Here is a 55731-nt window from a genome sequence, read left to right on the forward strand (position 1 = left end):
ATGGCTGTGTGTACCAAATGAAAACACGAGTTCCATTTTGTGAACAGCTAAAAAATTTGATGGCAAAGAGTCATATTGCAAAGGCAGTGTGGGGTTTAGCATTTTGTGTGTGAGGTTTTCAGTTTTGTGTGTGCAGTTTTGAGAAAGCCGTTATTGTTGTGAGAAACGTGTGTTAACAAATGTGAAAAACTGTAACAAAAGGAGAAATGGCTCATTCTCCAGAGTCATTGTCATTCATATGGTCTGTTCCATTTATATGATTGTGTTTTCAATTTTGCCCTGCAGTGTGCTGTAAATGCTTGGTAGGCCTAGTGTGCAGCACATGCTTAGGGCGGTTTCAGACTGGGTTCGTTTGAATCAAACCGGTCCCGAGTACGCTTGGCTGGCCAGCATTCACACTGGCCAAGATTCTAACGCACTCGAGACCATTTTCATTGATCAGTAATGGTAAATATGTGCCTCATGGGGGCGCTGTTGACTATGGGGCTTTGGGAGAGCGAATGTCATTCACAGAAGAAAAGTCACTCTAGAGTGAATAATAAAGTTTGACTGTGTTCCTGACGTTGTCTTGAGTTATAATAACAACAGATCAACAATACACAACCAAAGCAGTGTGTGCACTGGTCTTTGAAACCTCGAAATGTAACGTCGCCTGTTAATATGATATTGGCGTCACAGACGCATCCTTGGTGTGACGTCACAGACTAATCCTTGGTGTATTTATCCTTATAAATACGTTCGCCACACATGTGTTTTTTGTTCATTATTTTTCACGGCTCGCGCTACTCAAACACTAGCGGGATTATTATTTCTTGTCAACATTCAAGTAGAACTATGAGAAGGTATAACCCAGCTAAAATAATGTGTCATTATACAAATATATAAATGATATATGATTAGCAGTCCACTTCCTTCTCTTGGAACGGATGGATTCACACTGCCGCGTTCCGTTCCCGACTCCGCAGCAATCGGACCCGAGACTACCTCCCAAGGTGGTTTCGGGTACGGTACGGTGATGCGTTACGGGGAACGGTTCGCTACGTTCACACTACCACAACATCTGCCATGTGGTCCGGGGTGCGCACCCGGGACCATAGTGTGAAAGCACCCTTAGTTGTGTGTACTGTAATGAATGATATGTGTGTGTCATTTGAAAATATGGCTGTGTGTACCAAATGAAAACACGAGTTCCATTTTGTGAACAGTTAAGAGATTTGATGGCAAATAGTCATCTTGCGAAGGGAGTGTAGGGTTTAGCATTTTGTGTGTGAGGTTTTCAGTTTTGTGTGTGCAGTTTTGAGAAAGCCGTTATTGTTTTGAGAAACGTGTGTTAACAATTGTGAAAAACTGTAAGCACGCAGCTTGTTGTTGCTTGTTACCTGCCGGTCTGCCGAGCTTGGAACCGGTGTCCGATTCCAGCTCGTGTCACGAAACGTAACAAGAGACTAGTTTAAATTGACAGCATTATCGTTATTGTATAAATTAATGCTTTTTGTAAATATTTTACACATTAGTTTCTCAGACATTTAACCACTTTTTTTTCTTTCTTTCTTTTAAATTTTTTTTTTAATTAAAAATGTTCACAAACTTTTTCACTTTACTTTTTCTGTAAAGTTGCTTGTAAAATTGGTAGTTGCGGGTTGCGTTTTTTTGTGTGGCTTATTTATAAAGTGTACTTGCTTATTTAGGCTTATTTAGGTACTTGCTTATGTAGGCTTTAAAAAATAAAATTTAAACATTAAAATTAAACCAGTGGTTCTCAAATCTTTTCATGAAAATGTTTTGTGCCAGGGAGCATTTGTGTTGTTAGAATGTTAAAAAAAAATATTCCAAATATTCTTTATTTTATTGCAAGAGTGTTTTTTTAATAGCCTATGTACAAGCTCACGTGAGCTTGTAGATCGGCTATTTTCAAGTAGCCGATGTCACTAAGCCACTTCTTTTGGGCTTGTAAAATATGGCAACACTGATCGCAACAGGTCCGTTGTGCACTTTCTCAATGATCAATGAACAATATAAAATTAACAATAATACTTTGCTAAAATAATATCATAAATATATATATAAATAATCAGTACTCAAGATGAGTATATTTTATTTCGGTTACACAACTAAGCAACAAAACGTTGTTCTTTTCAGGTAAAATTAATGATTGTGACTGACTGGGCACTGTCATTACATCTGGTCTAGGGCACAGATGTAATGACTTTTTTCCAGGTAGCGTGCATGCCTTTACGTCTGCGTTCAGCTTCTCTCTGTATGGTACTCCCGGTCCATCTTCTGTCCTAAACCAATAAATTCGCTGTAGTTCAGGACACGTGGTGACTCGTGGGTAACTGTCAATGTTGTTGATACGAGCTGTTGTTATGGAGCCCACCTAATATGGCCACCGGAACTACTTCAGCCTAAGCTTGGCCACGCCTTTTGCCCGGCCCCTATACATACAACCCCCCCCCCCCACATCCCTCCCCCCTCCCCACATACAAACCCACATACATAAAAGACAGCACAGATAAAAAATAATCAAAACATAATAAAAAATAAAGGTACAAAAAAGAAAGAAAAGGAACATCAAGAAGAGACAAATCTGTTGTAAAAACATTAAGTAGCTTCGAGAAATAATAGATCTAGACCGAGATAGCTGTAGATAACAACCTATAACATCTCTGATACAGGTAGGGACAACGTTATATAGTCCAAATAAGGTTGCCAAATCTTCAAAAAAGTGTCGACCCATTTCTTAAACGTAATCTTCTCAAGAGGGACACAACTGTTCATTTCTGACATTTAACCACTGGAAGCCTCAATACTAGACTTGACCATTGGCTCTGTACTTGGTTTGCTCTTTTTCTCCTCTTTGCCAAAAATAGCAGATCTACAAGTTCCCAACGCCTTGCGGTGCGAGGCGTTGTGATACGTTAAGTATATACTTTAAAGAGGTGGTGCCATGGTTTTGCACTTTTTCTGTTTTTCATGTGTCTATGAGGTTGATAGAACTTCATTAAGCCCCCTGGTGGTGTTTTTATGGTGTTTAAGTCTAGTCTAGAGAAAAATATACCCTCCCCCTCATTATCACAACACAACAGGTGTGGGCATGAGGAGGAGGAGGGACTAGGACAGGTGGGTGGTGCTAAGGTGGTGGAGGAGGTGCTAAGGTGAGAACCAGGTATACTTAATGAACTGGAGGCATGTCCACATAAAAACATAATTCTAACCATTTCTGTACACTTTTTTGAAAAAAATCGTCCTCCTAGTATAACCATAATACCTGATGATTATGTTTTAGGGGGGGGATCACTGAAAATCACGGCACCCCATCTTTAAGTATATTTTGATTCCAATGCCTTTGTAAGGAACCAAGGAACTGGTACAACAAGGAACAACTATACCAAGCTGCCCTCTGTGAAAAGTGCTGACATTTTACCACTGAGCTAACTGACTGCTTACTCAGGATCATGTCAAAGGTCATCTCCAACCTAAACACTGGATCTAAATGTCTCAATAGAAGAGCAGGGAGACCAAATACAACCGCCCCAATTGTATAAGTTATATTGTATCAACATAGTGCCATAGCCTATTGGACAATTTGGACAAAATCAAATGTTGTTCACTGAAAACGTTGCATTATACAGCTTTAATGTCCTGAGTTTGACTTGAGATGTTATATCTGACTGAAACCACTCCCATTTCATACTATCAACCTGAATATTGACTTAAATCTTTGCCTAGCACTTATAATGCAGATTAAGAACGTGTCAAGTTGTTGACATACCTGTAATATGACCTTGGTTTAACATATCATGACTAATACTGAACTTGAATAAAAACAGCAGCGATTAGCACGTACACGCAAACATCTAGATAGTTGATAAGGTGGTAAATGACACAGTGATGTGTGTGTGTGTGTGTGTGTGTGTGTGTGTGTGTGTGTGTGTGTGTGTGTGTGTGTGTGTGTGTGTGTGTGTGTGTGTGTGTGTGTGTGTGTGTGTGTGTATGAGTGAGAGAGAGAGAGAGAGAGAGAGAGAGAGAGAGAGTGCTTGTATTACCGTACTTGTGAGGGCCAAATATATATTAGAATTTGAGAAATAGACATTGTGATGACACTGACTGTGGTTCTCACAAGAGAGATGGTTGTTTTATATATGAAAAAAGATTCTTAGAATTAGGCTTACACAATTAGGGAAAGTTTGGGGTTAGTGTTAGGCAGTGTTGTGTTCTAGTTTTTTTTTTAAGGTATACTATGATTATTCCCTGCCTCCCACACGCACGGCATGTGCGCGTCTATAATTAATTAAATGTAAAAAAATTGCGCGCGCGCTTCGCGCGCGTGTGTGGCCCACAAAAATATTGAATGTGAAAATCTTCCGGCCCACACACGCAATATGCTTTGTACTGATTTTTCTTTTGTACTGATTTTTAGCAGCAATAATAAAGAAATACAAATAAATGAAGAAAAAATGCATGTGCAAAAAAATTGCCCATATGTACACTCTGAAAAAAAATCTGTCTTTGTATCTTTTGTTTGGGCTCCTCACACATTTCAGCAGCAATAACAAGCAGTGAGAAAAATGTTTGCATTTGCAAAAAAAAAGTGCCCTAGCATAAATGGCACTTATAAACATCATCAAATTACGCATACTTGTGCATAGTGTTTTAACCCACAAGCTTGATGGAATACTACAACATGCCCATAACTTTCCAAACTTTTCTTTCTATAGGTTTCTTTGGTGTGCATAGCTTCCTTACTTGTGTGGCATATGACGCACATACGCGAATACTAATGAAGCACTCTAATCACTGCCTGATTAGAGTACTTCATTAGTATTCGCGTCGTTGTTAATGTGTGAATTCCGTCGCAGTTACTTATCACCTCAAGGACAATAGCTTCACACATTAAGCCATCAACTCAGAGTTAGCCCACACATTCTTGCTGCCCCCCAGCCTTGGGCAGTTAGCGTATCAGAGCGTATCAGCGTGTCAGATATGAAGGTGTACGGTGGCGACGAAAAAAAATCTCAAGGTATACGTCGTACACAGCATCTGACGGTAGAACACACCACTGGTGTTAGGATTTGGCATTTAGAGGTTATAGGTTTAGGGGTTAGGGTTTGAGTCATGCCTGTTTAATGCTTAGTTGTGCACCCTCACATTAGCTCACAATACTTAGTAGTTAAAAATGGCCAAAAAACTAAAAATGTCATTCATGAAATCCTGAAATGTCAATGTCCTCACAAGTGTAGTAATACAAACTTGCGTGTGTGTGCAAGTGTGTGTGCGTGTGTAACTCTTCATATTTGATTAGCTTTTTGCTGATGTTACAACATGTGTATAAAGTATAAAAAGCTGAACACCAGTCAGTCACTGCCCTGACATCACAGGACCCAGCCAGCAACCAAACCAACCCGGTGAGTTCACCACATCTCTCACATTCTGTTAGATCAGTGGCTCTCGGTGTCCGGGGACCGGGGGCCTCAGGGGGTCCCCAGCTAAATTTGTAAATATAATATCAACATCAGTGCAGGCACTTTAACCTTATATACAGTGCATAAGCTATTTTCCAAAAAATCTTGGCATATTTTTATACACAAATCTTTATGTGGGTCCCTGGCACAAAATATTTCCAGTTCCGCAGCCAAATACATATTAATATGGGGGTCCTTGAACCACTGTGTTAGATAGACCTTTATTGATCCGCAGGGGAGATTCAGTCACCAGAGGCAGCACAGCAGTTAAGTTACAATTACAGAGAAAAAAATGAAATGAAATGAAATGAAATGAAATGAAATGAAATGAAATGAAATGAGTTCAAACACAAATAAATTAACAATAATTAAAAAGTATTACTACAGTTTGCCACATAACCTGTGGATAGACAGTCATTATGGGCATTAAGCAATACGTTTAATTAAGTCTGATAATGAGGCTTAACTGTGCATTTTCACATCATGTATACTTTATATTGTTTCAAACCATTTTACAAAGCATACTTTTATTCTTTACTTCAAATGTTGTAAAAAAAAAAGGCAATATCACATTGAGGTGCCCAGTGATGCAACTAATGTTCTTTCATGTGTGTGTATGACTTGTGTCCAGACAGTGTCCATCTTGGCCACCATGCAGACCTTCACCCTGTCAGTGATTCTGTGCTCTGTGCTGGCGTTGGGCGGCACCACAGGTAACGTATAGCGTTATTTAAAAGAATATTGTGTACTGTACAGTATGTGCTATTTGAACTATATTGAAATTAGACATGTAATTAGTGTGGTTGACCTAACAGGGAAACCAGACTATAGTACTTGCCCCACAGTTTTTGCAGAACACACTCAAGCCATATGGCAGATCAAGCGGCTTCATCATGTGCTTCCAATTTGCTAAAACATATGTTGTATAGTTTAATTGATATTAATATATATTTTTAATGTTCAAAAATTGCAGATGTACTGTACAAGCTCAAAGCGATGAGCTTGTGCACTCACTCTGTGCCGCGCTGTGAGCTTGTAGATCTATTTTCACTAGTTTGGGTCCCGGGCAAACGTCTAATTTCTCTTTTGGGTCTTAAGCTAAAGAGTTTGAGAACCACTGCTATATACAGCATATGATTACAACCAAACAACCACTTATAGTGCTATTTAGCACCATTTGTTTTGTGTGCCAGATATAATCTACTGGACCACACATTTCATGTGTTCATACAGGGAAACCCAAGGCTGTTCTGAGTGTGTCTCCTACATGGTTGAGTCCTGGAGCGACCTACAGCGGAATGTTTCTGAACTGTGAAGTTAAAGAATCATCTACATTTAACTTTATTGACTACTGGTTCTACACGGCTGTTCTTGGACCAGATGGCAACTACATCAATAAGTTCTTACCACGAGATCTTATCAGCTTCAATTCACAATCTTCCTTCAGCATGGATGGTTCTACTATAGGCACAGCAGGATATACGTGTAGAGTAGAGTACACTATTCCTGCAGTTCCCGGGGTCAGTTACACTGACTACAGTGACAAACAGTTTGTGTTTTCTGGTGGTGAGTGTGACTCATAATTCATCATTCATAATTCTGCTAAATTGTTTTCTGTTTGTATTTATTTCGCATTCTCTGATCTTTTTATGACTTTTCTTGAGTTTTGTTCATTGAGTCATTGTAACAGTGGTGGACAGTAACAAAGCACATTTACTTACTGTATTCAAGTAAACAAAGAAAATAAAGGCAAATGCTAATACTGACTCCTTTCTAGGAAGGGAAAAAGTACATTATGAATTAACCACTTAAGCCCTATTTCAAATATCGTGAAAATACCAGATCTACAACTCACTAGCTATTTTGAAAGTTTCTAGATTGTTTTTTTCTATATTTCAATACAGCAATATATTGACATTAAAAGGAAAATGTACTTTGTAATGTTTCACTTTTGAATACTTCACTTATTTTCTTTTTAACTCTTGAATACTTTTGAGCACTCCAGTACTTGCTGGAGTACAAATATGACAGTACTCATGTGTACACATACTGTATGACAACTTTCCCCTGCAGTTGAATAATATTTGACCAGGAGCATCTATGCTCTGACTCAAGTACTGGAGTTGAGTACTTTGTCCGTCACTGTGTCATTGTTTTTTTTTTTTATATATATTTTTGGGTGCTTTTATTTGACAGGACAGTAGGCTGACAGGAAACGGGGAGAGAGATGGGGGGGTGACACACATCAAAGGTCGTGGTGATCGGGAGTCGAACCCGCGACACGCTTTCAAGCTGGATTACCAGCGTATGTGGTATGCGCCTGGACCGGTAGGCATTGTAACAGTGCTCTTTGTTTGACCTCTGACCCTGTGTTGTGTTTTAGATCGTCATTCTTCAGCTGCTCTCACAGTGAGTCCAGACAGAACTCAACACTTTATCGATGAGCCTGTCTCACTGATCTGTGAGGGAAACCCTACTGGATGGACATTAGAGTATTTGACTGAGAAAGGAGCCTGGCCCATCCAGTGTTCATATCCCACCACGTCTATGACCACATGCAAAGTCAGCAGCACCTATGACATCAGCAGTGTGTTCTGGTGTCTGTCTACCTCTGAGTACAGCAATGCTATCAACATCACAGTAGCCTGTGAGTCCAGTTCCTTCATTCACTACCTTACAATACTGCTGCATTCCATCAACTCATTAAAAACATAATGTAAAAGTAGGGTAAGTGATTTAAATGTTACATTTAAATGTTAAAGGACAACTTTTTACAACAAGGGTTATATTTTTAGTTTGTAATGATAATAATTAAAAGATGAGAGTTAAAAAAAATCATGTATTGCTTTCTATCGTTATAGTGATTTTAGTGATTTTTAACTGGGGGGCGGGGGCATTCGATCCATTGGGTAATAGTCATGAAAGCAGCCTCTGATTCTCGTGAAACTTTGTACGCACATCACCACTAGGTCAAGGAAGAAATGCCACCCTTTAAATCAGCCTCATGGTGGCGCTGTAACAGGCAGATTCACGTTTTGGCCTATACAGTCCAAGAGTTATAGAGGTATCAAATGATTGGCTTAGGAATGCGATAAAAACTAAAGAATCTCCATGAATTCAATGCTTCATGGGGTGTGTAATTGAATTCATTTTTTTGGTGAACCGTTTTACAAAAAAACTTTTTTGTTTAACCAAAATATATCATTTACCCTACCTTTACATTAGTTCAGTGTGAATGCTAACATGTGGACTGTTTTTTTTTTTTTTTTACTTGTTTTACAGCTGGTTCTGTCATCCTGGTGAGTCCTGTTCACCCTGTGCCTAAAGGAAGTTCTGTCACTCTTGAGTGCCAACACAGAACAGACAATTCACTGTCCAACGTGGACTTTTATAGAAATGAAGAACTGGTCCAAAGTATGTATGATCATTACATGATCATTTCTGCTGTATCTGAGTCTGATGAGGGATTCTACAAGTGTTCAATTTCTGGAGAAGAATCACCACAGAGCTGGATGGCAGTGAATATGTTAGTATACTACTGACAACTGTGACATTGTTTAGGATTGTTTTATTTTTCATCTACAGTATTTGCAATTTTTTTATTTTGAAAACAAATTCAAAATCTAGCCTTCATTATAATATAAACATATTAAAATGCGTTTGAACTTTGGTGACTCGTAAAGTAACATGCTCATTAATGTGTTGCAGGAGATATGCAGTGTTGCACATGGCACCTGAGTAACCTGACCTGTACACGTGATTGCATCAGGTGAAGACAAGACAGCTAGAAGAAATGATTGCTAATAGCTGCCTCAATTCTGTGAAATTTGCTAAATGTGCTTTCAATCCTTTGTTGGAGAAAAACATTTGTTCTATAATAATAGTAGTATATAATAATAACACTCACAATCATAATCCTTGGAAACCCTCCATCCACAGCCTGGTTCCAACCTAAAAGTTAGCTCACCTCTGATCAAAGTTAGGTGCCTTTGCAGATTTAACTATTGTGACACTGCATTCAATTAAAATCCTGGCATGCCCTTCATTAATCACTAATCATGTAGGCTCACATATCGTTTTTGTCTCTCAAGTTTCCTTGTTCCAGTGTTTCATTGGCACTTTATCCTTGACATTTCTGTGAGAAGCATTTAACGTGTAATTATTATGCCTAATAAATCAAAACAAATCAAGTGTAGCTTGTAGGGTGTGTCTTTGTTTCCATTGTTACATTTGCATGCCTTGGACTTTCTCATCAACAGAGAATACCTCTTCACCTTAATGAAAGCCACAACTAGCTACCGTACCATGCCAAACCAAACCAAACCAACGGTTTAGCTGGTAGAACTTGATCTCCTTCTGTCCTCAAGTAACACTGTCCTTTGAAAATCCAGCAATCTTTATAATAGGCATATGATGTATAATACGCACCCGTTATTTTGCATGTCTGTGGCAAAAAAATAATATGAATGAAAATGTCCATCACAAGCTGCCATGGTGATGACCCTTGGTTACTATGTGTGGAAAGGACCCACGTATGTACAGACAGGATGAGGAGTTTATCATATTTACTGTAAAGGCTTATGAAACTATCTCATATTGACATTAGGCTACTTGGATGTTGTCACTATGGGAGGAAAATGATTACAAAATCATATTGTGTAGAGAAATGCCCTAGCATTTATGCCCCACATATGTCTATGAATCGGGAGGTCTCTCCACAATTAAAATATTTGTAATTCACTGAATGCGCCTTTTTTGTTTGTTAAAGATGTCAGACATGTATTTATGTTATGATATAGTATAAATGGATAAAACAACAGGGGAAAGGCTTTTCATGATGTTACAAAGGGCTCTATAAGAAAATGAGGAAGCTTGCACAAACATAATAAGGTCCTTACACACCGGGGGCGATTTTTTTCATGCGAAAAATATATATTTTTTTAAACCTTATAAAGTCAATGCAAGCTTCCACATCAGTTTCGCGGAGCGAAAAAGCGTATTTTATTTATTCAGACCGAGTCCGAATTTTGCGTATATTCGTATATTCGCCGGTGTGTAACCGCCTTATGTTCATTTTATTAACAATAACTTAAAGGGATAGTTCACCCCCAAAATGACTCTTTCTATTGATTACTCACCCCATGGAGCCTTGAATTCATGGAGATTTTTTTTGTTTATGTCGCATTCCTAAGCCAATAATTTGATGACCAGCAGAGTCTCCGGTAGGAGACTTAAAGAGTCTCCATTGAGTCTCATACCGAAGACTCCGGAGGTCATCAAATTATTAGCTTAGGAATGTGACATAAACAAAAATCTCTCCATGAATTCAAGGCTCCATGGGGTGTGTAATAGATAGAAAATTAGTAATTTTTTGGGGTGAACTATCCCTTTAAATAATCAAAATGCAACCAAACTCAATAGATATATGAGTCAGTAACATTAGTGGTGTACTGTATGCTGTGAGTGGATGAGTGTGTTTGTCATGTAGTGTGTGTGTATGTGTGTGCAAAGCATAGCTTTAACCAAAGCAAAACCAGAAAGGCTGGATTGCTCCCAGTACACTGCATGCATGCGAGAGAGAGAGTGAGCAACTGGTCCAGCAGCCTCTTATATAGAGGGAAATCCAGGTGGGCCAGATCTCCACTGATGACACTCTCCACCCTCCAATCACACTGGAAGACAGACACCATATTAGTAACCATGACAGCCAGATTAGTAACCCTGACAACAACACCAAAACACCTTATCTTACATAATAGTAAGTAATGGTTATACAACAGAAACAAATAATGTCTCAGGTAGGCTACTTCTATACAACTCAGACATATTTATGACAAGCTTCCCCACATAATATGGGGGTGGTGTTGACGTACGGCCCCACTGGCCAATGAGATGTCTACCTCTTTATGTCCATGCGTTCCCTCACTCAGCTGGTCAAGGGCTATTCGCTGTCCATGGTGCTGACGTCTCTCCTCAGGCCTTGACTCCCCCTGGTGGCTGAACTTGTATGGGCCATAGTGCAATGGTTCCCAATGATGGGTCACACAGTAATTGTTATGGGTCGCAAGCAGGGCAGGAACTTCAGGGAGGCCACGAAGGCCATGGCTGTCGTTGCCCCTCAGTTTGGCCTTGTGCCCCTCAAAAAATGGCATGCCCTGAGGCCACAGTGGCCTTAATGCCCCAGCTGACTGTACCACTTTCTCCTCTGTCTCTTTCTTGTCAATATGTAGAGTGGACACCAGTGTCTCTTTCTTGTCATGTAGACACCAGTGTCTTTTGTTGAGATTCTGAATTCTTAACTCCCCTGAGTCCCCATCTTTAAACCAATCCAGTAACTTGGATTGGTATAGTGTTTGTTCAGTAACAGTGTTAAATAGCTCTATATTGTGATAGTAATCATTGCTATATAGAGTGTTTGTTCAGTAACAGGAGTCTCCCCGTCTCTCCAACTCTTTAATAAACAGAAAATTCATTTTCAGGTGGGTCACCAATTTCACTCAGGATAAAGTACCAATTCATCAGTTTAAAATGTTGTCTGTCCATATGGACGACATACAAAAAGCTATTGGTGTATTCCTGTTAAATAGACACTGATTATATAAAGACATAATCATACAGAGGTAGGGTATATGGAGTAATGTTTAATATCATGTTACAGTACATAATTATCACTTATTGTTTGCTGAACTTCCCATTTATTCATTTTTATTCGTCTGCATGGTCACATTCCTGGAACCTGCAACATTTTCAAAGATATTTATGAAGAAAAACAAATCTGCTAATCAGACAAATGTATTAGCAAAAGCAACCCTGAATCACAGGTATGGGTAGAAGTAATCTCTCAAGAACAGATTCTGCTCTAGATAGTACAAACAGCAGAGGGCGCTGTTTTTTATTCTCACTGGCTCTGGGTTCCCAGATTGGGGTAGAAGTAGTAAGAGGGAGTAAAACAAGTGGAGAAGAGAAAACAGATCATTTCCCCTCGTCCAACTCCTCTCTGTACTCAGAATCAGTGTCAGTGTCTGAATCCTCTCTGAAGGTGATCTTAATGGCTTGGCCTTCAGATTGAGATCATTGCAGTGCCACTTGTACTTTCCCTTGTTCTTCCCCACCAGGTTCACATGACACTCCAACTCTGACATGTCATTTTTATCAGTTACAATGTTTTTGATGTTTGTGGTGCCCTTTCTCTTTTCAGTATCTGTTCTCTCAAAACCAAAGCTAGCACTGACTTCTGGCCCATCAAGACCCACAGACACCCCAACCCCCGCTCCCACTGTGGTACCGCTCTCCGTGGCGATGGTCTTGCTGCTCCCGCACTCGCTCACGATCCTCTTGAAGGTGATGATTCCTCCACAACCCTCGGTGTTTGAGTCCTTCGCCAGGCGGATCATGCCGGGGTCCTCCGCCACCACTTTACCACCGTCCAGCACCGGTACACCGTGGTCCAGGCTGGTCGGGTGGTTGATGATCACTACGGCGTTTCCCATTCTAAACAAAAACAAAACAAACAACAAGTAAAAATATACTCGAATCAATGTAATCCCTGTCACATCACAGGGATTACAGGTGTAAAGCAGTGGGTGAAATACTTTTTATTTCATGCCGTTTTGTAGCATTCTGTGAGAAGAGAGAGGATAGAGATAGACAGCAAAGGCAAATAGATAGAAAATCAAACAGATAAAGACATGCATACTGTATTATACACAGTGATGAGCTGTGGATTTTTGAACTAGGGGGGCTATATTTTCTGACGTCACGTGCACGCGCACATGCACGCATGTGCACATAGCCAATCAGCTCAGTGCTAGTTGAAATACTGTATTCAACATGTGATTTTTAATGTAATTATATCTTATTATTTAGTTGCATTGTTAATTTGTTGTTTTTATTTTTGTTTCAATTAATTAATTATTTTATTTTCATTTTAGTTTTATATAAAAGCCCTTTACATAGACCTAGATCCAGTCAGTCCAGATCTGGCCCAGAATATCACCTGATTTCAACCAAAATAATTCCTGACCACGAAAATGGACGTCCTGGATGAATCAGAGAGAGTCCGATCGAGGCCAGATCAAGTCAAATCATAACTAGTCAGATCTGGCCCAGAATATAACCTTATTTCAACTAACATAAATCCCACAGACAGAATACTTTGCCACTGAAAACTACTCATGATTAAATAGTTTTGTTGGTCAAATCATAATATTGGTCAAATCACGTATTTTTCAATCCTGGTCTGTTATTGTTGAAAATCTGATCATTTGACAGTGTTACTAGCCTTACTATCAACTAATTGTGTTGATTATACAAGCTGTTGTCATAGACATAAAACAACATTCTGAAATCGCGAGGACAACACTGCATCTGGTGTCTGCATAGGTGCAGTGGCATAGCCTACCTTCACTTTTCCCGTGGGTTATTTTCGTATCAATATTTTATTATTAGAATATTCAATGTATCTGAATGTGTAACTACCCTAACCAGGGGTCATCAACATGTCCGTACACGGACAAACGTGTCCGTGGCAAGACTTGGCCCATTTTATTTAATGAATAACTAATTGCAGGAGATGTGTGGTAGTGTACAGTATACTGTACATGATTGCATCAGGTGAGGACAAGACAGTTAGAAGTAATGTTTGATAATAGCTAATAGCAACCTGAAAATAGCAAAATGTGTTTAATCTTTTGTTGGAGAAACCTTTTATGTTTTAAGACAATGGATTCATATGTGGTGTGGTCAGACAATTAAACTATGAAAAGATCGAAAATAGATCTGTTCAGAAGGATCCATTTGCTACAAAAGCAAAGGAGGGCCGAACTGGAAGTAAAGCTTGTTGAAAAAGATCTTCACCATTGAGAGCCCACAATCACCATCAGACCTCCAGCTTATACATTTGCTCACCTCTGATCAAAGTTAGGAGCCCTTGCATGAACCTAGTTGTGACACTGCATTCTTTAAATCCTGTCATGCCCTTAATCCTATCTAATCACTCATCATGTACGTACAGTATGATGGTTTTGACTCTGACCTTTCTTTTTCCATTGTTCCACATATCTTACATCACAACTATGCAAGGTCTAAGACTCATCATGATAGAAGATTTCTCATCAAGATATCACCGTAATGGAAAGAAACCACAACTATCGAAGCTACGATTGGTATGGTAGAACTGGTAGAACTTGATCTGCACCTGACCTCAAGTAACACTGTCCTCCAATAATAACCATATGTCCCTGGCATCCACATTTTGGGCATGTCATTGTAGGCTAAGTAAATGAATAAATAAATAGAAACATTTCTGAAATGTTTTGAAAATACCTACAAATCTACAATCTCTCAACATGTCATGATGTATTGTGAGCTTGTAGATTGGCTTTTAAAACAATGGCTTATATTTCTTTGTTATTCAGTGGTTAATGCAGATATACTATCATTGTAAAATGTCTAGCACATTGGCATAGACAATAGGGCACATTATGAGTTCATTATGTATTTCTGGTAAAAAACAATATTGATCACTTATTTTGTATGTCTGTGGCAAAAATAGTATATAGATAGAAATGTCCATCACAAGCTTGCATGGTGATGACCCCTGACCCTAACATATTGCTGGCTTACTAACAACAAACATGCATGCACACTGATCAACGTGTTTGTGCACTGAACACGTGTGTGCTGCTATAATAATAAATACAATGGCAAAACATAATATTAGTTTTAATTAAGAACGTGTACCATTAAAGCCAGGATTACGTTCTTAATCGGGGTTGATAGCACGAGTAAAATTACAACTCGTGGACCGTGAGTCCGGGAGGAAAATGCGATCCTCTGTTCTATTCCCATAGCTTGGTCAGTGGCCACCAAGGCTACATACAGTAAATCACTGCAGTTCAGTCACTTTTACTTTGAAGGGGAAAGTAATCTACTGATGGTAGCGACAGAGTAACCTAAAAAAGTGTGCTCCTCGGAGCGCAGATCCCCACCAGGCTGGGTTGCCTAGCCTTTCATCACATGACTCCGATCCAGAGATACTATGTACCAATTTGTGTGACTTTTGAACAATATTTGAAAGGAGGACTAGCAAAATGTGTATTTGGAAGAAAACGTGAAATGGGGAAAATCGAGCCTAGCACAAATGGCCAGGGCCTATATTTGGAGTTGCATCATAATCCAAGGCATCCAGAGATTTTGATTGTATGACCCACGGTTATTGATGCCTTTGTGTGTTTTTAAACCTAAAACTTTGTATTAGTTGTGTCCTGGGGAGGGGGGGGGTCTCTTAGTTTGATCATTGTTACCTTTTTCTTGACTTTTTATGCAATGTAGCACTTTGAAATTTGTGTCAAATATAAAGTACATTACATATAAAATGTGTTATTATTATTATTATTATTATTATTATTATTATTATTATTATTATTATTATTATTATTATTATTATATTATAAAAATATTAAGAGTTATAGGCCAAAACCTGAAGCAGGCTGTTATACAGTAGTGCCACCATGAGGCCGATTTGAAAGAACTGGTGCAGAGGTTCTTCCTTGGCCTACTGAGAGTGTGCATACAGTTTCATGCCAGAGATTAGCTGCTTACAGACGGACATAACAATGTCTCCTTGCATAGATTGACTTTTCAAAGTTAAGGAGGCAAAATGGAATGAGTCTTTCCCAACAAAACATGGACGAACCTGGACCAGTGAGCCAATGAATGGGGTTTGATCAAGTCCTATCATGACTAGTTAGATCTGGCCCAGAATATCACCTTATTTCAATTAACATACGTTTCCACTGAAATCTCCTCGACAGGGGATAGGCCTAACTAAATTGTTGTAATGGTAAAATCACGTATTTTTAAATCCTGGCCTGTTCTTATTCAAAGTCGGATTATTTGTCAGCTTTTGTGTGACACAATAAAATAATTTGCACAAGCTGATTTCATTGGAAGATTTTGTGGACATCATTTGTCGACTAGGATATCACAGCAGATATGGATGTGGGGATGATCTTTGATCTTGATGTCATTTACAGGACGTCGTCACCATGACAATCAATGTATGACGCCTTTTTACGGCAGCTTGGGTGATCTCCCAGATTTGTGCATTTGACCCCTGCATTTTACGGGGCTATATTTGCATTAGACTCCATTATGTGGATCTCCATATTATGTGCACATCTCCATATATGTGCGTTTCACGGGTCAAACATGTATTGATCCCAGGCTACACGTCCAGGCTGCGTAAACACATGGAGAGTCAGCCTCTATTTATGATCTTATGGTTTTTTACTTTTCTTTTCTTTTCGTTTAATGTATGTTATGTATTTTGTCTATTATTTGTACTATGGACCCCCTGAAATAAAGCTTGTATTGAATTGTCAAGTTGGGCATCCATCCACTGTACGGTTGTTTTTCCAGGTATCAAATACCTCACATGCCGCCTGGTGAACAATGATTGATGTTTCTTTATTTTGCCAGACAGCCCCGGAGAAATATGAGTTGTTTAGAATGAGGAAGTAATCAGCGATCAAACAAGTGAGGTGATGATGGAGCCAAGTTTGGACAGAGATGACAGCTTTACACTCATGACTTCTATGTGTGACAAGAACCATATGATGTTGAGGGGAAAACCCCCTTACGTTATTTGGATGTTTGGACATAATAGTCCGGCTCTCAGGATGTCTTCTGCTACCTTTTTTTCTCTGTTATTTCCTGTCAGCCTCTTTACCTTGGGGCCATTACAAGTTGATAGGGAACACCCCCAACTCAGGGCTGTTTGGTCTCAGGACCACCCAAACCCATTTTTTCTTTGTATAATCATGTTTCTGGCTAAATTATGTAAATGCAAAGTACTACAAGTGTAGTCATACAAGTATGAAATGTGGCATGTATCCTAAAAATAGGGGGAAGTAGCAAAATAAGATTCTTGCTGCCAACACCCAGAACCACATACTGTCCACTTGACATATTCTCATCAAAGATGACTATTTTCCAACCCTGTATGATGATAATCACTGCTGCACTAATACAAAATTCCCACATTCATACGCTTACATTTTAGCCCAAGATGACCTTTATATCTTGACAATTACACTTGCTGTTGTGTCTGACAGTGCATGTAGAAAATCAAATCTCCATATATAGTTTGGTGTATGTTGTGTCTGACATCAACGCATGTTGATCTCCATATCTCTGCTGTCAGGTAGAAACTGTCCAAAATATTAACTTTTCAGGGGAAAAAAACATGTTTTTAAAACGACACAATACTGCCTCATCAACGTTGGTTTGGCGACTTTATAAATGGTCAGATACTTGAATGTGTCCTTATATTACCATCACTTTACCCAAATACAGCTCAAGTGGAGTTATGTTTTTGACCATTAATGTGGAGATAGTTGTTTTGTCCATCATGACCAAGTCAGACGGAAAAAACCCTGAGTTAGAGTTACGAGGTTTGACTGACAGTTTGAGGATCCAATTAATGGAGTTAGGAGGTTTAGTCAGAAGCGCTTTTCAATACTTTTCATTGGTTAAATAAATGTGTAAAAACCCACACACAGACGTAAAGGGTGTTCAATAGCACTGATTTATTAAAGAAAATAAAACAGAGATAGGAGGTTTGCGCCCGACAGCGACAATATGCATTTGACTCCATATGTGCATTTAACAGGGTCTGACATCAGTGCATGTTAATTGCGACCAAGTGAAGCTTACTATGTAACCGTGCTCGGGTTGTGTGTGTGTCCGTCCGTCTGTCTGTGTGCATGCACTGTGCACTCTGGCCCCCAGAGGGCGCCAGAGTGCAGGAATTAAAATGCACAACAGCCTGCAAACACACACACACACACACACACACACACACACACACACACACACACACACACACACACACACACACACACACACACACACACACACACACACACAGTCAATGTTCTCTCCCCATCACGGTGAAATAACACAGATTACAAGTCCGTAAATACACAATATTTTCGAGCTGCGTTCGCTTCCAGCGTTCGCGCGTCTTACTTGTCTCCATATATACAATAAACTTTACTTGTATAGCACTTTTCAAAAACAGGTTTACAAAGTGCATCACAGACATATAAAACAAACATGAAATATGAAGGCATGTTGATGCCTTCTTTTAAGACATGGTATCATGCATAGAAAAAAATCTATATACAGTATCAAGTGGTGTGTGTACCACAGAATGTGTTAATGTTGACACAAAACTTAATTTTAATTTAATTTCAAACACAGCAATTTGGCTACTTTTCACTACTTTTGAAATTACAAAGTACAAATGTGTAAAAAGAAAAAAAAATGTTTGGAATTAAATTAAACATAATAACTCATAACTAAACTAAAATGAGCGTACAGGAATAATAAACCAAACGCCAATCAAGCTTACCCTTTCCAAGCACGGCTGTTTTGCTGTAATCTATTTACTGCTGATATTGTACTGTATCCAGTAATGTTAATAGTACATGTGTTTTGTTGTTGGACGTGCGTTCGTAGCAGATTATGGGCTTTTCAGATCAGTTGCTTCCCGCTCTTCTTATCGGTACAGCTTTTAGTGGAACACCGAACCGGCCCGTTCCGGCCCTGCCCTTTCTTGTTTTTAAAATTACAATGTTTGTTTTTAAATCACTGAACAGACTTGCACCTGTTCACATTTCTTGAGCAGTGGTTCTCAAACGTTTTCATGTCAATTACCCCCAAGTTTACACATATCAGCCTGCGGACCCCCATTTGAAAAGATACGCCTGGAACATAAAGAGATTAATTTTTTTATAAAGCTATAGCAGTGATTCTCAAACATTTTAATTTCAAGGACCCCCAGTTTGATATGGATTAGACCACAGATACAATTTTGGATGGGGACCCCCTGGAACCTCAAGGACACCAGGACCCAAGTTGGAGAACCATTGTTCTTGAGGACACATTCAATTAGTTGTTGTGCACCATCTACCTTAAAATGGTATATTAGGCTACAGTATCAGCAGTGATGAGAGTCAACACAGCTGATATTAATAGACCGGGTTAAAGTGGTTATTCTGACGAACACCTGAAGTCATCCACTGTATACTGGCAGGTGACAGACCTGAGACAGGTTTAAAATGTGTCATCATGTGGTCCAAGTCTGTTCTGTGTTTGAGATTTCAATCATTGAGTATTATCAATATAGTGCTCCCATCGCACGTTACATGAGCAAAAGGGCCACTTGGCTCCAGAGGTGAGTGGCTGCATATTACGTCATTAGAGAGATAACCGGCTTTTCAGCATGAGATCAGGTTCCACCAGCTAAACTGTTCTGTGTTTTTGTTCGTCAAGGCGGTATAGCTTCAATAGTTGTGGTAATTGGATTTGATTTATTAGACACGATTAAAATAAAAACACCTTACATGCTTCTCACAGAAACGTCAAGGATAAAAACACAACAAAGTCAGCGACTTAATTCCATTGTGGTCGTTGGTATGCCAATGGAACAATGGAAAAATTAAACTTGACAGTCAAAACACATAATTATGTACACGACGAGTGATTAATGAAGGCCTGACAGGATTTTAATTGAATGCAGTGTCACAAAAGGTTTCCATGGTGATTGTGGACCCCAGGCTGTGGATGGAGGGTTTCCATGCATTATGATTGTGGAGTTGTATTATTTATTAGTTGTTAATATTTGACACTTTGAAACACTTTCTCTCAACTGATGAAAATAAGCTTTATTTGTCTAGGGTACCAAGACGGACATAAATGTGACTGGTAGAGTAAAGTTACGTTAAGAACAAGGTACATGTCTGAAATTATACAACTCTCACGCTAAAAGGGAGTAATCAATCATAATTATTATTTATAGAGAAATGGGTTCAGGTTCAGTTCAATGAATCCAGAAACAATTTGAGCTCATTTGAGGAACCCCTGAACTTTATTCACAATTATTACACGGTTTGGTCGAATGCTTGATTCTGATTGGTCAATCACACCCCTGTTGTAGACCATATTAATCGCAAGGGGGAAATTCAGTTTCAGCCGGGTTGGGTTAAGTGTGTTGCTCTGGGTCACTTTGAAACATAGACCAGGGCCGGGAGGTGAAACGGTGGGCTTCTGATTACCAGACCCATTATAGCTACAGCCACCCCGCAAATTGTTCTCAATTTATACTTTGCGTCATGACTGAATGTCAGACAATAAATGTTAAATAAATATCCTCCAGCTAGCTATAAGCTATAGCTGAGGATGTAAGGTGAGTTGTATTTATTTTGTTTAAGTTTCATGCAATACGTCTTGTCAACCACTAGGTGTCCTACCTGACCTACCTGACTAGATTTCTCAATAGAAGAGCAGGGAGACAAACTACAACCACCTTTATATTAAACAAACTCTACAATACAGTACATTAATGCCAAACGTCACTCCTTGTAGCTCCGTTTGGAACCTCACTCTCCATGATAGCTTCGAGATGAGGTCCCGCATCATCGGGTCCCGGCAGAGGTTGCGTCCGTCAAAATTGTAGCCGAATTGGGGGCAGTAGCCTGCCTACTGACACCTGTGGTCAGGCGGGGGGTCCACCCGGGTTGAATGGGAAAACATGGTACAGGCTGACTAAATAAGCAATTTATATGGCTGTTTCAACCCCGTCGCTTAAAATTAACTTTCTGACTATTTTGCAAAGATCTGTAAGTGTCTCGGACTATCTTTACTTTTTGGAAAAGAAGACGTTTACCTTTCTGTGTTTACGGGTAACATTCAACAGGTGAACAGTGTATGGGTAACATTCAACAGGTGAACAGTGTGTGTGCTGGCCTCAAAGTGGTGCTACACGCGGTATGCGTGGGGAGAACTTGCTGTAACTCTATTGACTGACAGGGAGCTACAACTATACCAAGCCGCCCGCTGCGAAAAGTGCTGACATTTTACCACTGAGCTAACTGACTGCTTACTCAGGATCATGTCAAAGGTCATGTCCAACCTAAACACTGGATCTAAATGTCTCAATAGAAGAGCAGGGAGACCAAATACAACCACCCCAATTGTATACGTTATATTGTATCAACATACTGCCATATTGGACAATTTGGACAAAATACAGTAAAAAAAAGTTACATAATAAAGCTTTAAGGTCCTGAGTTTGACTTTAAAGATGTTTTATCTGACTGAAACCACTCCCATTTCATACTATCAACCTGAATATTGACTTAAAATTTTGCCTAGCACTTATAATGCAGATTAAGCTTGGAACTTGAAAAGAAACAACATATTTGTGTCCAGGAAAGCTGTTGACATACTAGTAATATGACCTTGGTTTAACACATGACTAGCACGGAACTTTAACAAAGACATGCAGTCAGCACATGCAGGCAAACATCTAGATAGTTGATAAGGTGGTAAATGACACGGTGTGTGTGTGTGTGTGTGTGTGTGTGTGTGTGTGTGTGTGTGTGTGTGTGTGTGTGTGTGTGTGTGTGTGTGTGTGTGTGTGTGTGTGTGTGTGTGGTGGGTGGGTGGGTGGGTGGGTGGGTGGGTGTGTGTGTGTGTGTGTAACTCTTCATATTTGATCAGCTATAGAAAACGGTGCCCATCTGGCGGTGTGATAACATGTGTCTAAAGTATAAAAAGCTGAACATGCACCAGTCACTGCCCTGACATCACAGGACCCTGCCAGCACTAATCCAACCCGGTGAGTTCACCACATCTCTCACATTCTGTTAGATCAGTGGCTCTCAAAGTGTTAGTCCGGGGGTCTCAGGGGGTTCCCAGCAATTACAAAAATATATAATATCAACATCTGTTTATAACCACTGTAACCCTACAGGCATATTTTTGCCAACATCTTTTATGTGGCTCCCTGGCACTAAATATGTCCAGATGGGGTTCCGTGGCCAAATACATATTAATCTGGAGGTCCTTGATGTGAAAAGGTTTGAGAACCACTGTGTTAGATTCATATAGTTAGGCCGTTATTGATCCCGAAATTCAGTCACCAGAGACAGCAGAGCAGTTAAGTTACAATTACAGAGTAATAAAATGGGTAACCGCTGTAGTGGGCACCTGTTAGCGTTAAAGTGGCTAGTTTCTGTTTCCAAAGTGTATAAAAAAAAATTATAATAATAATAATAGATAATAATAAAAAAGTATATTGCTACAATTTGCCACAAAACCTGCGGATAGACAGTCATAATGGGCATAAATAAGCAATAAGTTGAATTTAGGTCTGATAATGATGTAATTATTTCAGACCATATTCCAAAGCATACTTTTATTCTTTACTTTTTCACATTCTGTAAAAAAAATGGAAAGGAAAAAAAAGACAATATCACATTGAGGTGCCCAGAATTCTCAGGACACACAGTATGTACAAATGTCAAAGAAGGTAGCGCATGATGCAACTATTGTTCATTCTTTCATGTGTGTGCATGACTTGTGTCCAGACAGTGTCCATCTTGGCCACCATGCAGACCTTCACCCTGTCAGTGATTCTGTGCTCTGTGCTGGCGTTGGGCACCACGGGTAACGTACAGCTTTATATATTTTTTAAAAAGTACTATTTTAACTATAATGAAATTAGACATTTAAAAATAAATGTGACTTTTTATTTTATTTTAAGGACATATCAATTGATATTAACTGTAAAACTGTAAAAAAAAAAAAAGAAAAGAAGATATCCAGTGGTATTGAAAATGTCAATATCGATGTTATTTAAAGAGGTGGTGCCATGGTTTTGCACTTTTTCTGTTTTTCAATTTTCAGTGTCTATGAGGTTGATAGAACTTAATTAAGCCCCCTGGTGGTGTTTTTATGGTGTTTATGTCTTCTCTGACTATTTTGAGTTTCTTCCTGGAGGCTGAAACCTTGAGGGTCAAACGTGCCAATAGAAAAACAGCACTTTAATGACACAGTCAAATTATACCCTCCCCCTCATTATCATAACACAACAGGTGTGGGCATGAGGAGGAGGAGGGACTAGGACAGGTGGGTGGTGCTAAGGTGGTGGAGGAGGTGCTAAGGTGAGAACCAGGTATACTTAATGAACTGGAGGCGTGTCCAAATAAAAACATAATTTTTCTGTACACTTTTTTGAAAAAAATCTTCCTCCTAGTATAACCATAATACCTGATGATTATGTTTTGGGGGGGGGGATCACTGAAAATCACGGCACCCCGTCTTTAAACAGATGCTATATTCATTGTTTACCTGGTACACTACAGTTTCAATACAGATTGTTAATTTGATCGGTATATCGTTTAGACTGATACTAGGTTCTTTGGTTTACCTGTGATCCTATAGTTTCTTGAGGCACTACACTGTCCCTCTGCATTTGATGTTTGTGATTACCGTGCTAATTTTCGCTCTGGATAAAGAGCGTCTGCTAAATGTCTCAATTGTAAATTTAGACATTTCAGTGTCCCTGCCCCACCACCAACACCAACCGTCCCACCCCCCTGCTGAGAACCTGTCTGACTGTCTGAAAGATGAGGACTACCAGGAGATGCTGGACATCGTGGAGAAGGGGCTTCCCCGTGCAGAGCAGCCCAAACACATAGCCATAGTGGGGGGAGGAATATCTGCCCTGAATGCTGCTCTGCTGCTGGAGAATGCTGGACACACGGTACAGCATACCCAGCACTACTACTGCTACTGCTTAATACTGCAACTACTGCTTAATATGGCAACTACTTGTTAATACTACTGCTTAATATTGCAACTTCTTCTTAATACTACTGTTTAATATTACAACTACTTCTTTATACTACTGCTTAATACTTCTTAATACTACTGCTTAATATTACAACTTCTTCTTAATACTACTGTTTAATATTACAACTACTTCTTTATACTACTGCTTAATACTTCTTAAAGGAGTAGTTCACCCAAAATATGACTTATTTTCTATCAATCACACACCCCATGAAGCATTGAATTCATGGAGACTTTTTTGTTTTCATCGCATTCCTAAGCCAATAATTTGAAGACCTGCGGTCTCTCCGGTAGGAGACACAAAGAGTCTCCTTTGTGTCTCCTACCGGATACATTAGCATGTTTATTATTATCATCAAATTATTGGCTCAGGAAAGCGACAAAATGAAAAAAATCTCCATGAATTCAATGCTTCGTGGGGTGTGTAACTGATAGAAAATAAGTACTTTTTTGGGTGAACTACTCCTTTAATACTACTGCTTAATATTACAACTACTTCTTAATACTACTGTTTAATATTACAACTACTTCTTTATTCTACTGTTTAATATTACAACTATCTTTATACTACTGCTTAATACTTCTTAATACTACAGCTTAATATTACAACTACTTCTTGTTACCATGGTAACAGGTGACCATCGTGGAGGCCAGTGATCGTGTTGGAGGAAGGATCCACACCTACAGGAATGAAGAGGAAGGATGGTATGTGGAGCTGGGAGCCATGAGGATCCCCAATTTCCACAGGTGAGACCGTCTGTCTGTCTGTCTGTCTGTCTGCCTGTCTGTCTGTCTGTCTGTCTGTCTGTCTGTCTGTCTGTCTGTCTGTCTGTCTGTGTGTCAGTCAAACATCTCTCTCTCTCTCTCTCTCTCTCTCTCTCTCTCTCTCTCTCTCTCTCTCTCTCTCTCTCTCTCTCTCTCAGGATTCTGCTGACCTACATGGAGAAGTTGGGTGTTCCGCGTAATGAGTTCATCATGGAGGACATGAACACGTTCTACCTGGTGAACAACGTGCTTCATAAGACCTACTCTGTGCAGGCCAACCCAGACATCCTGCACTACAACCTGACAAGAGATGAGATGGGGAAGACTCCATCTCAGCTCCTCAAGGATGCCATCAGGAAGGTTATTATCATTATTATTATTATTGGTTGTTAATTAAGGTTCAACGGTTAAGGGCAGCTGTGCTATTATTTACAGGTGGAAACTGTCTATATTGCATATTGTTGCTGCCGGGCAGAATTTAACTATGTGTCTTTTTTTCCCCGTAATGCCCTACTTCGTCATATAGGACTGTCGCACAAAGTAGACAGTCTTGTATGAGCTTGTATACCGGCAGCCATTTTCACAAATAAAAATAAGGTTTTGGACACTTGACAGCGACAATATTCTCCATATTGTAAAGCAACAAGGCAGTGGAAATCTTTCTTTTTCTTCTTTACTTCATAAAAAAAAGAGTGGGTAGTTCACTCTCCTTTTTTTAGGGGACATTTTAGGGGAGAAAACTATGTTGACTTATGTACATAAATGCCATGAATTTTATTTAAACAGGTGGCTGGTCCGGCCCGGTGTGATGTTTACCTTGTGTCCTAGTTACTGTGTAGCGCTTACATGTTTTAATTCCTCTCTTATTCTCTGTCTTGCACTTTGTAGCCTTAGTCACTCTGGATAAGAGCGTCTGTTAAATGCGGGAACTGTAGTAGATTGTACAGAATGGAAAAGTTGATGTTTGTCATATTATAATGTTCTGTCATCAGATTGACCACGAGGTGCAGAACTACGGTTGTAACGCCATGTTCAAGAAGTTTGATCAATATTCTGCCAAGGTAAACACATGCTCAACATCGTTCTTTGAATTCATTTCATGACACCACTGCAAATATATGAACAGAAACACATAGTACACTCTTAACCACTTTCACTTTAAAAAATTGTCAAAACTATAGCAGACATAGCAGATTCACAGTACAACGTGTCCCATCACGAGAAAAGTATATGGATATACAAGGCTTCTGCCCGACGGCAACGATACACAGCTTGCATCAACACATGTCTGTCTGTGACAGGAGTACATGGTGGAACAGGGACATCTCAGTGCTGGAGCCATCAAGATGATTGGAGATCTGCTAGATGAGAGCTGCATCTTCTACCAGGGTACGACCAACACATACACACAGACAGACAGACAGACAGACAGACAGACAGACAGACAGACAGACAGACAGACAGACAGACAGACAGACAGACAGACAGACAGACAGACAGACAGACAGACAGACAGACAGGAGTGAGACCCATCATCAGCATTCAGGGCAGATCTGCTAGATGAGAGCTGCATCTTCTACCAGGGTACGACCAACACATACACACAGACAGACAGACAGACAGACAGACAGACAGACAGACAGACAGACATACACACAGACAGACAGACAGACAGACAGACAGACAGACAGACAGACAGACAGACAGACAGACAGACAGACAGACAGACAGACAGACAGACAGACAGACAGACAGACAGACAGACAACAGACAGACAGACAGACAGACAGACAGACAGACAGACAGGAGTGAGACCCATCATGTTTGTATTTTTTTCCACAGCTCTGACAGAGACACTGTACATCCAGAGTGACATTAACGACTTCACCAAGTAAGTTTTATTTTTTATTTTATGATTATGATTTATGATTTTACATGCTGTAATATATGGCTTTTCATGATTATTGTTATGTTATGTTTTTTAAGTGGACTCATGGTAGATTAGCCATGGGGCTAAAAGAGATCCAAATAAGAATCAAATCACTGATCTATTCCACATAGTCTATTGTTCTGACCTTTGAACTCTGTGTGTTTCAAACTTTCAGGTACTATGAAGTGACAGGAGGCACTGATCTCATCGTGAAGGCCTTCCTCAGTGTCCTGGACGCCACCATCCTCCTCAACTCCAAGGTCAAGAAAATCACCCAATCAGACGAGGGCGTCATCGTGTCCTACCAGGAAACAGGTAAACACAGCTGCTGATTGGTCGACTTTGGTCACTGTTGTTTGTCACAAATAGTGGAGCAGTTCTACATCACTGCTCCACGCAAAGATTCTCGAAAACATCACCTGACTTTACCCATTTTCATTTGGAATTTCAAATGCTCTACGATATTTCCCTGTGCAGGTGAAAGCAGACTGACTGAGTTGAAAGCAGACTATGTGTTGGTGACAGCCACTGCCAAGGCAACCCACCTCATGGAGTTCCAGCCTCCTCTGTCCCTGAAGAAGAGCTACGCCCTGAGGATGGTGCACTATGACAGCTCCACCAAGGTGCTCACATCTCACTGTCACATACCTATACTGTACATACAAGGCAAGGCAAGAGGAAAAGAAAATGCTAAAGGATAAATGAGCATAACAAAAAAAAACATCAGCCTTTTATCTACTGTCATCTGAGGTATGAAAATAACGGTAATACGGTGTTTATTCACTGATTGATTTGCAGGTTGTCCTCACCTTCAGTGAGAAGTTCTGGGAGAAGGACGGCATTAAGGGAGGAAAGAGCATCACAGACCTGCCTGCCAGGTTCATCTACTACCCAAGGTTATTATGTTTTTACATTTTTCATTTTTTTCTTTGTGGCTTTGCTAGTTTAGTTTAGTTTTTCAATAGTTTTGCTGTTAGTTTCATCAGTTTTATTCATTGTATTATTCATTGAAAATAGCCGATCTACAAGCTCACAACACCGTCACGCCACGATGCGACACATTGTGAGCTTGTAGATCGGCTAATTTCAAATGTATTTGAAGATTTTTGACAACAGGGCTTAAAACTGGCACAGCTAAATGAAATATGTATGAAATATCGACAGAGACTAAAACCAAGGACATTTTACTCTTGAATCTTTTCAAGCCTTGTTTTTATTTTTATTTACCAAAATTATTTTGTTAGTTAACCCATTAAAACCGGGCATCTGTGTAACCACTTAAACCATTATTTTATACTTTGGCTATTCAAAAATAGCAGATACACAAGCTCATAGAGTGCCGCGCTATGAGCTTGTAGATCTGCTATTTTTGAAGAATCGTGATTTTTTTTTGCAAATCTTTGAATATGAATATGTATATTTATGTATATTTTTAAAAGAAAACATTTTTTAACTCAAATCTTTGCTTCTGGGGGAGTCCCTGGAGCAAAAAAAATTCAGATGGAGGTCGGCGGCCAAATACATATAATTTTGGAGGTCCTTGACATGAAAAAGTTTGAGAACCACTGATCAACCACTGAGCAACATATGTTTTTCAGAAAACTAGTAGATCGACATTTTGCAGAATCGGAACCTCAGGCCTTAATGGGTTAACTAATATGCCTGCTACTGTACTACCCCATGCAGCCACAACTTCAAGAACAAGGACATAGGTGTGCTGCTGGCCTCCTACACCTGGTCTGACGACGCTACCATCTTCCAGGGCATGAGTGACGAGGAACTGAAGGAGGCCATCCTGGCTGACCTGGTGAAGATCCACGGCGAGCACATCAGGTCATTTAACGCTTGGGATTGGCCCCGATAACTTGTTATCCTTTATCACAGAGAGTCCACAGCCAATATTAGACTCTTTGTCTTGCGTTTTTCTATTCTACTGTACTATTTATGGATTATATAGTTGCCAGTCGAAGAAAAAGGAAATGTCCACACACACGATAGGTTGCTCTCCCGTCTTTTCTTTATTATTTTAACCAAACAACAACGTTTCTGTGAGGGACCCGGATGTTTTTGGACCCATATGCAGGAACTCAGAACTCAAAGTAAAGCAGGAAACCAAGGAGGACAGTTGAGGAAGACTTTACTTAAAGGAGTAGTTCACCCAAATGACTTATTTTATATCAATAACACACCCCATGAAGCATTGAATTCATGGAGTTTTTATTTTATTTTATTGCTTTCCTCAACCAATAATTTGATAACCGCTGGTCTCTCCGGTAGGAGACACAAAGAGTCTCCTTTGTGTTTCCTACCGGATACATTAGCATCTTTGTTATTATCATCAAATTGTTGGCCCAGGAATGTGACAAAAACTAAAAAATCTCCATAAATTCAATGCTTCATGGGGTGTGTAATGGATAGAAAATAAGTAATGTTATGGGTGAACTATTCCTTCAACTTAAACAAGGTTAACAAAAGCATACACTGAAAACATGCATAACACTCTGAAACCCAGGAGAAGCAAACAACAGTACAATGCACCAGTACAAAATGCGGTCACAGACAGTTTTAACTAGAAGGTACTGTTCCTGAAGAAACAGTGTGGGATCGCTAAGAATGTTGATGGTATTGAGTATTGATAGTGTTAGTAGAGTTAAAGGTTTGAAAGGTTTAAAGGTTTTAAAGGTTTTAAAGGTTTTAAAGGTTCTAAAGTTTTGAAAGGTTCTAAAGGTTTGAAAGGTTTGAAAGGTTTAAGAGGTTTGAAAGGTTTGAAAGGTTTAAGAGGTTCTAAAGGTTTGAAAGGTTCTAAAGCTTTGAATGGTTCTAAAGGTTTGAAAGGTTTGAAAGGTTTAAGAGGTTCTAAAGGTTTGAAAGGTTTAAGAGGTTCTAAAGGTTTGAAAGGTTCTAAAGGTTTGAAAGGTTTGAAAGGTTTGAAAGGTTTGAAAGGTTCTAAAGGTTTAAGAGGTTCTAAAGGTTTGAAAGGTTCTAAAGGGTATTTACTTTAAATTATTTTTAGTCACTTTATTTACTTTAAAGTATTTTTTACTAATTTTTACAACTTAAGTATTTTTACTATTTTTTTCAACTTTTAAGTATTTTTACTCATGTTGAGTACTTTTAAGTATTTTTACTCAGTATAAGTACTCTTAAGTATTTTTAATCAAGGTACTTACTTTAAAGTATTTTTAGTCACTTTATTTACTTTAAAGTAGCTTTTACTAATTTTTACAACTTTTAAGTATTTTTACTCTTTTTATCAACTTTTAAGTATTTTTACTATTTTTTTCAACTTTTAAGTATTTTTACTCATTTTGAGTACTTTTAAGTATTTTTACTCAATATAAGTACTCTTAAGTATTTTTACTCATGGTATTTACTTTAAAGTATTTTTAGTCACTTTATTTACTTTAAAGTAGCTTTTACTAATTTTTACAACTTTTAAGTATTTTTACTCTTTTTATCAACTTTTAAGTATTTTTACCATTTAAAAAGTGAAATATCTCTAAAAGTACAAATGATTTCAAAAATTCTAATGGTAGCCAATATGTCCTAAGTAGGCTGAACGTTATAGAGTTGGAACGGAGTTTCTAGCTAAAAGTATGAATTTCTCCATTGAAATGAATGGGAGTTTTTTAGAAGTAAAAAGTGAAATATCTCTAAAAGTACAAATGATTTCAAAAATTCAAATGGTAGCCGATATGTCCTAAGTAGGCCGAACGTTGTAGAGTTGGAACGGAGTTTGTAGCTAAAAGTATGAAGGACTAGTTAGGGGCCAAAAAACGGTACCAAAAACGGTACCAAAACGTTGAAGATAACAGTAGTGTGATCGCTTTAGCGATCCCACAAATAGTCTGTGGGGCTCGTTAGCCAACTTGGCAAGGCTGACACCCACAGGTGAGTCCACTCTAGGCAATCAGAGTCCAAAGATGAGAGGGGATGGGCTGGGGAGCTCAGGAGGAAGACACATCGAGTAAAGTCACCACAGGGCAAGGGGCCGGGCAGAGAACACAGGGCAGAGGCAGAGGCAGGCAGCACAGGGGCAGATTGTGACAGTTTCGCCCATGCAGGGCTTCATCATCACCTTGATGAGGCCCTGCATGATGAAGCCCTGCATGATGAAGCCGTGCATGAGCGAAACATTGTTGTTTGGTTAAAATAATAAAGAAAAGGCGGTGTGTGGACATTTCCTTTTTCTTCACTTGATTATTTTTTGGGGTCATCGTGTTTATAGAAACAGTGGGGACGAGCATATCCTACAATTTTTATTTTTTTATTTTTTATTTTATAGTTGTCAGTCGCCACAACTTGATTTCAGTCATTTTTATAAGATTAAAGAGTATTCAGTAGCAAACCCTAATGTTTTTGGATATTTCATAAAAGGTCAAAGACTCAATCTGCAATTTCCTCAACTGGTTGGCTGTATGTAAAACAGGAAGGACATACGTTTAGAATGATAATACCCAAACATAATAATTCTCACATATTATGTTAATTGTTTAGGAGACACGGCACTATACTCCTTTCCCAATGTTTCACAAATCACGACTGAACAAAAACGACCTTCAGTCGTGAGATTAGTTTTTTGCTTTAATCCAATGGTGTAAAGTAACTATAGTACATGTACTCAAGTACTGTACGTATGCACAATTTTCTACTCCATTACATTACAGGCAAATAATGTACTTTTATTCCACTACAATTCTTTGAAAACTTGAGTTACTAGTTAGTTTGTAGATTTTGATTATTATTACAAAACATACATTAACTACTTCAGCTCTATATACATTTTGGCCATTTAAAAATAGCCGATCTGCAAGCTCACAATGCGTCGCGATGCGACGCATTGTGGGCTTATAGATCTGCTATTTTCTAAAGATTTTTACACATTTGAAAACTTGTGAAATGGGATATGCTGCACGATGAGTACTTTCGACTTATGGCACTTTAAGCACATTTTTATACCAATATGTGTGTACTTTTACTCAAGTAAATTTTGAATTCCGGACTTTTACTTGTAACAGAGTATTTCTACATTGCAGTATTGATACTTTTACTCAAGTAAAAAAATGTGAGTACCTTTTCCACCCCTGCTTTAATCCCTGTATGTTCTATATTCACTGCACTGTGTCATCGATCAGGTCCCTGTGCACCGGGGTGCTGGTGAAGAAGTGGGGCGTGGACCCCTACAGCCTGGGAGCGTTCGCCTTCTTCACCCCCTACCAGCACGTCGACTACGCCAAGGAGCTGTTCGCCAGCGAGGGCCGGGTGCACTTCGCCGGGGAGCACACCGCGCTGCCCCACGCCTGGATCGAGACCTCCATGAAGTCTGCCATCAGGGCCTCCAAGAACATCAACCACCAGGCCAAGGAGGAGGAGAAGAAGAGAGCCCAGGAGAAGAGGAGGAGACACAGGATGGAGGAGGAGCAGGGAGGAGAGGAGCGCAGGATGGTGTAGGAGAGAGGAGAGGGGGGACGGGGAAAGAAGGAGTCTACAGAGGAGAGGCCCTATGTTAACAGAACACACATGTACTGTAAACTATATGTTTTAAAAAATATATACTGTAACACCAAAAACATGCATTTTGGAACAATAAACCATTGTTCCTCCCTAATCATTTGCTGTCTTGTGTTTGGAGGTCAAAGGCCATACTTATTGCTTTACCAACATCATTAGGGTCACAATTTAGGGTGTGTGTGGATAAAAAGCTTCCTCTTCATTTTAGGGTGTGTGTGGATAAAAATCTTCCTCTTCATTTTAGGGTGTGTGTGGATAAAAAGTTTCCTCTTCATTTTAGGGTGTGTGTGGATAAAAAGCTTCCTCTTCATTTTAGGGTGTGTGTGGATAAAAACACCTTCCCTCTTCCGTTCCATCTGTTGCTGTTTCAAACATAACAGCAACTTGTAGTCTGGATTGTGACCCGTCATTCGCCTACTATCCTCCTAGTATATCATTGATGTCGGGCAGAAACCTTGTATCTCCATATTGCACCTTTTTATGTATTTTTGTAAATGAATGCTCTACTCTGTGTTACAGTGTCTTGCAAAAGTAGCAAAAAAAAGCAGATCTTCAAGCTAATAACAAGTCACATTGTGACACGTTGTGAGCTTGTAGATCTGCTTTTTTTTGCCATTTTTGAAAATACGAAAAGTGCTTCAGTGTGTCTGGGTTTTTATAAATATTGAACGAATAAATATTGAATGAAAAGTATTATCAAGAGCTTGCTTGACAGATGAAGTTTGGCAGGGACTATGATGTTCGCAGACAACATTGTGATATGTAGTGAGAGATGGGAACATGTTGAGACCAGCCGTGCCGTATGGCTTGGAAACGGTGGCACTGCCGAAAAGACAGGTGGAGCTGGAGGTGTCAGAATCGCATTAGGAGTGAGTGACAAGGAGTGACTAGATCAGAAATTACTACATAATAAGGCTCAGCCCAGGTTAGAAGTTTTGGAGACAGAACAAGAGAGGTGAGGTTGAAGATGGTTTGGACATGTGCAGAGGAGGGACGAGGGTTTCATTGGGAGAAGGATGCTGAAGATGGAGCTGAGGAGAAGAGGAAGGCGAAAGAGGTAATTGGCCAACACAACCCCCTGTCTTTGCGGATTGGCCAAACTTCACTTGACATTTTTGCCACTGTACCAATAAATATGTTAGCGTGCACTATAGTGCTCCATTCTTCACAGAGCAACTGGTCAATCCTTTTGAGTTCTAGTGCCAAGTCAGAACAAGTTGTATCAGGAGCAGAGAGCCGACGTCGTCCCCCCACCCGGAGCAAGCATTTTATGTAGCTATACAGTGGCGATTAAAAACTCCCCTTAACCGGAAGAAGAGCTGGTGTCAGAAATGTTTTGCTGGACGGTGCATCTGAATGGAGAGAATACAAAAAACAGCCATGCTGCTGTGACAGTGGCACACAAAGTGTACTGCTTTTATGGGGTTCGTTCCTGGAAGACCATCAGTCAGATTGATGTGGATGTTTTCAACACAGTGTCTTTACGCTGGATGAAGTTGACCCCAGTGACAACAGGAAGAGGAGAACCCCACCTTGAGGCTACCTCCATGCGCAACATCCACTCAGCTGTGCTAATAGAAAATATTATCTACATCTGGTGGGGTGTTACGTACACAGGGGGGTACTGCAACGCATTGGATGTTGACACCCATGACACCCTTTATGCATTGGATGTTGACACCCATAGATGGTTCAATCCCAAGGTTTCTGGGACCTTTCCAGAGGTGAGGTGGTGCCACTCAGCCTGTGTCCTGGGGAAGGTCATATATATCCATGGAGGATACAAACATCTGACTGGACTCACTAATGACATCTACAAGTTAGACTCCACCACAATGGCCTGGTCTGTAATTTACCCCAGAGGCACTCCGGCACCTGCTTCGTCAAGTCACTCTGCCACCATCATCGGGAAAAAGATGTTTGTATTTGGGGGCCACGGGTACATGAGAGTGTTTGACACAGAGACCAACTGCTGGCTGAACACACCCTCTGCTCAGGTTGTTCCAGCAGGACGCTGGTGTCATTCAGCCTTTGCTTACAGTGGAGAGCTGTACATATTTGGTGGCACCAACTTGAACCGGAAATTAAATGATCTGTGGAAATTCAATACAGAGACTTTCTGCTGGAAGAAAGTTGAGCCCAAGAGGAAAGGCCCATATCCAATGTATAATATGTGTTGTTGCATGGTGGGAGATCGTATCATCCTCTTTGGAGGAAATACTTCATCGGGTGATTCAGTGTACGACCTGTACATCTTAGACTTGTGTCCTAGTCTGAAGACTTTATGCAAGCTAGCAGTTATTCAGTACGGTCTGGAGCAGTCAGGACTCCCACACAACATCCGGTGGGAACTGGCAGCCATGACTGCCAAAAGCAACAGAAATGTGCTCGTCACTGCCAGTACGGCCAGTACGGCCAGTACGGCCACTAGAGATCTGTTCCAGTTGATGTTGAAGATGACGCTGTGTCTGGTCAAGTTTCTCCTTACCTTTCTCCTTACCCAGTCTTTAGTGTTGCAAGGTGTGGAATCATTGCTTTATACATTGGTAGTTAAAGCCTTACTGTTTGTATTATCATATGTACCAGGTGTAAGAAGCTGTCTTGTGACAAACATTGACCTGTGGATGCTGTTCATCCTTGGCCTTATGATATGTTCTGACCAGCGTTGGGGTAATGCGTTACAAAGTAACGTGTTGGAATATTCAGATAGCCTTTTTTGCGTGACAAACAATGGACTAGAATCCGTCTTGTAAATTGAGGTTATATAGGAAGTGTGACAGTTCCTTGACCTGTGGATGCTGTTCATCCTTGGCCTTATGATATGTTCTGACCAGCGTTGGGGTAATGCGTTACAAAGTAACGTGTTGGAATATTCAGATAGCCTTTTTTGCGTGACAAACAATGGACTAGAATCCGTCTTGTAAATTGTGGTTATATAGGAAGTGTGACAGTTCATATGAATGGCCTGTAGTCTCACTGTTTCACCCCTGCTGGTTGCAGAAGCAATTAGGCTCTACTCAAGCGGATAGGTTTTTGGCTGAACTTTACACTTGACTTTATTACCTTAATAAACATTGTCATAAATACTATTGCTTCCTATAGCTTCCATAAATACTATAGACCTGCCCTCCCTGCGGTTGCAGCCAATAGCATTAATTTCCATTAGCATTTCTGGACCGGATATAGAAAGATGGCAAATTTGAAATCACTGAAAAATAGGCTTCATTTACGGCCTGTAGAAACCAATGGCGTAACGCTGTCCATATATTTTTTTACAGTATTTGGTTACAAGTGGTGTAATGCATTTGTTTAGTAATCAGTTACTTTTTCAACTGTTTATTTCCTACTTATTGAGCATTCAGGGAAAATGTTCAGGTGGCCATGTCAGTGTGCATTTGCAGCTCAGTCAGCGAGAGAGATGACAGAAGGCAGAGAGGTCAACCTTACAGTTACATTGTGGAAGTATTCACATTGTTTTGAATTTGCAGCTGAATGGAGTTAGAACATCACAGTGAAATACAAATAATAATTAATTAATAATAATTGATAATGATAATAATACATCTTTGTCAGTCATGTAAGTACCAGATAATACAAAACATACACTTTCAGTTGGACTTTATTGGTATGTACTCCACATGCTTTTGAATTATTTCACTGATGACACTGGCATGTCCCACACTGACATGAAAGATGAAGATTTTTTTACAGGTTTTCCGGTTTTCACTGGCTGTGTCATTCTGAACGCTGTAAAGCTCATGTAGGTTTCTGTTTACATTTTCAACTAATTGTGTTGGACAACAGTTTTTTTTATCTTTGCATCATATAGGAGCTATAAAGTAACACTTTTGTATTGTATTAGAATAAGATTTTAAAGAAAGGCAATATTCCTGGAAGGTATATATATATATATATTTTTTTAATCAACTTTTTTAATTGTTTGTTTTGTTTACTTTTTTCTCGTTGTATTGCGCACCTCCACTGCTGGCATGAAAGTCCACAAAGACCGCCCAATCACAGTGAGCTTCAGGGGTCAGCTGATCCCATACACCAATCACAGTCTCCACTAAAGTGGACAGTAAGGTGGTTTATTACGTCAATGACAAATGGCAACTGTAGCACAGATCAATGGTTTTCAAGTGGGGTGATAAATGATCAAGTCAGGAATCAAATGGAACCTTACGGATCTGTTACTGTGAGAGTGTGAGTGCAAATGGACCCAATTGTACATTGTCATAGTTATGGGGTCTGTGGTCTATTGTATATCAAAGTGGGGGTCCCAGAAGTTAAAGAGGGAACACACACCCTTATTAGATCCCATCTTGTTTTTTATGCTACGTCATCAAATATGTCATCAGTGATGTCTTAATGACGTCAGACTTCTTCTGATATCTCAGTCTACATTATGTGACATTGGGGCCTATATCCTTATTTGTTCCAGGACGTCTGGCAATCAGGGGTCGGCTGTTAAACAAAGTAGCTGAACAAGTGTACGCAACAAAGCTAGAGAACACCATAAGAGCATGTGAACATCAGAGTACTTGCTTGTGAGCTTTGCCTGAACATACTCATGAAGATGGTTGCATTGCTTGGGGTCAAAGAGCTTCAAAGAAAATCTCTGCGAGACCTCAGGAAACTGTCTGACGTCGAACCAGAACAGAAAATCCCCACCAGAACCTATGCCCAGAGTGCCGTTAAAGTCTTTCAGTCAGCAGAGGAGTGTCGCTTGGACAGAGATGAGGAGAAGGCGTATGTCATGTATATGAAATACCTAAATGTATTTGACATCATTAAACAGAGACCAGACTACAAGGAAGACGAGGACTTTTATCTGTCCCTACTGGGTCCAAGAAATCAAAAGAAAGCCATCGAAGAGGCAGAGAAGCTCAAGAAAAGCCTCAAACTCAGGTATGAGGAGGCCGAGGTTAGGAGGAAGCTTGAGGAGGAAGAGAGACAAGAGGAAAGGAAAAAGAGGGAGGATATGTCTGAGAAAGAAGGACCCTCAGCGAACACAAAGGACAAGAAGGGAGAGCTGACAGAGGTTAAGAATGCACCTGCAGGAGGGATCACTGCAAAGAAACTATTCCAATTGATGAAGAACCAGACTTTTCTCGTCATGGACGCCCGTAGCGTGAATGACTTTGAGGAATCCCACATTCAGATCCCAGGCCAGACCTGCATCATCAGTGTACCTGAAGAGGCCATAAGCCCAGGAATGACTGTAAACCAGATTGAGGCCAATCTTCCGGAAGTCTCCAAAGAACAGTGGAGGAGACGAGGGTTTGTGGACCACATAGTCCTACTGGACTGGTTCAGCTCAGTCACTGATCTGATACTTGGAACCACCTTAAAGAGCCTCAAAGATGCTCTGTACAAGTGGGACAGCTTCACCATCCTTCGCAGTGAGCCCATGGTACTGGAGGGGGGCTATGAGAACTGGCTGCTGTTCTACCCTATGTGCACCACCAACGCTAAAGTCCAGCCTCCTAGACAGAACGTCATCAACACACCCCCTCTGTTAAACCTCAGTTACCCATCCCTCGAGGAAAGGAAGCCAGACGAGCTTGAACCTGAGCGCCAGGCCCCTACAGCCCCTCTGCTGGTGAATGGAGTTGCTGCAGCGGAACAGCCGTCCCCTGAAACATCCATGGGAACAGACAGTCTGCCAAAACCATTTGACGCCTATGGATACCTATCCATAGTACCTGACAATGGTAAACCTAGCCTGTCAGTCATCACAGCCAAGGCCATCCCACTGTTTGACCGTACCACTAAGCCATTGGATGATACTAAACCAAACCAGAATGGCTCAGCCAAGAACCTGGCCCAGAATGGCAGAGTCATTCCTGATCGCTCGGTCAAACCACCGGCCAGCAGCTCCCTGTCGGAGGATGCCGCTGCTGTGATGGAGAATGCCAGGCAGGAGCAGGAGAAGCGCACGCAGGAGTGCTGCACCGAAGAGGAGAGGGGAGAGAAGGAACGGTTCCAGAAGGAGGCAAACTGTGAGAATGTGACAGAAGAGGATGAGACACACCAGGAAAGGAAGAGGCCTCAGTGGCAGAAGGCTGACGAGAAGGGAAGTAGAGTGAAAGAGCAACGCTCAGACATGCCACTGGACTCGCCTGCTCCCAACCACATTATGGGTGAAATTGAGACGGAGGACTTAACCAGAGCCAGGAAAAAGGTCATGGGCAGAAGCGTTCCAGGTTTGGCTCCAGGTTGGACTAAGTTCCTGGACTCTGTGACGGGTACATACCGATTCTACCACTCCCCATCTAACATCGTCCATCTCTTCCCTCCTGAGGGCCATGATCCCCAGATGCACCCCTCCACGCCACTCTCAGCTAAACAGAAACAGCCGCATCCAGCGGGGGAGTCAGACACCACCCGTGATATCAGCCAAGATCAGAGGGAGGAGGCGCAGAGGAAGGAAGCTATCACCACCCCAGCTACCATACCCACCATCAACAGAGAAACCAAACCTGCCAGCATTAAAGTCCTTCCCAATTTGAAGATTGTCCAGCCATCGAATGCCAAAATCCCCAACCTAAATCCTATATATGGAGGCAAGGGTGCATCAATGACGGGGCTAAAAAATCTGGGCAACACATGTTATATGAACTCCATCCTTCAGTGTCTGTGCAGCACTGGCGCCATGGCCGAATACTTCAACAAGGACTTCTACAAGGAGGACATCAACGAGGCCAATATCTTGGGCCATAAGGGGGAGGTGGCGGAGGAGTTTGGCGAGATCATGAAAGCCCTCTGGTCGGGTCAGTATAAGTGCATCAGCCCCCTGGACTTCAAGAACACCATAGGCAAGATAAATAACCAGTTCTACGGTTACGAACAGCAGGACTCACAAGAGCTGCTGCTCTTCCTGATGGACCTCCTCCATGAGGACCTCAATAAGGCAGATAACAGAAAGCGCTACAAGGAGGAGGACACCGACCATCTGGACGACCAGAGTGCTGCGGACCTGGCCTGGGTCAAACACAAGCTGCTCAACGAGTCCATCATCGTGGCACTGTTCCAGGGTCAGTTCAAGTCCACCGTGCAATGTCTCACCTGCCACCGCAAGTCACGCACCTTCGAGACCTTCATGTACCTGTCGCTGCCCCTGGCCTCCGCCAGCGATTGCACGCTCCAGGACTGTCTCCAGATGTTCTCCCAGGAGGAGCGCCTGACCCTCAATAACAAGGTGTTCTGCGGGCACTGCAAGGCCCACCGAGAGTCCACCAAGAAGCTGGAGATCTGGAAGGTCCCTCCCATTCTCCTGGTGCACCTGAAACGCTTCTCCTACGAAGGCCCGAGGAAGCAGAAGCTGCAGACGTCGGTCGACTTCCCTCTCGACAGCCTAGACCTGTCGCGGTACGTCATCGGACCCGCGCAGAGCCTCAGGAGATACAGCCTGTACGGCGTGTCAAACCACTACGGGGGGCTGGACGGCGGCCATTACACGGCTTACTGTAAGAACAGTCTCAAACAAAGCTGGTTCAAGTTTGACGACGACGAAGTGACCAGCATCTCCACTCCCTCGGTCAAGTCCCCGGCCGCCTACATCTTGTTCTACTCGGCTCTCTCGTGGGCGAAGGACACGCCGGCTGTGCCGGTGCAGCAGAGCTGAATGCTGTAGGCTGTTTCTAACGCAGTTATGCGGGCACCGGAGGTGTTTTTTTCCATGCGATTAATTCGCCTGAAGATAGTCTTGACATGATAGAGAACTTCATCTGGCCTGGACTGACAACATCAGGATACAAAAGGGCAAGGTGTTTTATTTACAAAATGACCAAATTATAATTAAAAATACAACTTTTTTTTGTGCAGCCATCATGGCATGACAATTGATTGAGTTGAATATGTATGATGGTGATTGATTGATTGAAAATTGTATTAGGCAAAAGAATGTAAAACAACACAGTTACATTTATAATACTTGTGTCTAAAAGGTCCGACCAAAAAAGTCCTTGCGGACTTGTTTCCGTTGGGGTCCTTGAATTAATTTCATAGACATATAGTAGCAACCAAACAGTTCAAATCAACACCATTTGAACCATTTAGCTTCTCACATTGTTCTAATCAAACAAACAGTCTGTCTGCCTGCCTGCCTGCCTGCCTGCCTGCCTGCCTGCCTGCCTGCCTGCCTGCCTACTATTCCAGTGTCTTGATCAAACAGTGACACCCAAACTAATGATGGCACAAATCTGTGCCTGGTGGTGTAAGGTGAAACCTCTGCATATAGTCCATTTTCTTCACAGGCCACGTCTATTAAGTCACCAGAACAACATACTAAAAGTCCTAAGAAATCTTGGTTGTGAAAATATGTTTAATTGGTATCAATTCAAAATGGCCGCCAATGATTGTCAAAAAGCCATATAAAATGATGGTGAGTTAAATTTTTATTCGTCTGAGATTTCTTAAGTAATAGTATCAATACTGCCATGTAGAAATACCCTGTTACAAGTAAAAGTCCCAAGTTCAAAATTGACTTGTTTCACAAGTTTTTAAATGTATTAAAATATTTTGGAAATAGCAGATCTACAAGCTCACAATGCGTCACACAATGCATTGTGAGCTTGTAGATCGGCTATTTTCAAATGGCCGAAATGTATATAGGGGCTGAAGTGGTTAATGTGTGTTTTGTAATAATAATTTAAAAAATTGTATTGTGACATCATATCCCGTCGTTTGTGTACTATGTCCCTTTTCGCCAGACCCAGGGGGTCAGGCCTACATGAGGCTTTGTCGGTCCCCTTTTCATCCATATATGGACGAAAAGGGGGTCAGGCCTACATGAGGCTTTGTCGGTCCCCTTTTCATCCATATATGGACGAAAACGTTTTCTTACATGTCCCTCTTTTTGATTGGCCAAGCTTAGCGTGACATAGTGCTCTGATCTTCAGATTTCAACCACTAGGGGTCTGGCAGTGCTCCGAGGAGCACTTTTTCTAGTTGTATTGTGTCTTTTATTGTGTCCTATAATAATCTACTTCTGTGAATTATTCTGTGCTGTTTGCTACTGTGTACATATATATATACCTGCTGAGACCACGATAATCTCCCTTGGGATACATTTTCTTAGTGGTTATTCTAGCAATGGCATGTTTGATTAATTGAATAATCTAGTTATTAAAGATCATTTTTATTTATTTATCTTTTAATTGTTGAGTTGTTGAGCCTATTTTTGTTGCCTATAATGACATGCAAAAAATAGTGATTGATTATCAAAATGTATTATTTTATTAAGTTAATAATAATAATAATAATAATTAATATTTTAATAATCAATTAAATTGATTATAGTTTGATTAACTGTAACGTTGCACCTCTAATCTAATCTAATCTAACAATTACAAGCTCTGTTGGTTGTCTCTGTCTGTCTGCCTGTCCGTCCGTCTGCCCATCTGTCCGTCTCTCCAGTGTTTTAGTTTTCTTTAGAGGGTCATGCCATATTTTCTTTTCCTGTTGGAAGTCATGGCTTCCAGTTCCCACCTGATGTTGTGTGGGAGTCCCGCCTGATCCAGACCGTGCTGAATAACTGCCACCTTGCATAACGTCTTTAGACTCGGACTCAAGTCCAAGATGTACAGGTGATCGGACTTGCAGCGGTTTCCTCCAAAGAGGACGACACGATCTCCCACCGTGCAACACGACACCGTAGAGATCCTGCACGGGCCTTTCCCCCTGGGCTCAACCTTCCTCCACAAGAGGGTCTCCGAATTGAATTTCCACAGATCGTTCATGGTGCGGCCTAGGCTGTGGCCACCGAATATGTACAGCTCTCCATTGTGGGCAAAGGGCGAATGACACCTAATTCCTGGACGGTACTGAGAAGAAATGCTCCGCCAGCTGTACTTCTCTGTGTCAAACATTCTGATGCCATAGGGGTGTTGCCAAAACACTCTTCCCCCAAACACAAACATCTTTGTCCCGATGATGGTGGCAGAGTGACCTTCCCGAAACGGTGATGGAGTGCTGGTGTTAATTAAAGACCAGACCATTGTGACGGTGTCCAACTTGTAGATGCAATTAGTGTGCTTTAACCACTTAGTTAGTCCCCCATAGATATACATGACCTTCCCCAAGACACAGGCCGAGTGCCTGGTCCTCGCGTCCGGACACGTTCCAGAAACATCAGGCTTGAACCATCCGTGGGTGTCGACATCGAATGCATAAAGCACGTTGCAGTGAGGATTCCCTCCCCAGACATAGATGCAATTGTCTATGAGCACAGCTGTGTGGTTGTAGGGCCTTGTAGGAATAGCCTCGAGGGGACATTTTCCTCCTCCAGTCGTCACTGGGGGACACTTCATCCAGCGCAAGTACAGTGTGTGGAAGACACGTACCTCGATCCGGTGGTCCACGGGACAAGGTGACATGGTGTACACCTTGTCACCTACTGCCACAGCAACCAAGCTTTGTTTCCCTGGTACGCCTTTCTTGTGCACCGTCCAGGACATGTCTGTCTGTCTGTCTGTCTGTCTGTCTGTCTGTCTGTCTGTCTGTCTGTCTGTCTGTCTGTCTGTCTGTCTGTCTGTCTGTCTGTCTGTCTGTCTGTCTGTCTGTCTGTCTGTCTGTCTGTCTGTCTGTCTGTCTGTCTGTCTGTCTGTCTGTCTGTCTGTCTGTCTGTCTGTCTGTCTGTCTGTCTGTCTGTCTTTCTTTCTTTCTTTCTTTTCCTGTCCTCCTACCCGTCTCTCTGCCCGCCCGTCCCTCTGTCTATACGTCCGTCCGTCCGTCCGTCCGTCTGCCCGTCTGTCTCAACTTTCTACAGTAATCTTCCCACGACTGCAACACCTTAAATAAGCTGTTGTGACGTCACACATACAACCTAGATCGTTACCATGCAGATGCAGGCCTAACAATGCCTATTTGTGCAGACGTGCTGATCTGCACACATTTCACTTACAGTTTTTCTGCACACTTCCTGAAACGGTCACCCGTTTTCTCAAAACTTTAAACACAAAGTCACATCTTTAAACCACTGTTTCTCAACGTCGGGTCCGGGAACCACCAGGGGTCCACATGGACCCTTACAGGTCTCTGGACCAAACTTTGAGAAGCACTGCATGGTCAAGATGTAGGTTTGTAGGCTACTGTATCTATACTGCAGGGATGTGATGTGTGCATGTTGCACAAAGTATAAAAGTTGTTTAAGAGCTGAAATGGCTTTTGTGTTATCATTTCTAGTGTAACATGGCATGCTGGGTACTTTTCAGCCAAACACTAGAAGTACCTCAGACGAAAACCTATTTCTGTTTTATAACCATTACTGATGCTATAAGATGAGGTGTTTTGGTATGAAAACACACATTTTATATTTAACCACATATCCTATACCATAACAAAACTACATGTCTGACATTTTTAACAAACCAAACTTGAAAATAAGTTGATAATTCAACTGAATAATTCAGTTGATTTATTTTTAATTGTGGAAAGAAAGACATCCTGCTTGAGTGGACATACTGTCACACAAAGCTTGCAGATCTGCTATTTTAGATAATAGTTTAAAAAAAAAAGAAATTGAGTAAAAGTGTTTAAACTGATCATGATACTATACTAACTCATTTAGCTGAGGACCCTCTGGAATCCCCTCAAGGGCTCCTCCACTTTGAGAACTACTGCAGAAGATTGTGCACATGTTCTACCTACTCTTAACAAACACTAGATGACACCATTGAGCTACATAGCAGGATCTTCTTGTGTGGAGGTAGAGGACAAAGGTCATGGAAAGTAAGTATCATGTATGACGTCGCTAAATGAGATATTTTGTTTTGTTAAAATGGATGATGAATAATGCTATATTATTACAGTAATCATTGCTATAGAGCAGTGGGATATTTCACTTTAAAACATGTTTGGGGTAATTTTAATTTTAGTTTGAATGACTATGAACGGGGCGTGTCTGATAAAATGAATATCAAATATCTAAATACTGAATCAAGCAACTTTGAAAGTGAAATATCCCTTTAATTTGAAAGGCCCCCAGTTTTAGTATACATAAATGTATTTACGCCACAGACTCTGTCTGTCCAGTCTTTAATATAATAGGAAAAAAAACATCAGGTCAGGATACCAATTTAATCCAATCAAGAGTGAGAACTCATACAGGATCAAGTTAAATTGGAGGTGATGAACACAAAAAAAAACTAGAACTAAAGCATTACAAAATGTTATCTAATGAATGGTTCTCTCTCCTGATTGGATGAAATGCGTAACCCACTTGGAAAATGTATTTTCTGTTTATTGAAGAGCTGGAGAGACAGGGAGGTCCATGTTACTGAACAAGCACTCTATAGCAATGATTACCATCACAATATAGAGCTGTTTTATAAAAAATACTTTTAGTTTTAACCAAAAATATTACAGCACCTAGTAGTTCAAATGAATATTAAAAAGTGAGAGACAGGCACAGATAGACAGACTGACTGACTGACTGACTGAGAGAGAGAGAGAGAGAGAGAGAGAGAGAGAGAGAGAGAGAGAGAGAGAGAGAGAGAGAGAGAGAGAGAGAGAGAGAGAGTACTGTATTTATTGCTTTAATTACAGGGTTAACAAGGAGGGTCTGCCCTTAAATCATTAACAACAGCTGTCTCACACACACACACACACACACACACACACACACACACACACACACACACACACACACACACACACACACACACACACACTCACTCACTCACTCACTCACTCACACACACACACACACACACACACACACACACACACACACACACACACACACACACACACACACACACATGCACGCACCTATAAACTGAGGAATCTATTCAAACTACCAATCATCTCCCTGCCCCTCCACCTCTCACATCCCCTCTCTCTCTCTCTCTCTCTAAAAGCAGGTGTTACAACACCATCTACTCCTCCCATCTCTCCGTGGATGTTTTGATAGACTTAACAGCTGAGACATTAGACTTCATCTGGACACAAAGCAACCACAACACACAGCTCAAAACAGACACTGAATGACTGCTCAAAGTAGCACCTGTTTCCACCTTGTCTTCATAATGTAATTGGTCCTCACTAATGCTCATTATACGATGGCACCATTTCATTGGTGGGCTGTGCACAGTTCAGAAACCTGTCTACCAGTGCCATCATCAATGGGAATTAAATAAATGGGGATTTATTTATTCATCTTCCCTCATGGTCTGGGTCACCCCCGGCCGACTGACTAGAAGGCTGATATTTCATGGTCTGTGTTACCCCGACCGATTGACTAGTATTCTGTTATTTACTGTATGTATACAGTAAACTGGTGCTGTAAAACTGTGCCCCACACCAAACATCCGGTTACAAGGTTATGTGTTACAACTGTATGCATTTACCTAGTTATTAGTTTGTCATCTGTTATGTTATTTAAGTTTTCGTTTTTCGTTTTAGTACTTGTTTTCCCTTTACTTAGTTCTTGTCATAATTCAATGTTTGTCTTGTTGACAGTATGGACATGGGATGGGGAGAAAATAGAAAAGGGGGGGGGGGGGGTAAAGAAAACATATTTATGTTTGTCTTTCTATTTTGACGGTGTATACAAACCCCCTTTTCTGTAATAAATACATTACAGAAATGGGGATTCCAAGCTAATATAAACTACAGCATTTCCCTTTCCTGGAATGTTATCATGAAGTGGTTGTATTTATAGTCTCCCTGCTCATCTATTGAGACATTTAGATCCTGTGTCTGGTCTGATACGACTGGTTGACAAGTGGTAGAGACCCACTGCCTGAGGGTCAAATCTAAATTTCTCCCCAGAGCAAGCAGCCATGCAGGCTCTATTAGTTCAGTGTTAAAAATGTCAGTACTTGCACAGGAGACCAGGGTTCACATCAGAGGCAGAACAGGAATGTTACAGAGGGTAGGGTCTTCATGTTTAATATGTTATATAAAGATCTCATAACTTCCAGCAACCTGATCATCTAAACAACTCTCTCTCTCTCTCTCTCTCTCTCTCTCTCTCTCTCTCTCTCTCTCTCTCTCTCTCTCTCTCTCTCTCTCTCTCTCTCTCTCCTCTCTCTCTCTCTCCAGCCCCAGGCAGTGTGAGTGTTGAAGTGGTGTCAGGGGTCGGAGGTCAGAGGTTAGGTATGGGGGTGGGGCCTGTACACCTGCACCCGTCTCACCTCCTCTTCCTGTCTGTTACCTCTGCTGAGCTCCTCCTGACACACTGCAGAGCGTCTCACCTCCTCTTCCTGTCTGTTATCTTGTCTGTTACCTCTGCTGAGCTCCTCCTGACACTCTGCATAGCGTCTCACCTCCTCTTCCTGTCTGCTACCTCTGCTGAGCTCCTGACACACTGCATAGCGTCTCACCTCCTCTTCCTGTCTGCTACCTCTGCTGAGCTCCTCCTGACACTCTGCATAGCGTCTCACCTCCTCTTCCTGTCTGCTACCTCTGCTGAGCTCCTGACACACTGCATAGCGTCTCACCTCCTCTTCCTGTCACTCCTTCCTGTCTGCTACCTCTGCTGAGCTCCTGACACACTGCATAGCGTCTCACCTCCTCTTCCTGTCTGCTACCTCTGCTGAGCTCCTGACACTCTGCAGAGCGGCAGACGTGTGCGTCATCAAACAAACACTCTCATTGTTTACAACGGCCGTATAGCCACACCGGAGGCGTCAATTGGACAAATTAAAACCTTGTTGACGCGTCTCTCAGGGCTGTCCAATTAGGGAGTTGATGCGTGGCCAGTGGTGGACAGCAACTAAGTACATTTACTTAAGTAATGAGCAGTGGTGGAAAAAGTACTATTTTCTTTTTACTTTAAAGTAAAAGTATTAATACTGCAGTGTAGAAATACTCTGTTACAAGTAAAAGTCGGGTAATCAAAATTTACCTGAGTAAAAGTACAAAAGTATTGGCATCAAAATGTACTAAAGTAAGTAAGTACTCATTATGCAGAATGTCCCATTTCACAAGTTCAACATGTATACAAATCTTTTGAAAATAGCAGATCTACAAGCTCACAATACGTCGCATCGCAGAGATAGTAGGAAAATGAGCTATCCTTCACCCCAAAACCCCATCCTGCACTGATGGCATCTTAATACCCAGAAATAAACCATTGAGCAATATTCCTGGCGTCTCAATCTGTTATATTTCTTGTTTCTCCGAGCTGGGAGTATATTCTCCCATCTCGGGTCACCGTGACTTATTGGCTTCACAGTGATCTTGGCTAACCCGGGGAAGCCATTAGGCACACACTCCCATCGAATCATGGTTGATTAATATTGCAAAGTCATTGTTTACCCAGATTTGTAGCCAATTTCCTGATAAATTAAGTTACAACGACCTGGCGTTTCTCGTAACTGGAAGACGCCATGCAGCTGTGCGTTCCCTAAGGTTGACAGGTACAGCTACATAAACAACTTCAACACTTAAGCCCTATTTCAAATATAGTGAAAATAGCCAGTCTTAAAAGCTCACCACGTGTCAGGGTGGGACGCGTCACACTTTTCACTATATTGAACATTTCTGAACAATTTTTTATTGAATCTGAAAAAGAGCATATAGGCTCGAAACGTCACTCTCTGTAACAATTTAATAAAGTTTGATAAAGGGAGCTATAGTGTGCAGCCAGCAACAGAAGTTTATCTATTTTTCTTGTTTTTTTTCCCCATTGACGCACGTCAGTGTCGCTTTCGGTGTGTCACGACCTTTAGAGCAGTGATACTCAACCTTTTTAATACCAAGGACCCCCAGTTTGATATGCATTAGGCCACAGACCCCCATTCAATATGATTTTTACCTCTAGGACCCCAATCCACACCCAATAAAAACCTACACTTTTGTATTAATTTAACCCTGAGAGTGTACAAATGTAACCAAATGGACCCGTAACAATCAATCATTTAACTGGGGACCACCTGGAACCCCTTCAAGTAGTGGTAGTCCCGTGTTTGTGTAATTGTTAACCAATTATAACTCACTAATTATAATTTGTTGAGCTACTTGTGACACGGCACACAGCAAGCAGACGTGCACGTTGAATTATTTATTTATTCCTTATTCATTTATTCAACATTCTGTTCAAACACAGGCTGATTCAGCCGAGCAAACATCTACTATTACCTCTTGACCAGTGGTATTCAACCTTTTTTCATGCCAAGGACCCCTAAATTGAAATACATTTGGCCGCAGACCCCCATCTGAAAATGTTTTGTGCCAGGGACCCCCAGAAGCGAAGACTTGTTTTAAAAATCAAAATTCAACAAAATTCTTCAAACAAGATTTTTCGAAAATGTTCAAAAATAGCAGATGTACTGTACAAGCAATGTATTATTAACACCTTTTGCTGGGGACCCCTTGGAACCCCCTCAAGGACCACTGGTGGTCCCCAGACCACTGGTTGAGAACCACTGCTCTAGATCACAATCAATAACAACAATAACATCAATAACATTACATCATCAATAAACAAAACTGTACGGCGCTCAGGTGGCGCAACAGTGGTAAAGTGCCTGCCCACCACCGCGGGGGGGCCGGGGGTTCGAATCCACCGCGGTGCGTCCGGCTTTGTCTAGCGTCTATATACGAGCACAATTGACCCGTGTTCGGGGGAGGCAAGCCGGGCGGTGAGGGTCATATTTGTCACTGCAAAACCTCCTATACAGGCTGGGGCGGCACCTGTCATCAGGGAGTGTTGGGCGGGAGGTGTAGGACGGAGGCTCTACGTCCTCCCGGTGGGGTCTCCTCACTGGCAGGTGCATGAGTCAATAAGCTACAACAGCAGTGACACACACACATGCGTTTGGGGAGGAATTAATTGGCATAACGACTACATTGGAGAGAAAGTGGGGTAACAAAACAAACTAAGAAAATTAAAAATAACAAAACTGTCCAAATTATACTCAGACACATCATCAATAAAGAAACTGATCAATAGCATTAATGCCAATAAACATAACCAACATCATCAATTAAATTAATACAAATACACATAATCAATAGCATCAATAACATTAATACTAACGCAAACAGTCAATATATAGAACATAATAAATTACGTGTATATTAATACACATAATCAATATATGAAATGGCATATATATGGCAATTACATGATAATCAGTATATAGCATATAATCTATAACATGACATAATCATTGTTCAGTTCCTATCATGTTATTCCTGCATCAAGTAGCATGAACATTGTGATTAATATCAGATATCTGATCAATAATGTTATCCATATTGTCATCAATAAAGTCAATAGTGTTGTGAGATTATTGTCCTACAGACATTTGTTTGTCTGATGGTACAGCCCCCAGTTACCATGGAAACCAACCTTTTGTAACACAATCTTATTAACAACCCCAAACAGCAAGTTCTGATTAATCACTTTGGTTAAAAAAAAAAAAAAAGTGTAAAAATGTAAAATCTAAAAACAACAATATTTCTTATTTCTTTAAGAAATTATTATTTTTATTATTATAAACAGTTAAAAAAAAACGCTAATTCATTGTACGACAATGTATATAGGCCTTAAAGGTTCTATGACATTCATTTTCACATTTTTTATGTTTTTTGGGGGGTTTTATGACCTCAATTACACCCAAAAAAAATGAACATTCAGTGGATTTTCTGTGGTCTGGGGTTTTCTGAATAATTAGGCTGAAAAGTAATCTGAGCTTGGCCCTTCGGCAGTGAGGTCACAGCCGATTAATCCCGCCCACTCTCCTCCTCGCCCCTCCCCTCCCCTATCCTTTCCTTTGGGGGGGGGCGGAGCAGAGGCGATGATTGACAGGCAAAATCCCTCACCAGCGACACCCGCAGGCAAAGATTTCTTTTTCATTGCAGTTGAAAAGGCTTTAGAAATGTGAGAGAAAAACACCTGCCATGGATCAATGGAGTGGAATTTTTTGTTAAAACTTTCTATACACGTTTGAAGGACCATGACAAAGACTTTTAATGTGTGGTAAAACTGAACGTCATGAAACCTTTAAGAAGACAAGACTCCTATCTCTCACATACATAATTATGATTATTTACATTTTATATTTAGGAACATAAATATGTAGTGTTCAAGTGAGTTCCAATGGACAGTGTTGTTGTACGTTTAGTGTTTCTTATAAAGTTTCTTATACTGTTTCTGTTACTAATCAAACATTATTCATTATCGTAATGATTATATATCGTTATATTTGAACTGAAAAATGTGTCTATAGAAATTCAGCAGTCGCAAACATTTGAAGTAAAACTGCTAAACGCAAAATAATATAAAATAAATAAACAGTTTATAAAAATGCATTAACTGTAACTTTAACATACTGTTTTTCTTCTGGAGTGTGTGTGTGTGTGTGTGTGTGTGTGTGTGTGTGTGTGTGTGTGTGTGTGTGTGTGTGTGTGTGCATGAGTGCGTGCGCAACAGGCCTCTCAGAGTGCATGGATTGTGCCTATAACCCCTCCCCTGATGTGATGTCACCGACAGGCTCCTCCCTTAACAGTGATGTCATCAATGGCGATCTGTCCTCGTCCCTTCCTCTCTGCCTTCAACAACACCTACACACACACACACACACACACACACACACACACACACACACACACACACATACCCCCCCCACACACACACACACACACACACACACACACACACACACACACGCACAATGAACCATGAATGAAGGAACTGTCAGAAAGGGATTTCTTGCATTTGTGTGTGCGCGCCTACACGTGTGTGTGTGTGTGTGTGTGTGTGTGTGTGTGTGTGTGTGTGTGTGTGTGTGTGTGTGTGTGTGTGTGTGTGTGTGTGTGTGTGCGTCTTACCTTCTCCACCCCCCACATTGTGACCTGTGTCTGTCTCCACCCATGACTGCCCGTCCGGCTCCAGAGGGCGTGGCCATACCTGCAACAACCAACCACAGTAAGACGTTAAGACGTCATGTTCATCCAATCAGACAAGGACTTGCTACCATCTCAACAGCAGTTTGTTGCTTGGACGTTGTTGGGGTTTGCCAGGTGGATTCTAGGGCATTGCAAGGGTGTGTTATGGATTCTAAGGTGTTTCTAGGGTGTAATTGGTGGATGCAAGGGTGTTAATGTGGTGTTAATGTGGCAGATTCTACTGGGTTGATAGGCTAGTGTGTAGTGGGTAGATTCTAGGGCATTTCTATGGTGTGCTACAGTATGTTGATTCTAGGGAGTTGGTAGGTGGCTACTTGGTGGTTGCCAGATAGTTGTTAAGATGGTTGCTAGGATGATGCAGGCAGTTGCTGGTAACCATGTAACCACCTTTCTGTTTATACTGGAATCATCCTACCTTTGACCACGGCCCCTTTTCCTGATGAACAGCTGGAGCACGCCCACATGGTGGCCCGTCAGCCAATGGGAGAAGGAGAAACACACATCGCTCTGGTTCCAGGCAGGGGCTAGGGTAACAGCCAATCGAGCGCCTCGGATGCTCCGTTGTCCCGCCTTCAACTCAGGGACAGAAAGATACCGCCCACCTGAGAGAGAGAGAGAGAGAGAGAGAGAGAGAGAGAGAGAGAGAGAGAGAGAGAGAGAGAGAGAGAGGGGGGGGGGGGTCAAGTAAAACTTTTATTTAAAAGCTGCTATGTGTGGCCATGTTCAGTAGACATTTGATTGAGTCGTGGCCATCGGTTAATGAGAGTAGATTAAACTTACGTTGCAGGCAATTGAAGCAGCCTTTAAACCGTTAAACCCTGTATACTTTGTTATACGTCAAATAGTGAAAATAGCTGATCTACAAGTTCTTCCCAAAACGTTTACGATCTTTGCCAAATTTGCGTCTGTTATGACATGCCTGGAATAGGGATGCTAGGGTTCAGTTGTTTGACCAATCAGAGCTGCACGTACAACCAGTGGAGCCAGTTGGAAAATCTAACTCTTATTGACACTGTCAGAAGATAACATCATGGCCTTTAATAGCAATCCAGAATCAAGAGGATTTATTTCTACAAGGTACATGCAGTGAAATGTTTGTGGGACATGTTCCACATAGACTGCTAAAACAACAATACAATATGACAGCAAGATCATATTAGTAACAATACTGGATGTAATGAGGTTAAATATAAATGGATGTGTTACCTGTGGGGTTGTGTACGGTCTGCCAGCTTATGTCCCCCTCTCTGTCTGACAGCCAATCACACATGCCTTGCTCAAAGGTACACTGGAGTACACCAGCGGCTGCAACACACACACACACACACACACACACACACACACACACACACACAGTCACACACACAGCAGTCATGAGTTAATGACTCATCGGTAAAACAGCATCTGGCATGAAACAGTTTTGAGTTTGTCAGAGTAAAATTACATTCTGTACACACACACATAAACACATGCGTGCATGCACATGAACGCACACACACATTATTACCTGGGTCGTCAGCTGTGTTTCCTGGTTCGATCTCAAACTCCAACACATGGTTGTGACCCGGCGGGCGAGGTTCTGTAACACAAACACACACACACACACACACACACACACACACACACACACACACACACACACACACACACACACACACACACACACACACACACACAGTAATGATTAATATTAGCTGTCCTGAATTACCTAATGTCCTACACGAGACAAGGTGAAATTATGTATTAAAAACAATACCTACACTGTGTGTCCATACTGCCTGTCTCTACTCCTTCTCAGCTGTCCTACTGTCTGTCTCTCCTACACTATCTCCCTCTCAGCCCTCCAATCTCACTCCAGTCTAAATGGAGGTGTGGAGAAACATCATTGGAAACAGAAGGTGTGAGTGAGCTGCTCACTCACTGGGGCACGGCTAGACTGTGATTGAGTGGTGACAGGACCAGAGTCTGTGTTTTTACGACCAGGTGCTCACCAAAAAATGTTATAAACAAATACGACCCATTATTCACTGCGGTAGTTTAATGTGGACATTATTTACGTGTGCACCTGCTGCTATGGAAGGTTTCCTACCCATGCTGTCTTACCAACCCTTCTATACACCTTTCACTTCAATGAAATCCTGAGAAAACAAACCTGGGATCCAAGTAAACAGGTTACTGGTAATTTGGTAACAGCCTGTTGATGGTTAAGCTTGACTACAGTCCTTACTGGCCTCCCAGCATGCTCACTGAAGCCCCTCCAAATGGTCCAGAATGCTGCAGCACGCCTGGTCTTCAACCAGCCAACATTTTCACAACTCCTTCCTCTTCCACTCCCTTCATGCTTCCGATTGCTGCCTGCACCCATTACAGAACACTGATGCTGGCCTACCAGGCATGGCACCCCTATTACTTCAAGACATGATCCCACCCTACAACCTCTCCCGCTCACTTAGATCAGCTACCACGGTAATGTTGAAGACTTCCCGAAAACACTTCACACGTCCTACACTCTTCTCCCTTCTGGTTCCCAAACTGTGAAACAAACTCCCCATTGCAGTCAGAACTGCAGACTCACTCCATTATTCATCATCCATTTTAGCAAAATAAAATATCACTTAGCACCTTTGATTTGTTAAAGGAGTAGTTCACCCAAAAAATTACTTATTTTCTATCAATTGCACAACCCATGAAGCATTGAATTCATGGAGATTTTTTAGTTTTTGTCGCATTCCTAGGTCAATAATTTGATGACCGGCGGAAAGATGCTAATGTATCCGGTAGGAGACTCAAAGAGTCTCCTTTGAGTCTCCTACCGGAGAGGCAACCGGTCATTAAATTATTGGCTTAGGAATACGACGAAAACGAAACAATCTCCATGAATTTAATGCGTAATGGGGTGTGTAATTGATAGAAAATAAGTCATTTTTTGGGTGAACTACTCCTTTAATCTAAGACTCACCTCTTCACACTCCACCTCACCCCCCCCCCCCTGTACCCCTTCTTGATGCTAGCTGCAGATATACAGTATCTTGGTTACTTGTTCTCACGTTTTTGCTTCTTAGATTTGTTTTTGTTTTTCTCTACCCACAAATGTTAAGAATGTGGTTTAGATAGCATGTTGCTTAGACAGATGATGGGTTCATTATTTATCTGGAATCAAGTTTCCTCTATTATTTACCCTGTTTGACTAGAGTTCATGCTTACTCTAGTCTCTGCTCATTCCGATCTCACTCTTGGATAAGAGTGTCTGCTAAATGCCATTGTTAATTGGTAACAGGCTAGTGGTAACAGGTTACTGGTGTGGTGTGTATGTATGTGTGTGTGTGTGTGTGTGTGTGTGTGTGTGTGTGTGTGTGTGTGTGTGTGTGTGTGTGTGTGTGTGTGTGTGTGTGTGTGTGTTCGTGCGTGCGTGCGTGCGTGCGTGCGTGCGTGCGTGCGTGCGTGCGTGCGTGCGTGCGTGCGTGCGTGCGTGCGTGCGTGCGTGCGTGCGTGTTCTTACTGTGTCCGTCTCCTCTGTCTCTTTGAGTCACGTCCTTGTGGATCCTGTTGTTAATGGTGGTGGTGGGGGGAGGGGGAGGGGCGCTGGTTGCCAAGGAAGTGGTGGTTGGCGGACTGGTGGTGGTCACGGCGACCGCAGTAGTAGTCAGTTGTGTAGTTATTACCGTTGTCGTTGGGGTAGTAGGTTGTGTAGTTTCTGTTGGTTGTGTAGTACTAGCAGCTGTAGTTTGAACAGGCGTTGTAGAAGCAATAGTTGTAGTGATAATAGCAGTAGTTGTCGGAACAGGAGTCGTCTCCAGTTCTGTAGTAGCTGGGCTGGTAGTTGCAGGTATTTCAGTACTAGTTTGTGTTGTTGTAGGTATGGTAGTGGTCGTAGGTGTTGGTGTAGTTGTAGCAGCAGTAGTAGTAGTAGCAGCAGGTGTGGTAGTGCTAGCAGTAGTAGTACTAGGTATAGTGGTACTAGGTGTAGTAGTAATAATTGTAGTACTAGGTGTAGTAGGTGGTGTAGTAGTAGTAGGTGGTGTAGTAGTAGTAGGTGGTGCAGTAGTAGTAGGTGGTGTGGTAGTAGTAGGTGGTGTGGTAGTAGTAGGTGGTGTGGTAGTAGTAGGTGGTGCAGTAGTAGTAGGTGTAGTCATCGTAGTCGTAACTAGTGTGGTTGTTGTTGACGTTGTGGGGATGGCGGTGGTTGTCGTGATAACAGGTTGCCGGGCAGTAGTAGTGGACCTCCTGGTGGTGCGTGTGGTGGTGGTGGGAGTTGTAGTCTTCTTAGGTGGCATGGTTGTAGTTCTGGGTGTATGAGGCTGCACAGTCACCTTGGGTACACCTGCAGAGAGCATGGCCAGGGTCAATGTCATCAATTACTCAGCATGGTTGGTTGTTAACATGCCAACAGTGCAGCCTGAAAACTTGAGGGCACAGTCAGACAAACGGTTCAGAGGCGTCAGCGTACCGTTCACTTCCACTTTTTAAAAACATACATTTTTGAAGTAAGTTTCT

General features: G+C 41.3%; 3 protein-coding genes across 4 annotated transcripts in view; 2 read left to right on the forward strand and 1 right to left on the reverse strand.

Moving 5' to 3' along the window:
• Positions 1 to 22921: 22921 nt before the first annotated feature.
• Positions 22922 to 32313, forward strand: LOC308101508 (L-amino-acid oxidase-like; the record flags this gene model as incomplete). The annotated part of the gene is made up of 12 exons (XM_080450927.1): positions 22922 to 22979; positions 23873 to 24078; positions 24802 to 24914; positions 25091 to 25292; positions 25925 to 25993; positions 26234 to 26321; positions 26775 to 26823; positions 27038 to 27177; positions 27340 to 27485; positions 27661 to 27758; positions 28549 to 28695; positions 31998 to 32313. 12 exons carry the CDS (start codon positions 22922 to 22924, stop codon positions 32311 to 32313), a joined length of 1632 nt encoding a protein of 543 aa, XP_080307053.1.
• A 4636-nt stretch (positions 32314 to 36949) lies between these two features.
• On the forward strand, positions 36950 to 40000 carry LOC308101510 (ubiquitin carboxyl-terminal hydrolase 8-like; the record flags this gene model as incomplete). Its single annotated transcript, XM_080450930.1, has 1 exon — positions 36950 to 40000. The coding sequence occupies one exon, from the start codon at positions 36950 to 36952 to the stop codon at positions 39998 to 40000; it is 3051 nt and encodes a 1016-aa protein (XP_080307056.1).
• A 9253-nt stretch (positions 40001 to 49253) lies between these two features.
• Positions 49254 to 55731, reverse strand: part of LOC308101908 (nephronectin) — a 16674-nt gene continuing 10196 nt past the window's right edge. For both annotated transcript variants that reach the window (XM_080451448.1, XM_080451447.1), the window contains 6 exons: positions 54737 to 55558; positions 52745 to 52816; positions 52444 to 52542; positions 51653 to 51839; positions 51160 to 51238; positions 49254 to 50892 (listed from right to left, as the gene is read on the reverse strand). In XM_080451448.1, coding sequence (XP_080307574.1) covers positions 50812 to 50892; positions 51160 to 51238; positions 51653 to 51839; positions 52444 to 52542; positions 52745 to 52816; positions 54737 to 55558 — 1340 coding nt within the window. In that variant the 3' untranslated portion in view covers positions 49254 to 50811. The remainder of the gene's footprint in view (positions 50893 to 51159; positions 51239 to 51652; positions 51840 to 52443; positions 52543 to 52744; positions 52817 to 54736; positions 55559 to 55731) is intronic.

The sequence above is a fragment of the Gymnoscopelus braueri genome, assembly GCF_963280865.1.
Source record: "Gymnoscopelus braueri genome assembly, chromosome: 15".
Taxonomy (NCBI): Eukaryota; Metazoa; Chordata; class Actinopteri; order Myctophiformes; family Myctophidae; genus Gymnoscopelus; species Gymnoscopelus braueri.